The sequence below is a fragment of the Triticum aestivum genome, chromosome 1B (assembly GCF_018294505.1).
Source record: "Triticum aestivum cultivar Chinese Spring chromosome 1B, IWGSC CS RefSeq v2.1, whole genome shotgun sequence".
NCBI lineage: Eukaryota > Viridiplantae > Streptophyta > Magnoliopsida > Poales > Poaceae > Triticum > Triticum aestivum.
In genome coordinates, this window is record NC_057795.1 from 528842704 (window position 1) to 528914792 (window position 72089).

The 72089-nt window shown below is 45.6% G+C and overlaps 2 protein-coding genes across 3 annotated transcripts; both read left to right on the plus strand.

Moving 5' to 3' along the window:
• Positions 1-10920: 10920 nt before the first annotated feature.
• Positions 10921-16308, plus strand: LOC123136575 (selT-like protein). 2 transcript variants are annotated; one of them, XM_044555992.1, is made up of 4 exons: positions 10921-11260; positions 11388-11461; positions 14995-15310; positions 15660-15749. In XM_044555992.1, the coding sequence occupies exons 1-4, from the start codon at positions 11027-11029 to the stop codon at positions 15732-15734; spliced, it is 699 nt and encodes a 232-aa protein (XP_044411927.1). In that variant the 5' UTR covers positions 10921-11026; the 3' UTR covers positions 15735-15749. The 2 variants fall into 2 exon arrangements, with proteins under 2 accessions (XP_044411927.1, XP_044411921.1); XM_044555986.1 differs by lacking the exon at positions 15660-15749 and adding an exon at positions 15921-16308 and having other exon boundaries at positions 10945-11260.
• Positions 16309-16692: 384 nt separating this feature from the next.
• On the plus strand, positions 16693-18629 carry LOC123079497 (uncharacterized). Its single transcript, XM_044502274.1, has 2 exons — positions 16693-17998; positions 18553-18629. The coding sequence occupies exons 1-2, from the start codon at positions 16693-16695 to the stop codon at positions 18624-18626; spliced, it is 1380 nt and encodes a 459-aa protein (XP_044358209.1). The 3' UTR covers positions 18627-18629.
• Positions 18630-72089: the final 53460 nt, after the last annotated feature.

The window sequence follows — 72089 nt, forward strand, 5'->3', positions numbered from 1 at the left end:
TTAAGTTTTTCCTCATAAGATTGCATCAAGGCATCAACGATATGTTTAGTAAAAGCTTTATTTTGGCTATAAGCATGAGGAGAATTCAACACGGATTGCAACAAGGAAATACAATCTATTAAAGAGCAATTATCATAATTAAATGCCTTGAAATCCAAAGTAGTGGGTTCATTACTATGTAAAGTTTTAATCTCTTCAATCCCACTTTTACCAATTTTAGCATCAAGATCAAAATACTCCAAATCATCGGAACGCTTTTTAACTAAAGTTGATTCACTTCTAGTTCCATCATTATCAAGATTCATATTGCAAAACAAATATTTAATAGGGGACACATCAATAACTTTTAGATCTTCATCATTATTTTCATGAAAACTAGAAGAACACGCTCTAACAAAGCAATCTTTCTTAGCACGCAACCTAGCGGTTCTTTCTTTGTACTCATCAATGGAAATTCTCATAGCTTTGAGAGACTCATTGATATCATGCTTAGGAGGAATAGATCTAGGTTTCAAATAATCAACATCAAGAGAAAGTCTATCAACGTTCCTAGCCAATTCATCAACTTTAAGCAATTTTTCTTCAAGCAAAACATTGAAATTCTTTTGAGAATTCATAAATTCTTTAACACTATTCTCAAAATCAGAGGGCATCTTATTAAAATTTCCATAGGAATTGTTGTAGGAATTACCATAATTATTAGAGGAATTACTAGGGAACGGCCTAGGATTAAAGTTTCCTCTATACGCGTTGTTACCAAAATTATTCCTACCAACAAAATTCACATCCATAGATTCATTATTATTCTCAATCAAAGTAGACAAAGGCATATCATTAGGATCAATAGAAGCAAACAATTTTATAAGTTCATCCATCTTTCCACTCAAAACATTGATTTCTTCTATAGCATGAACTTTTTTACTAGTAGATCTTTCGGTGTGCCATTGAGAATAATTAACCATAATATTATCAAGGAGTTTTGTAGCTTCTCCTAAAGAGATTTCCATAAAAGTGCCTCCTATGGCCGAATCTAAAAGATTTCTAGAAGCAAAATTCAATCCGGCATAAAAGTTTTGTATGATCATCCATAAATTCAAACCATGAGTAGGGCAATTGCGAATCATCAATTTCATTCTTTCCCAAGATTGGGCAACATGCTCATGATCAAGTTGTTTAAAATTCATAATATCATTTCTAAGTGAGATGATCTTAGCGGGAGGAAAATACTTAGAGATAAAAGCATCTTTGCACTTATTCCAAGAATCAATACTATTTTTAGGCAAAGACGAAAACCAAGTTTTAGCACGATCTCTAAGTGAAAACGGAAATGACTTCAATTTAACAATATCATTATCCGTATCTTTCTTCTTTTGCATATCACACAAATCAACAAAATTGTTTAGATGAGTAGCGGCATCTTCACTAGGAAGGTCGGAGAATTGATCTTTCATAACAAGATTCAACAAATGAGCATTGATTTCACAATTTTCAACATCATTAAGAGGAGAAATTGGAGTGCTAAGGAAATCATTATTATTGGTATTGGAAAAGTCACACAATTTAGTATTATCTTGCGCCATCATGACAAGCAATCCAACACACAAGCACACAAAAAGGCAAGCAAAAGAGAGAGAGGCAAACGGAAAAGAGAGGGCGAATAAAACGGCAAGGGTGAAGTGGGGGAGAGGAAAATGAGAGGCAAATGGCAAATAATGTATGCAAGGGAGATGAGTTTGTGATGGGTACTTGGTATGTCTTGACTTGAGAGAAGACCTCTTGAGCATGCGTTGGTTTTTCCCTTGAAGAGGAAAGGGTGATGCAGCAAAGTAGCATAAGTATTTCCCTCAGTTTTTAAGAACCAAGGTATCAATCCAGTAGGAGGCTCCTCACAAGTCCCACGCGCCTACACAAACAAACAAGAACCTCACAACCAACGCGATAAAGGGGTTGTCAATCCCTTCACGGTAACTTGCGAAAGTGAGATCTGATAGAGATAATATGATAAGATAAATATTTTTGGTATTTTTATGATATAGATTGGAAAGTAAAAGATGCAAATAAAAGTAGATGGAAAACTTATATGATAAAAGATAGACCCGGGGGCCATAGGTTTCACTAGTGGCTTCTCTCAAGATAGCATAATTATTATGGTGGGTGAACAAATTATTGTCGAGCAATTGATAGAAAAGTGCATAGTTATGAGAATATCTAGGCATGATCATGTATATAGGCATCACGTCCGTAATAAGTAGATCGAAATGATTCTGCATCTACTACTATTACTCCACACATCGACCAACTCCTGCCTGCATCTAGAGTATTAAGTTCATAGAACAGAGTAACACATTAAGCAAGATGACATGATGTAGAGGGATAAACTCATGCAATATGATATAAACCCCATATTTTTATCCTCGATGGCAACAGTACAATGCGTGCCTTGCTGCCCCTGCTGTCGCTGGGAAAGGACACCGCAAGATTGAACCCAAAGCTAAGCACTTCTCCCATTGCAAGAAAGATCAATCTAGTAGGCCAAACCAAACTGATAATTCGAAGAGACTTACAAAGACAACCAATCATACATAAAAGAATTCAGAGGAGATTAAATATTTCTCATAGATAAACTTGATCATAAACCCACAATTCATCGGATCTCGACAAACACGCCGCAAAAAGAGTTACATCGAATAGATCTCCAAGAAGAGGAAGGAGAACTTTGTATTGAGAATCAAAGAGAGAGAAGAAGCCATCTAGCTAATAACTATGGACCCGAAGGTCTGTGGTAAATTACTCACAACTCATCGAAGAGGCCTTGGTGGTGATGGGGACGCACTCCATGGTTGATTACCCCTCCGACGGAGCACCGGCGAAGGCTCCAAGATGGGATCTCGCGGATACAGAAGGTTGCGGCGGTGGAAATAGTTTTTCATGGTGCTTCTGGATGTTTTCAGGGTACATAGATATATATAGGCGAAGGAAGTCGGTCAGGGGAGCCACGAGGGGCCCACGAGGTAGGGGGCGCACCCACCCTTACTGGGCGTGCCGGCCACCCTCGTGGCCTCCTCGGCTGCTTCTTGACGTCCACTCCAAGTCTCCTGGGTTGTGTTTGTTCCAAAAAGATTGCTCCCGAAGGTTTCATTCCGTTTGGACTCCGTTTGATATTCCTTTCCTTCGATATACTGAAATAGGAAAAAAACAGCAATTCGGGCTCGGCCTCCGGTTAGTAGGTTAGCCCCAAAAATGATATAAAAGTGTAGAGTGAAGCCCATAAACATCCAAAATAGGTAATATAATAGCATGGAACAATAAAAAATTATAGATATGTTGGAGACGTATGATAAGGATATAAAAATTGCTTCTAAAAGTGTTAGATCATTTAGTGTAAGAGAAAATTGAGCGTTGTACGAACTTGTGATGGCGAAGAATAAAAGCGACAGACTGCATAATAAAGGTTGCCATCATAAGGGGAAATATAACGTGATGTTCTCTTGCACTAAGAGATTGAGCATACAACCAAAAAGCGCATGGAAACCTATGCTTCCCTCTGCGAAGGGCCTATCTTTTACTTTTATGTATTTACTTTCATGCAAGAGTCAAAGTTTTTCTCTCTATTCCTTTTTATTTTTCTCTTTTGGCAAGCATCATGTGGTGAGGAAAGATCTAGGCACATATATCCAGTTGGATATGGGTAGCATGAGTTATTATTGTTGACATCACCCTTGAGGTGAACACGTTGGGAGGCAAAATTATAAACCCTTATCTTTCTGTGTGTCCGGTTGAAACATTTTTCTCATGTGTATGCGATGAGTGTTAGCAATCATAGAAGACTATATGATGGTTGAGTATGTGGAGCTCTTACTTAGACTCTGTTGGATAAGTTGAATTGCAATTGTTTGGTGACTAAGAATATAGGTTGTTGAGTTTCAAGAGGATTCATTGTTTGAACCTTAACATGTGAATTGGTTGCTACTTTGTCATGATGAGTTTTATGAGAAAGAGTTGTTGTTATGATGCTAGGGAAAGTGATTGAAATTATCATTAATCAAACTTATGCACTTTGCTAGCATTCACACTTCATAAATTATTTCTTTTATCATTTACCTACTCGAGGATGAATAGGAATTAAGCTTGGGGATGCTGATACGTCTCCAATGTATATATAATTTATGAAGTATTCATGTTGGTATCTTATCATTCTTGGATGTTTTACAATCATTTTATAGCAACTTTATATCATTTTTTGGGACTAACCTATTTGACCCAGTGCCCAGTGCCAGTTGTTGTTTGCTTATTTTTTACATCGCAGGAAATCAATATCAAACGAAGTCCAAACACCGTGAAATTTTTTGTGAGTTTTTTATGGACCAGAAGACATCCAATGGGATAGAATAGCACCTGGGGGGGTGCCCCGAGGGGGGCACAACCCACCAGGGCGCGCCTGGGCCCCCAGGCGCGCCCTGGTGGGTTGTGCCCACCTCGGTGGCCTCACGCACCCCCTCTTCGCCCTATAAATCGTCAAATATTCCAAAAACCCTCGTGGGGAGAACCTAGATCGGAAGTTCCACCGCCGCAAGCCTCTGTAGTCACCGAAAACCAATCGGGAGCCCGTTCCGGCACCCTGTCGGAGGGGGAGATCATCACCGGTGGCCATCTTCATCATCCCGGAGGCCACCACGATGAGAAGGGAGTAGTCCACCCTCGGGGCTGAGGGTTTGTATCAGTAGCTATGTGTTTAATCTCTCTCTCTCTCCCTCTTTCTCTCTCTCTCTCTCTCTCTCTCTCTCTGTGTGTGTCGTGATCTTGAGATGTCACGATCTTGATGTATCATGGGCTTTGTTAACATAGATGGATCATATGATGTTTCTCCCCTCTCTACTCTTGTTGTGATGAATTGAATCTTTACCCTTTGAAGTTTTGTCTTGTCAGATTGAATGTTCAGATCTGAGAACACATGATGTATGTCTTGCGGTATGAATACTTGAGGTGACAATGGGGTATCATATTGATTCACTTTATGTATGTTATGGCACTCAACTTGCGGATTCCCGAGGTGACATTAGGGTAATCTATGCATAGGGGTTGATGCATGTTTTTATTATCTTTTCTGCGATTGAAACTTTGGGGTCTTCTTGTAGTTCTTTGTGTGGATTGAATATTATGATCATGAAGTTGTTTGATGCATATCGTAGAATTAAATCACAGATACTTGTGGTGACATTGGAGTATCTAGGTGACATTAGAGTTGGTTGATGTGTGTCATATGGTGTTATTTTAGTATGAACTCTTGGTTAGATTGATCGGAAAGAATAGCTTTGAGGTGGTTTCGTACCCTACAAACAATTTCTATCTTTTGTTCTCCGCTAATAGGAACTCGGGAGTGATTCTTTATTGCACTTCGAGGGATAATCATATGATCCAACTATGTTAGCATTGTTGAGAGATTGCACTAGTGAAAGTATGCACCCTAGGCCTCATTTTCCATCATTGTAATACCGTTTGTGCTCCGTTTTACTATTTACTACCTTGCTGTTTTTTATTGTTCGCACTACAAAAACTCATATCTACTATCCTTATTACACTTGTATCACCATCTCTTCACCGAACTAGTGCACCTATACAATTTGCCATTGTGTTTGGTGTGTTGGGGATACAAGAGACTTTTTATTATTTGGTTGCAGGGTTGTTTGAGAGAGACCATCTTCATCATATGCCTCCCACGGATTGATAAACCTTTGCTCATCCACATGAGGGAAAATTGCTACTGTCCTACAAAACTCTATGCTTGGAGGCCCAACACGTGTCTACAAGAATAAAGTTGCGTAGTATACATCACCCCCCCTCCACCATTTACACCCCCGGTCATATTTTCATAGTGCTTAGGTGAAGCCCTGCGGATATCACTCCACCATCACCGTCACCACGCCGTCGTGCTGACGGAACTCATCTACTACCTCGACGTCTTGCTGGATCAAGAAGGCAAGGGACGTCACCGAGCTGGATGTGTGCAAAACGCGGAGGTGCCGTGCGTTCAGTACTTGATCGGTTGAAGCACGAAGAAGTTCGACTACATCAACCGCGTTGTGAAACGCTTCCGCTTACGGTCTACGAGGGTACGTAGACACACTCTCCCCCTCGTTGTTATCTCCATGGATAGATCATTGCGTGTGTGTAGAATTTTTTTTGTTTTCCATGCAACGATTCCCAACAGGTGGCTCATCCTGGGAGCACTACTAGGCGTGCCAGAAGGGGGGGGGGGTGGTGACGGTGGTATGGCTCTGGGCTGTGTAGCGATAGGGCAGCTAGGACACAATGCTTGTGCTTGTGCAGGTGTGCAGTCTACCTAGATTAATCGACGCTTAGGATGTGTCCGCTCAACCCAACGAATGACGTGCTTTCTCAGAGCCAACGACGTTGATACCCGTGGGCGCCGCAGAGCCTTCTTGAAGGCGTCGTGGTAATGTTGAGTTCGCCATCTGTGTCGTGACTTTGGGGAAACCCATGTTCCAGGCCCGCTGGAACAGGTGATGTACTCAAACTCCGGGTGAGAGCTCTACGTCGACTATGTTGATGTCGGCGGTAACAACGCCCATGGATATTGCTTTGATCACAGGAGGTGTCGTTGTGGAGCTCCAACTCCTTATATTAGTACTTTGCTCTGTGGTCTCCGGATAAAAACCTAAGATCTGGCTTATCGGATCGGATGACGGTGTTGTGTCCTCGACAACACTACCTCCTTGGAGGCGGCATCTTGGAGACCCAAATGACGGTTTGTGTTGCTGCGTGTGGTTGAGGGTGGTGCGTTTGGTGGTGGTGGTGTGGTCAGCTCGGGGCCGATGGTGGTGTTTTCTTCATTGTTTCTCTTTGTTTGTCCTTTGTGTGATCTCCGTCATGTTGTTGTGCATGCTCAAAACCCTCCCTTGGTTGTCGTTGTGTTGCAGCGAGCTTCGGGCTCTTGGTGTCGTCTCGGTTCACCTTTGCTCAGTGATGACAGTTGCTAATCGTCCTGACCTCCCATGCTGGAGCTCCTAATCAATGTTTGTGTTAAGGTTTGACACTTGTTGATTGTGGATGATCCTATGTTGTGCCGTGGGGTTCGGTATGCACACCGGTGCGGTGCGTTAGGCAGTTCGTAGAGTCTTGGTATTGTGATCCCTTGAGGGCACCCTTCGTTTACTTGTGCCTCTCGTGGTGATTGTCTTTCTGTCTGCTAACTAGGTCGTGCCTTTTCCTGGGCGCTCATCTCTTCTCTTCTTTAACTTTGATATCCATACGGTTTTCAGCTCGGTTTTCCTCATAAATGGGATTAACTTGTTAAGATTTTTGATCTGGTTTTTCTTATAAACTAGATCAACAAAATCCTAGGGATGACTCTTGGCTTTTGCCGCTTTTGAGCAATATATATTCAGGTAGGAGAACTCTCCCCCGTGATTCATCAAAAAAAAGAAATTATGACTACACCGCTGGAGTTACTCTTAGCACAATAAATAGCCACCATGCACGCGTCACTCAATTATGTACATTCACATGCCTAGTGTACAACAATTATGTAGTAGTGACATTACGACAAACACCATGATAGTTCAAGGATTATACCCACGCTTTTTCAGAGAGAGAGAATTGTAAATATTTTGATTTACACGCAGTTTTCTTTTTTGTGAATATGTGCAATTTCCTTAATATTGTGATGTGACTAGTATCCTAAGAGCGTGGTTAATAATATAGCCAACGTTCGGCTATAAATACTTGCTCTAAGAACGTCACACATGTCTATACCTAAGAAATGCGAAATCCTACATTTGCTCGTGCGAAAATATTTTGTTCTGACGAGTAACTGTACATGAACATACACGCGTCTGTGTTCAATGGCTTGCTCTATCCGCATGGGACGGTGGTTGGTATAGGTGTGTGCCATTCTCAAAACAAAACGAAATACAGTACGAGTACTTTTCAAGCCACGAGACTTCTAAAATTCCAATTTGGTCTCTTTAATAAACAAGTGCCTGCCTTTTAGTATAGGAAATGAAAAGGCCTTGCTGTCCTGAAAAACTATACTATATGTTCGTACATTCACACCTTGTCATGTCCATGTGCCAATGATCTTCAATCTTGATTTTCAATGCCCATGAGCTGCTAGCAGAATTTGTCAAAGCATTAACCGTACTTTGCTTTCTTAGTTGCGCCTAACCGCAAAAGGTACACCACCATTTGGTATTGCCCTTTTTGATTTGTATAGTATCGGGGACGGACCGAAACATGCTTCAACGCGCACTCGTTATAATAGTAAAATAAAAAAGCACTAGAAAAAAAAACATTGATTTTCTTTAGGCATATATATAGTGTATGAAGTTCCACGAAGAAGCGACACCCGCGTGATAAATCCGGGTAAAAATCACAAAGTCTCAAAACTATATTAAAAAAACATTGTTTGAGGAATTGTATGGTCCTGTTATATTTTCTTCACCGAGAATACTACGGGTGTCAACACTTCACGAAACTTTTCACGTGAGAAGAATGGCCGACTAAGTTTGATACCTCAAAATTACAGAATATTTTTGTTTTAAATTACTGTTCATGTGGATATGCGTGAAACCAAGTTCACCTTGGTACTGTCGTATCAGAGACTTGAGTCTTTGTGTTTAATGTCCACATTTGCCATTTCAATGGGGTGCTGAGACTGGAGAATCCTTCAAGCATGCTTATCCGTTCCGCCTCCACGAGTAGTGCGTGTCTCAAATGTGACATGTTATCTGTAAACAGGCCTATAAACAGGTTCATCATACGCACATGTCTTTTTGATAACACTATACGCGCATGGTAAACAAATGCTAGGGAACGACAATTAAGATGCAAGGCCAACCCTCCAAGAGGACAAGAAGACAAAAGGTGACAAGACCAACGCCAAAGACAAAAGCAGTGCGGTCGCGGGCGGTTCTGGCTGCACGCCTGCGCCCATACAGTATTCACCCGAAAACGGACGATTCCGTGCTGGCGGAACCGAATAAAACGGACGACCGGCTCTTCCAGCAGTAGAATTTTCATTTCAAGGAGGGGGGGTCAATAATAATTCTCGTGGAACCGCGGCGAGATTACCTAGTACAGTACGTGGTCGTTCTTCTTGGCCACATACAGATGGCCTCTATGCTCTATGCCAGCCTGCTTGCGATGGAATTCTTTTCTCTTTTCGATCCCTTGCGATGGAATTCTCCGCCTGGTCGTCGATCAACGGAAGGACGGAGCTAGAGCCCCCTTGACCAAGCCAGCCAGTGCGTGCGTGTACGGCGTACCGGGCACGGTTTGGGAAATGGAACCACCTGCCTGCCGGCCGGCCCCGCTCTGCGCTTCCTCCTCGCGGGCGGCTGTACGCCATCATGCGTGCTCCTTGTGAGTGACCCGCTCCCAATCAACGAAAGCAAAAAGGCATCCCCTCTCGCGGTCTCGCTCGATCGGTGGCGCCAACTCGACATGCCCAAGGAACGATCATTTCATTCCACGGGCGCAGACGAGCAGCCAAGCTGCCGGCGCGTCATACGCGATGACACGCGGGCGCTCATGCGCTGCACGTCCGCTACGCAGCACCGAAACTATGGTCTGGTGTGCTCAAGTGCTCAGCCGTTCAAACACCGAACGCGCGAACATAGACGTACGTACTGGGCTTGAGATTTAAACAGTGGGCCTCGCCTTTCGTGTCCCTGTCATATGCCCGTACGTGCTGTTCCGGTGGAGAAGATGGCACGCGCGCGCCATTACTGCTGTTGAACTGACGCTAACCTGTCGGACCAGATAAGCCGAGACGAGCCCGAGTGGAGTTGCATAGTGCACTCTGTCAGCTGTCAAGCGCAGGGCGCGCATGGCACCCTGTCAAACGAGCTCTGCGCAGATGCATGCATGGCACGACCATGATTGCTCTTGTGCAAACATGCACGTTCCGCTTCAGCGCTTCAGCCTGATCGATCGCTTCCACACGACACGGTTACTTTTACCGCGCGGAAGAGGCGAAACTTCTGACGGCCAGTCACTGCAACCTGCTGGACATCCACATAAACCCGTGGCGTGGGCTGTGATCGGCCATCGGTCTATGTGATCGCTTCTCGAGACGGCGATGGAGCATACTCCCTCCGTCCACGAATAAGTGTACTTAATTTTTATCCTAAGTCAAAGTTTTAAAACTTTGACCAACTATATACAAAAAAGTAGTAACATATATAATATCAAATTGATATATTATGAAAATACATTTCAAAACGAATCTAGTGATACTAATTTAGTGTCATAAATGCTGCTACTTTTCCCTATAAAGTTGGTCAAAAATTTAAAACTTTAACTTATGACAAAAGCTAGAAGTACACTTATTCGCGGACGGAGGGAGTAACATTAAGCGAAACTCTTGTTTTGTCTGGCCGGTAAGACCTGGTGGTGAGCTTCCAACCCAAGATTCCAAAGGTTGCTTACCAAACTGATCTAGACCAAACCTTGATTGACATTGACCCCATGAAAGCCCAGCCTGTCTGCCTGTCTGCCTGGTCATCATGGAACGTTTCCCTTCCGCTGCAAGGCTGCCGGTAGCTCATCTCTCTTTCTGCGGACAGAACTACTCCATGATTATTTTTGTTGTTGGTGAGAGCGAACTGCAGCTCAACTCAAGTAGCCGTCGAGTGTTCCAGAGTTGGACGGATCGATGGCCTCACAGTCCCATCGCAGTACGTTTTGAGTAAGAAAAAACTCAGTTCGTGGGCCGTCTAAATCCAGAAGGCCGATGGCATCCACACCACCGTCGTGGGCCGTAAGTTGGAAGTAGACATTTCCATCCGAGCCCAAGCCCACACAGCCTCCACCACCACCAAAAGATTCCCGGCCTTTGGCCGCACGAAGTTGGAGCCCCACTGACAGCACTGACCCACACCACCGGACCCACCTGGCAGGCAGCTTGACGGAGGAAGGTGCTTCGTCGCCTTCAGCACCGGCTCCGCCTCTTTCCGTTCCGCGTCCCAGAAAAGAAGGGAGGAGAGCGGGCGACCGGAAGGCGGCGATGGCCATGGACCGCGTGCAGCTCCTCCTCGTCGGCCTCCCCGCGCTGCTCTTCATCTCCGACCTCTCCCACATCTTCGCGCCGCCGCCTCCGCACCTGCGCCACCCCCACGGCCACCCCCCGCACCACCGCCACCCTCATCCGCCCCACCATCCCCACCAGCCGCACCCGCCGCACCACCACCCCCACCCGCCGCACCACCACCACCCGGACCCCGCCGCCGCTGCCATACAGGTCGGTCGTAAACCCTAGCCCGAGATTCCTTTTCCCCCTTGTCGCGAGACCCTAGCCCGGAACTCTGTGGCTCCGATCTGGCCGGCAGAGCTGATGTTGTTATCTTTTTATTTTGGTGCAACCGCAGCAGCCCAATCTGGACGGAGGAGCTGGATTCGGCACAACCGTGGAGCTGCAATTCTGCGCCTCCTGCTCGTACAAGTGAGTCTCTGCGGACTGATGGTCGCTTGCTTGCTCAATTTGTGTTGTTAGTTTGCTTGTGTGGATCAAGTGAACCTATGCGTAGTGTAGCGGATATTGAGTGTTCCGGAATTGCTGTGTGCCTGCCTCAGTTGACCATACCCCAATACATGGGCCAGTTTATATATCATGCAAAATGATCTAGGAGGTGGATTATTTGGTACTCCAGTAAAACCAGTGTCACTGGTTGTTGTTAAATAGCAATTGCTAATGCCGAATGCGTTAATGCTCTGGTGACAGTGTTAATGCTTTGTTAAACATTAGAAGTCAGACACTGTTATGTATATGGATCAAGTAAGAGCTCCTACTGGAATTAATTTGGAATATTATTTAAATTGGAAAGAGATTGGATTAGAGTTAGAGGTCGAATTGGTATCCTTTGGTAAATTACTCAGGGGTCAAGTAAGTGCTCCTATATAAGGGCTGATTCTAGGAATAGAAATTGACCTATCGAGTACTTAAAAAAAAGGGCAACCTGGTGCATGTAGCTCCCGCTTGCGCAGGGTCCAGGGAAGGGTCCGACCACTTTGGGTCTATAGTACGCAGCCTTTCCCTACATTTCTGTAAGAGGCTGTTTCCAGGACTTGAACCCATGACCTCATGGTCACTCTTCGACAACGAAATCCATGAGGACCTCAGCACTGTGTTGTTGGGGCGCCTCACAATCTTGCTTCTGAATTACATAGGTAATGGTGGAATAGTTAAGTATATTCCGGATGTGGTTTGAGCAGACTGTTATGTAGGTTGCTGGTGAGGAGATAAGTGTATGTCTTTCTGATGTCAAGAAGTAAAAAGGGGGAAAACTCCTAAATGACAACTTGAAGGTTGTTGTGAGTTTATATTTTATCAATCTGTCATCTCCCTGGTTTATCCTCCTGAGCCGTTATGTAGTTTATTCCAAACTATCATATTCGTTCTATTTGGACATTTTTCCCCCGCTAGTTTGGTTATAAAGCTAACAGTGTACAGGGACAGGGAAGATGTGCTAGGGTTGCCAGCTCCTGATTACAGCTAACACAAAAGGCCCAGAACTGACCAACAAAAGAACTGACACGTCCAGAGTCTTGAAAAGAAGACAATACATAATCAACTTTGGTGTCAACGAAAACCACAAAGAACAAGCAGTACACCTTATAATGCACCTATGTATGGCCACGGTGCACAGGCATCTGTTGACAAATCTTATCCATCGGTTCCAACAACTTCCCCTTCTCCTGGTCCTTCAGCATTACCTCCATTGCTGCACAAAATATAAAATACTTGTAAAATACATCTTCTGTTGCTTTGGCATCTTCATCTCCATTGCCATCTTGTCACGCACATTCCAAATTCCCAGGCTACTGCTGAAAAGCAGAAGATCATCACCTTTCTGTTTGACCTGCTAGGCTGTTACTACACATAATGTAGTGTCTAAAGAAGTCTCCAATGTTGTTTGGGGACCCTGTCCCTGGACATGCTGATCCAGACTTAGTTGGCAAGCAAAAGGTTAAAACAAGATCTGTTTCACTTCTTCTTCCAATCCACATAAGCTGCATTTCGCTGAACCCTTCCACTTCTCAATCTGCCCCACATCAGCTGGCTATCTGTTCCGAATAACTTACCAAAGAAAAATCGATATGCACACTTGTGAGGGTTCTACTTTAGTCTAAACTATGAATGATGATAACATTGTAAGCATGATGCAATATCGTTGCTTTCATCTGGTTTGCACAGTTCAGGTTGAGTTCAGCTATAGATGACAATGTTTTGAGCATGCATTATTCATTTAATATAAGCTGACAGTAAGCATATTCATTGACTTAAAATGTTTCTAGCTTCAGGTCAGCTGAGATTTAACTTGCATTGATTGGTTAGTAGTAACCAGTTCTTTAGTGAGACTTAATGATTGTCGGATACTACAGTTCCTGTGCCAGCTTCTCTGTCTCTAGCAAGTGGTAATGAACAACACGACATCTTCTCTGGTCGTAGGTCGGTATGGCTTGCTGTATTAAAAAAAAACCTTTGTTAAAAACTTAAAACGGTTTATGTAAAACTAAATGTTACGTCTTGAAAATTCTTGTAGCAGCATGTTCTATAGACAATTGGTTTTCCAAGTTCCAACACACTTACTGATTTTGTGTGCTGCCACTTATTAATTACTCCCTCTGTCCCATAATAAGTGACTCAAGTTTGTGCTAACTTTGTATTAAACCTAGTATAAACTTGTCACTTATTTTGCGACAGAGGGAGTATAATGTTAGGAATGCACAATTAGTGTGGTAGGTACGCAGATCATATTTATTTTATAGGAAGATTGGGTCCATGCTGCTGCAGAGTTTGAGAAGTATATAAATAGCACACCAAAAATTCTACTCTACTGTAGTGTCATTCTGTGACAAAGTACGAAGACCTTTTTCTAAAAAATTCATTATCACTTTGGTTTGTTTTCTTTGGCATGTGTTCCCAATGTTTGCGGAATACATAACAATTTCGTTAGTATGAGCACTAAAGAAACTCAGAAAGGGTTTACCAGCTTTAAGAGAACAATGCCATGATGACTGCTGTGCCATTTCCCCCTAGTTTCCCTTTATTCTATTCACTTACATATTTTCTTTTTGCTTCATTTCTCGCAATCACAAGTTTGCAGCAACCCATCCTTCCCAATTCTAGCTATCAACCTATCACCACCTTTTCTTTCATCTAGTTACACTGTCCTTGACTCCTTTGCCATCCCACCACGAGGTTGTAGGAATGAGGAGACACATGTTGTAGCCTGCTTCAACTGTTGTAAGTGGCCACTCTCTTGCAAATGATGTGTGGTTGCTGGAAGCCCCCCCCCCTCTTAGAGGTTCATGGAGGGATTGGAGGGTCTGGGATGACCTAGTTGGTGGATCCTTCAGGCCTATCATCAACAGAGCAGGCATGATATGTGCGACCTTCCTTTAGGGAAGACACGTCTTTAGCTACCAGTGAATATTGAATATCTGCGCTGTGCACTGGGTAGCTGGGTTGTAGTGAGTAGGGACTTTACTCACATTCGGATTAAGGTGCTTACCACTAGTACAACCTCTCTATCAAAATGCAAGACATTTTTTGGTTTTACATAGGGCATAAAAAGCGTCTTACTTTTTGTTACGGAGGGAATAAACTCTTAACATACAATGTGGCTACTACTACTCATCTGAACTTCAGTTTTGACACAACTAAGCTGGCTCTCCATTACCTGTCAGTGTATCAGAGGATTGTTGGCACAACTGAGCTAGCTCTGCTCTCTTTTACGCTCTTTTGGCCTTCATTATATGACCCGCAGTCGTGAGCACCACTACATTGTATGGGGCTTTACTTGAACCTGTTTCCTTATCTTGAGTTCCCGATATTACTTGAAAAGGACATCGTATGACATAGGATTAAGTTAGTATGCGATGCCATCATATTTCATCCTCTCCTATAAATACTGTATATATTTTGCTTTGCACGTACAGGTTAAACTAAAAACTTTGACTTCCATTTTGCAGGGGAAATGCAATGACCATGAAGCGCATGCTGGAAACATCATTTCCTGGCATTAATGTTTTCTTGCATAATTATCCGCCAGCTTTCCCCAAGCGGGTACTGAGCAAAATCATGCCAGTTATTCAAGTCGGAGCCATTGCAACAATAATGGCTGGTGACCAGATTTTCCCCAAACTTGGCATTACTCCACCTCCATTGTTTTACTCATTGCGTGCCAATAGATTTGGAACCATGGCGACAATTTGGCTCATTGGCAATTTTGCCCAGTCTTTCCTACAAAGTTCTGGTGCCTTTGAAGTTTACTGCAATGGAGATTTGGTATGTTTCCTACATCAGACACACCATTCTCTTTCACTTCTTAACACATAAATTGCTTTCCTGCATGCTTGCATCATAAATTAGGCTTCATGAGATTCTAGTGTGCGCCCTTTCTCTTTCACTTCTGTTAGCACATAAATTGCTTTTCGACCCACTTCTTTTGACTACAAGTTCATTATATTGAAGGATTACTTCCACAAACAAAATATCACCCTTTTGCCTTGCTGTTTTATCACAGAGATGCTATCTTCCATAAACCGCTAAATGGATAAGGCTTGCTTTACCAACATGACTTGAACAGTAATACACTTATACATTTCTCTCGCTGAAACTTGTTCCACCTTCTCAGGTTTTCTCGAAGTTAACACATAAATTGCTTTTCTACCCACTTCTTTTGACTACAACTACAAGTTCATTATATTAAAAGATTGCTTCCACAAACAAAAAGTCACCCTTTTGCTTTGTGTTATCGATGTTCTTTTTCTCATGAGATTCTGTTGCTCTTCCTAGAAAAACTGCTACATGGAAAAGGCTTGCTTTACCGACATGACTTTAGCAGTAATACACGCATATATTTCTTGCTTACTGAAACTTGCTTCCACCTTTCCAGGTTTTCTCGAAGTTAGCCGAACAGAGGTTCCCTAGCGAGTTTGAGCTGCGCGATCTCATCGGCAGCAGGCTGCCACCTTCTCCATTCGGGAAAAACATGGGAAACGTCTTGTCTTAGTCGATGATCTCAGGAAGAATATCGTGCGCAGGACCGATTTATGTCTAGTTCTCTACTAAGGTATTTTATGGTTAGCTAGCTGATGTCGATCCTATCGAAACTCCACAGCTTGCCTGTAAACACTAGCTTCCGAATATGTGTGTGGTTTGTAAATGCCCTAAAAAATAACTTGCACGAGACAGTGACTGACAGTGCGATAATGCTGTATGAACACCTCCCACTATAATCGTGATTGCCTGATGCTGCTATGCTACTGGCAAAGGTCTGAAAATCTTCGCACTGAAGTTTAAGTCTTGTTTATTTTTTGGAGTAAATTCTTCTTGTTTGTGCTTGTTTTCTCAGTGGGTCATGTATGTTGATTCTTTGCATGCATCGTGCCGCTCGGACTACTGTCCGATTCATCGCAGAATTGACATTTAGACGAATGTGTACAGCCCATGGGCTACTTTGAACTCGCAGAGTATTTTGGCGGGAGTAGGAGTTAACGAATTTTTGGACTCTGGAAAAAAAAAATCTGAAACGTGAGTTAATGAATTTTTGGACTTCGAAGTTCGAACTCACCTTATCTTGTCGTCTTCTCTGCGAGACCATGGGCTAGACAGCTAGACGGTACCCGCTCCTTTGTGCACCAAACCCATGGGCCAGCCAGAGACGCATGGACCGAGTCCATGTGCACCAAACCCCCTCTTTCCCATCCACCACAGATCGCTCACGTCACGGCCAGAAGGACAAAGCTGCGCAAAACCCTGCCCCTCTTCGCCTCCAGATTCCAGAAGCAAGCAAGATGCTCCGACGCGTCGCCGGCGCCGCCGCGGCGCCCCTCCGACGCTGCCTCTGCATGGCGGCCTCGCGCCCTCCCTGGGCCCTCACCTACAGGATGGCGGCGCTGGGCGCGTCGGGGGCGCCGTCGCCGGCCGCGCGCGCGTCCTTGGACCTCCACCAGCCCCCCTGCGTCTCCCAGCTCTCCGTCCCCACCCACCTGGCCGACGGCATGGACCTGGCCGCCGCGACCATCCAGGCCGCGAGCTGCGACGGGCTCCTCCTCCTCGACTTCGCCGACACCGGCGACTGGCCCGAGGCCATCCGCGACTGCGGTGGCAGCAGCAAAGCGATGCCCGGATTGGCCGCGTGCGCCGCCGCCGTCGATCCGGGCGTCAGGCGCTTCGTCTGCAACCCTCTCAGCGGCCAGCTGTTCCGCCTCCCCGTCCCCAGCATGGATGCCGCGCTGACGACCACGCCCTTCGGCCTGCTCACCCAATCCGACGACCCCCACGGCCCGCCTGACAGGTTCGTGGTCGCTCAACTCTGCCTCCGGGAAAGGGACGGCCAAAGGGTCGTGCGCCGCTTTCGGTCCGAAACAGGGGAGTGGGACGAGCCGCCGCTGTTCGTCCCGTCCGCGGCCCCGGCTTGGCGCCCAATGCCGAACCACGAGGTGGTGGCGTTCGGCGACCGGCTGTGGTGGGTCGACCCTTTCTTTGGTGTCTTCTCTGTCGACCCATTCAGCGATCGGCCGGAGCATGGCTTCGTCGCGCTGCCGCGCTCGCTGCCCAACTTTGACATGGACGCGCCGCTCATGCTGTTCCGGCTCTTGGGTGTCAGCGAGGGGAAGCTGCGCTATGTCGAATTGACCACCAAGGAGCCGTTTATGCTCTACTCGTTCTCGCTCGACGACGAGGGGTCCTCCTGGAAGCTAACACATGAGAAAAGATTGAACCTGGTCTTGTCTGACAAATCCATACCTAGGGAATGTGAAATGCCGTGGATTTCTGCAATTGATCCATTCAATGCCAACATTTTCTATTTCACACATGGTGACCTTGTCTGTGAACTCGACATTGATAAGGGGGAGACTGGGAGTAGTTCTTTTCCAGACAGCATCACCTCTCGGAGCTACAGCTCTGCCTTCTTTGTGCCTGTAATGCTCCCAACATGGCTTGAATCATACAACCTCCCGTGTGCAGGTATGCTTCTTCGACATGCATGCTTGATTCATTTGAATATTAAAGCTCTGAAGTTTCCTAGGCTTTAATTTTAGGGTGCACAAGTTGTAGTTTAACATATTTTTCAAATCATGTGTGTGGAACCCTTGTGCACAACATGGATATATTTGTAATTGACACAAATGGTATCTGTATTTAAGTTTCTGAAGGGGGTGATTGGGTGGCTGATATCTTAAATATTGTGTAGAATTAATAATTGCATATAGACCCATACGTTTTAGAACTAAACTGGCCATCATTAGCAGCGATTTATTCTAAAATGCTGCAGGCGGAATTTTGTAGTACTAGAGAATCTGGAGTATTTTTTTGATTGCAATGGATATGGGATTGTATATCATGTTGAGTAAAAATGTGCTCTCTATTTAATGTCAACATATATCTCTATGCAGCTGTCATGTTAAATGCCTAAGCGGTATTTTCTGATTCAATTCTTGGTGTAATGAAGAAAGATATATAGTTCTCATTGTTCTGTATCATTTGTGTTTAATTTCCTGTATCTATGGATATAACTGAAGGAACACTTTCGAGAAAGGCGACCAATGGAACATGGAAGACTTTGGCAGACATGCTGGTTCGTGTTGACTGTTGACAAAGACCAGAAAAAAAAATCGAAGCACGCCAGCTAACTTATCTTTGGTACTTTCTCTTGAACAGTTCTTCTTGTTTGGGTACTCTTCTTATTTTCACTTGATATTTAATCATATTTTTTCTTTCTCCTGTTCATGATTCTGCATATTTCCTATACTGCCCGTTCAACGTGTTACTTGCAGGAGTAAGTTTTTTTTTGAGAATCCTTGCAGGAGTAAGTAGTTTGGTCAAGTCACCATGTCGAACTGCTACCCTAATTTCCGATCCTTATACCATAATAATATTGTCATCCTTAATTCCAACTCCTATGCTGCATCAATAGTTTTTTCACTGGTACTGTCTTCAGTGCTTTGTACAGGAGTATTGTCTGAACTACTCTACTGCCATGCTGTTCTGACTTATACCCAATACCCTAGACATAATTAAAATGAGTAAAAGGCTAAAAGGTATCCTGCCTTCTCACCTTGATCAGCTTTATTCTTTCACTAGTCACAAATCCTGATATGTTTTTTTTTTTGCGAAACAAATCCTGATATGTTGTTACCAAATCAAGACTGAACTGAAGTACTCCCTCCGTTCCTAAATATAAGTCTTTTTAGAAATTTCAAATGGACAACAACATACGGATGTATGTAGACATATTTTAGAGTGTAGATTCAGTCATTTTGCTTTGTATGTAGTCACTTATTGAAATCTCTAAAAAGACTTATATTTAGGAACGGAGGGAGTATGTTTCTTGCTAGTATCTCGTACGAAGTAACCTTGCCGTGTCTGAGATTTACAAAACAGACATACAGTGTTGTATTCTGGTATGAGTATATGACATGTTCTTTGTAGAAAAGTATCCAAGAGAATATTCAGGTATTTCTGTTTTACCGTTACTCTTTTGCCTTGCAGATTCCTTGCAATGGACCGACAACTGAGCTGATGGTGGTACTGGAAGACATGAACTCTCATTTTGGGGAAATGCTGGGACAATCTTGGCGTGTTCCGCTTGCTGATGCGCTCCCTGAACCATGGTCCATTCGATCGGCAATTTAGATGGAGCAGTCTAACACATGCACTGTTACTTGCAAGACACGATGCTTATCTTCTCCGCAGAATGTTATTGCACCTATCAAAAGATATGTTTGATCAGATTGTTTTGGTGCAATAGGTCATTTACCTGGTAATGATGATAAGAAATGCATGCGCTCTCTTTAATCTGGAATACAATGACCTTAAAATACTCTTTCCAATGGAACGTGGGCAATTTTTCTGGCACGTACGGAAAACGATATGTTCGCTGTTCGTTGTAAATGTTAGTTTGGTTCAATTGACCGGAGTTTAGGCCATTATTCCTACTAGCACAACTTACTTTCTGAACCTAATAACGTGTAACCCATCAAATAACCTTTGTATTTGGCTTAATGCTACACGTTATTCCACAGAACATTGCTATTCTAAAGAGTTAAATTCACCCATGGTCACTGTATTTGATCATAAAGTTCACTTTGGTCACTGGATTGCGGAATACCCAGATTACGGTGACCAATATCACATTAGTTAATAGCGCAAGTCACCGCGTATGCTGCATCGTCGTATTTGTCCCACGTGGCGTACGATTTGACCTTTTGACCAGCCACACAAGCGAGGCGGGTTTTTCTTGCACTAGCGAGTTGATTTGGGGGGCTATTTTGCAAATTTTCCATTGTATTAAAACCCCCTCTGCCGTCCTCCAAATCCCTAGCCTTATTCCTCTTTCGCCGCCGGCCACCAAATCCCTAGCCTTATTCCTCTTTCGCCGTCGTCCTGCCGTCGCCCGCCCAGCACCGCTCATCGCTGGCGTCACCGCTTCTACAACGAGCTCTTCGTCCTCTGAAGCATGTCTGCATCGAGCTCCTGCCGCTCTTCTCACCGTGGCGGCGGTCCATTCATCCCCCTCATCGAGTGCCCGCGGGAGGGGGTGTGGTTGCCTGGTGAAGAAGCATGTTTCCGGCACTGAGGATCACCCTGGATGGGTGTACTACCGCTGCCCCGGCCATGGTGTAGGTTCTCTGACATTTGTTCTTCGAAAGCTAGGGTTTTTGCCACATTTGGTCTCTGATTTTGCATTCAATTTGACATAATGGATGCAATTTCTGGCATTGGGAGAGGGAGTATGTTTCTTTCTTGGTGGAGAAGATGTTTCTCACTGGAGGTAATGCTGTGGATGCAATTGGGTGGTCTGAAGATAGGAGAGAAGAGCTGGAGCAGCGCAATGAACAGAGAAGAGCTAGAGGGATAATGGCAGTAGGATTCAGGGGTTCATGCTCTGAGGAGAGGATGAGTGAATCATTGTTGCGGGTTAGCAGGCAGATTGTTCTTCTGTTGAAGATAGCCGTGGCAGTAGGTGTGCTTCTGTGTGTGCTGTGTGTGATGCTGGTGATGAAGAAGTGATGCAAGTGCTGGTTGAATTGTTGGTAGTATGAAGAAGCTGATTTAGTATGAAGTGATCTTAGTCATGCAAGTGTCCTCTTTTGGTTATGTAATGAGATGATGTTGGCTGTGGTAGGTGTGCTTCTGTAGGATTGGTTATGTATTGATGCTAGTAATGTAATGAAACTATGTAGTGGAGAAGTGTTCTACTGCTAATCAAATATGTTGTTGATCAATCTATGTTGCATATTATGTCTTTCTGTTGGAAAATATATGATCACAGTTGCTTTGTTTGCATTATTGTATTGTCATTTGACAAAATGATAAGTGGTAAGTGACAAATCAGAAAATGTTGGCAAAATGATAAGGATGCCAAAGATGATCACCAATACATATGTAACAAAGATGATCACCAGGCACTAATGTGAAGCACAAAATTGGTAGTACAAGCAACATTGATGATCACCAGTACAAGCAACAAAGATGATCACTAGTACAAGCAATACATATGACAAGCAACAAAGATGATCACTAGTACAAGCAATATATATGACAAGCAACATATATAGCAAGCACAACATATCACCAAGATAAACAAGATAGTAAAGATCCCAACTTCACCAGAAGCACATGTCTAACAAGCATAACAACAAGGTTAAGTTCAACACTGCCACACCACCAAATTTAAGTTCAACATGACAAGAAACACCAAAATGATGGACTAGTTCACCATAAGAACTTGATATAGACCAAACTTTCTACTTCCTAGGCTCTCTCAGCTCATCAAACATGCTGACCTTTCTGGATTTCTTGCTTCTAGAGCCACCTCTCATGTCATGTGCACTAGAAGAGGCCCTCTTAAGACTGTACCTGTTGTGCCGATCTTCCTTTCTTTTGGCAGCAAGCTTAGAAGCTTTTCTCTTCCTTGCCTCCTCTCTAGTAGCTGCTAGCTCTACTGCTTTCTTCTCTCTTTGTTGTAGTTTAATTGCTCTCTTGGCTTTAGCTACTTCCTTCTTCTTTGCAACATTAGCAACCCTTTTCTCTTGTGTTTTTTGTTTCTTTGCTTCTCTTTCTATTGCTTTCTTCTTTGCAGCTAGGTCTCTCTTCTCTTGTGCCTCAGCAGCTCTCTTCTCTGCTTGTAACGCCCCGGATACAACTTTCCATATTCGTAACTCCAACTCTTGCCTTTTCCGGAGATGCAATATGATATTTCCTTCATGGTTGGGTTTTTGTCTTTTGTTTTGCATTTTGTTCATGTCTTGCTTTTCTTCTCATAGCATCACGCGCATTGTATCTGCATGTTTTCATAAACTTGCATTCGCTCGTAGTTGCCGCTTCTTCCTTGTCCCTGTTGACCCCTCTCAGATCAACCGGACCGCTCTCTTCTCTCTCTTTTCCGAGCCTATCAAAACCCCTTGTCTCCATGGCGTTTTGCCAAACTCCGCTTGCGCGCGTCCGAAAACTGCCCTGAACCCGAACCGTTCAATCATCACCGTTGCATTCAGATCATCCCCAAATATCTACAAAACATCTCTGTTTTCTTAACTGGACGTCCTAACCTATTTATTTACGACTGCCCGATTGTAATGGGATGGACCGGATAGCGCCTAACCTAATCCCCTTGCTATATAAACTAGGCCCCAACACTAAATTTTTGGATCAATGTCCCATCCTTCCATGTCTGCCGCCGCCACTGTTCTCTCGGGATCCATCCCGATCCACCTAGCCCCTTTCCTCATGTTCCAAATCGAACCAAACCACAGCTGCGCCGCTCCTCGCTTTCAGCGCCGCCTGCATGCCCCCTGCCTACTGCCGCTGCCGCTCTAGCCAAGCTCTCCTCGTGCCCTGCAGCCATGGCGCCCGAGGCCTCCTGTCTCCTCATCGCCAGATCCCTGCGCGCCTGCAGTGCGTTTGCCCGAGAGCCCAAGCAGGAGCGCTCGGCTTCGTCCCCTCCTCCCGTGCGCCCCCATCTCGCGGAGCCAGCCGTGCCTTCTCGCCGGCGACGAGCAGCAGCACCCGAGCCCATGTGCCGTGCTCCTCCTCTGCCCATGCGCCCGAGCTCACCTATTGTCGCGTGCCTCCAACCTCGACTCCTCTGCTCCGGACCTCCTCGCCATTGACCAGGCAAAACCAGCTAATCCGGTGCCCCTGCTCCCTTCTCCTCGCCGATGGCTTGGCCCGCGCTGGGGCACTCGAGCAGCCGCAGACCAAGCCGCCTCCCGCATGGCAACGCTGACCACCTCTCCGGCAAGGCCCGTTCCCTTTTTCTCCTTCCTCCAATTCTCCCGCTCTCTATCTGATTTGAGTTGCGCCGCCATTCTTTTGCAGGAGCCACCTTCGCCGCCCTTGCCCGTTCCTGGCCGGATCCCGCGGCCTGAGCCCCGTCCCCGGCCACCGGTGCCCTCGCCGAAGACCATCCAAGCCATGCCCAGCCCCTCAAGCCCCGTTTTGCGGCCTCTGCTTCCGCTACAACGAGCGCTGCCCGCGTTGACTGCCTCCGCATCGACCGAGCGGCCTCCCCTGCTCGCGTGTGGGCTACGCCCCTCTTCCGGGGCTTGGCCCAGGGTGAGCAGCGCCCGCCCCCTCTCTTGTGCACCTTTCGGGCCAGCCAGATTCGGCCCGCATCATTTTTTTCATTCTAGACGTTTTAGCTATTTATCCAGAAACTGCATATTTACAGATTGCACCCTCATGTTCATGCATTTAATAACTCACAAATGGTGCATCGGATTAAAATGTTTCCAACATGTAAAATGCTTAGTTTTTCATCTAGTTTCATAATCTGCCACTTTGATCCATGTTTAAGGTGTTTAAGTTGTTGTTTGCATTAATTTGCTAAAATACCATGCTAAAATGATTTATTTCATATCTAAATAACCGTAGCTTGGTTTTAAATGTTCTTTATATGTAAATGGGGTGGAAAAATGCCTAGTTTAACATGGTGCACTTCATTTTGCTGTTTTACATCATTAAAATTATGTTTAGGGCAGAACAGTAACAAAACTAAAATATGGACATGAGGATTTTCCGGAATTGTTGTTTGTTGTTCCGGCCTCATTTAAACTTGCCTAAATAGTTAGTTTACTTATGATTCATCTCTTGCCATGTTTAACAACATTTAATATTGTTGGGTAAATAAACGAGATTAAACTAAATATGTCAATGTGGTATTTTGTCAATATGCAACTCATTGCATATTGAGCTCCACTTAACTTGTAGTATTGTTTGTTGCACTTTGCCATGCCATGCCTCATTAAACCGGACATGCATCATACTTGATTGTGCATCATTCCATGATTATGCTTGTGCGTTTACCATGTTGTTTGTTTCTTTCTGGTGTTGCTTCTTAGTTCCGGTATTGTTGCGATTGTGAGGATTCATTCGACTACTCCCGTTCGTCTTCTTCATGGAATCGTTCTTCTTCCTAGCGGGATTTCAGGCAAGATGACCGCTACCCTGGATCTCACTACTATCATTGCTATGCTAGTTGCTTCGTTCTATGACTATGCTGCGCTACCTATCACCTGTTTATCAATCCTCCCTATTTGCCATGTCAGCTTCTAACCTTTTTCACCCTTCCTAGTAAACCATTGCTTGGCTATCTTACCGCTTTGCTCTTCCCTCTTATATCGTTGCTAGTTGCAGGTGAAATTGAAGATTGCTCCATGGTGAACAGGATTATGTTGGGATATCACAATATCTCTTATTTAATTAATGCATCTATATACATGGTAAAGGGTGGAAGACTCGGCCTTATGCCTGGTGTTTTTTTCCACTCTTGCCGCCCTAGTTTCTGTCATACCGGTGTTATGTTCCCGGATTTTGCGTTCCTTACGCGGTTGGGTGATTTATGGGACCCCCTTGACAGTTCGCTTTGAATAAAACTCCTCCAATAAGGCCCAACCTTGGTTTTACCATTTGCCTCACCACCACCTACTTTTCACTTGGGAGTCGCTCTCTCGAGGGTCATCTTTATTTTAGCCCCCCCTGGGCCAATGCTTGTCTAAGTGTTGGTCCGAACCGAGTAGACTGTGGGGCCCCCTCGGGGAAACTCGAGGTCTGGTTTTACACGTAGGATGTCTCATCCGGTGTTGCCCTGAGAACGAGATATGTGCAGCTCCTATTGGGATTGTCGGCGCATTGGGCGGCTTTGCTGGACTTGTTTTTCCATTGTCGAAATGTCTTGTAAACCGGGATTCCGAGTCTGATCGGGTCTTCCTGGGAGATGGTATATCCTTCGTTGATTGCGTGAGCTTATCATGGGCTAAGTTGGGACACCCCTACAGGGTTTAAACTTTCGAAAGGCGTGCCCGTGGTTATGTGGCAGATGGGAATTTGTTAATGTCCGGTTGTAGATAACTTGACACCAGATCTGAATTAAAATGCATCAACCGCGTGTGTAGCCGTGATGGTCTCTTTTCGGCAGAGTCCGGGAAGTGAACATGGTTTTGGGTTATGTTTCACGTAAGTAGGAGTTCAGGATCACTTCTTTCTCATTGCTAGCTTCAAGACCGTTCCATTTGCTCTCTTCTCGCTCTTATTTGCGAATGTTAGCCACCATATATGCTTAGTCGCTGCTGCAACCTCACCACTTTACCCCTTCCTTTCCCATTAAGATTTGCTAGTCTTGATACCCATGGTAATGGGATTGATGTGTCCTCGTGGCTCACAGATTACTACAACAACAGTTGCAGGTACATGTTTATGCGATGATCTTGACGCGAGAGCGATGTTTGCTTGTGTTGGAGTTCTTCTTCTGCTTCTTCTTCGATCAGGGGATAGGTTCCAGGTCGGCAGCCTGGGCTATCAGGGTGGATGTCGTTTGAGTTTCTGTTTGTGTTTCATCTGTAGTCGGATGATGCTCTTATGTATTGTGATGTTGTATTCGTGTGGCACTGTATGCCCTTTGTATGTATCCCTACCTATTATGTAATGTTGATGTAATGATATTCACCTTGCAAAAGCGTTTCAATATGCGGTTCTATCCTTGGTGGGACCTTCGAGTTCCTTTTGGATAGGGTCGCATATTGGGCGTGTCAAGTTGGTAATCAGAGCCTCGACCGACCATAGGAGCCCGCTTGATTGTTGGCCGTTGTTGAGTCTAGAAGAAAAATGTTTTGAGTCTTAGGATTATATATATCGGAGAGTAGGATTCTTTTTACTCCTCAGTCCCTTCGTCGCTCTAGTGAGGCCTCCTGACGTAGATGTTTTGTCTTTCCTCTTCTCAATATTTCACAAATTTTTTTTAGGATCACGCGGGTATCTTGGAATCGTTCCGATGGTTTTGTGACGAGAACATTGTTCTTGGTGCCTCCTGTCTTTTATGTGGCAGTGACCCGGGGAGTTGAGCTCCAAGGTGTTGTCGTCACAATTTTATCGTTGCAGTTCTGGAATACCTGAGTTTTGCCGACATCGAAAATCTCTTTTATGCAGTTGTTGGTGAGATAACCTCGACGCCACCCAGTACTGGGGAGTTCGGGAGTATTGCCATAGCTCATATAACGGATGCTTTTCGAAGGTTGAGGTACACGATTTCCAGAGTTTTCTTGGTTATGTGTTGACGGATGGATACAGCTGGATGTAGGGATTGTTAGTTTGGGTGAGATATATTGCTTCCCCTGTATCCCCAACACCAGATTGCATAACTAGAAAGTTTCGGGAGTTTTATAGGTGGGAATTCAAGTAGCTCCTAGAATATCTTTCCGACAGATGCATGATATGGGATTGGGTAAATCTCTATCATATGTTTGTTCCGGCTTATTCTGCAAGCCAAATCCTTTGTTTTGTTTTATTTGTGGTATTCGAGTTGCTTCGAAGTCAAATCTTGAATCCATACCTTTCCTAAATGGTGTTCTCATATTTCTATGGGAGTACTAATCCTTTTGATCATCGAGATTGTCATGTCAATTCTTTCCAACCGGTGTGCTTCTCTTCAAGTAGATCCGATCATTTCAACATTTGTGAGATCAATTCTAAGTCTTCTCAACGGTATCTGTTTCATCTGTCCCCAAGTTGCCTTTGTTTTCCCGCCCTCCCACCTTTTTTTTCAAGGACTCAGATTTCTTAATCATGTACCCTCTTATTTGAGAGAAGTCTCTTCATTCTTTTCTTTTGATGTTCTTATCCGGTGATTTCCCATGAAGATGCTCAACAGTTTCAAGTTCATCATCCTTCATTGTTGTTTCTTCTCCGGTGGATCCAATTCAAGCTTTCGATATTTATCATATTCTTTTCCTCGTTTCTAATGCTTTCTCATGCCGATGCACCTCTTAATCATTCACTTCTTCCTATTCATTTGTTCTAGAGTGCTGAAGATATCTCAAAAGACTTGTGTTTCCATTCTCAATCCACTCAATATATTTCGAGGTTGTTATCTCATTCAAGCCATTTAATTCAACCGGTGCAACCTCTCTTTGAAATTGTTCAACGGTGTTTTCTTTTGAGTGGGCCCTAACCCACAGGTCTTTTCCCAGGATCTTACCTGACTCTTCTAATTTATCCGGAGCGATTTCCAAAGTCTTTCGAAGTTTGACGTGAGAATGAATTTTCATCAGTCATATCCCTTCTCCAAGATCGTTTTCAAAATATTTTGATCGTTGCTTCATCATTTCTATTCTTCTTTGATCCGAAGTGCCTCAACAATTTTGGTGGTTCTCGTCATCATTCTCAACATGTGAAGACCGAAGAAGTGTTTCCTCTAAATCTTGGTCCATTCTCTTGAAGATTCATGGTTCTAGCTTCATGCCATCCTCATAATTGTTTTCGATTGTGAGAATTCTTTTCACCCATCAGAAGCATTTCGTGAGTTCTTTCCATTTTATTCCTACGAAGGCCATCATTTCGGGCTTATTCATTCTCAGCTTTTAGCTCTCCTTCTCCATATTCTACCGGTGCATCATTCAAGTATTCTCTAATAAGCTCATGATCTCTTCATTCACTTGTATCTAAATCCCCTCAAGTATCTACATTCTTTCCGATGATTTGTGCCTTTGCTACTTTCATTTTAAATTCTTACGGTGGTTCGTTCGAGATTCCTCTTCCTTTGCTACCATATCAATTCATTCGTTCTTTTCAATCCTACCGGTGGTTCATGAAGACCTTCTCAAGTTTATGCTATATCTCTCTTAATCCTTTTTCAACGGGAATAAGTAGTATGCCAAATCCGTTGTTTGTCATCAATTTAAATTGGTGAAGGATATGCATAACGTAATTCTTATTATTGTTTCATCCAAGTGATCTAGTTTCTTCTTTCCAGAGTTGTTCATCTTGTCACATTTCTCGGTTCGAGATGCCTCATCTTTTCCTTTTCCGGAGTTCCAAGTTTTCTCGGTTATATTGTCGTGAAGCTCCACCTAAATCATTGCAAGGCTTCACCTTGTGTTTTCAAGTTCTCTTTCTTTTTATCATCCTTTTATTACCGGAGTTCTCTATGGAGGCTCTACATGATGGTTCATCAAGGATTTAAGTCACTCTTGAGATGTTCGTCAAGATTTTTGTTGGAAGAGCTCAAGTATTCTTATTCTTGCATTTCGAAGTGCAATTCTTTCTACCTTATCTTTTGAGGTGGTGTTATGTCACTCTTGACAATTTCCTTCATGTTTCATGATTCATATGTTGTCAAGAATGAGGTATTTTAAATCCATCATTTTCTATTCGTTCAAGAGATCTTTTCGACCAATCAACTTCTTCGTTGGAGTTATCTTGTGTCAGATTTCACCTAAAGCTTTTCCTTAAGGGTTGTTGCTATTTGTGGTGATTATGCATGACCCAAGCTTGCTCTTTATCCTCTTGGTGGAAGAAGTTTTCATCTCTTTGGGGCTCTCAATCAAATCAATGGTTTCCATTAGTGGCCGGTTGTCACCTTAGCATTTTGAGATGTTTGCCATAAGCCCACAACAAGCTTGTGCTTTTCGTTGTTGATTTTCCAACAACTCCGTTCAATTCTTCTTTGCAAGGATGCTTTCCAAGCTCATTTGTGGCAGAAGGTGGCATTTCCTTCTCCATTTTGTTATTCCAATGATCTATCTTCTATTCTTTCTTCCGAAGGCTTTGTGAGATTGCTCTCGTTGACCCATCATCTCATTTTGTCAAGATCATTATTTTCTTGCTTATCCAAGTTCTTTCATCTTATCAAGTTCTGCCTCTCTTTTCAACTTGAGTGTTGTCTGAAATCCTTCTTACCCATTGTGCCATTCTTTCAATACTACTGGAGGCAGTGTGTTGTTGTCTTCATCAAGTATCATCCCATCTTCTCAGGTTCATATTCTATCCCTTCCATTTTCAACCGGAGTGCTGCCCAATTCTTCCTCTCTCATCTTGTTTTAACCGGAGTGGTTTCGAATTCTATCTTGTCCATTGAACTCTTGATTCATGTCTTTGCAACCTTCAAGTTCTCGTCATATTCCTTGTTCCTCTTTTCTAGCGGAGTGTTTTCAACTATGTTCATCTTCGTTGTTTTCTTTCTTTCATTTTGTTCAAACTCTCAAGGTTCATGGTTTTCACTCGTTTGTCCAAGAAGCAACTTTGTTTTACCTCTTGCCCGTCCGTTTCTCCCCGGTGCCATCCTTAGATCTCGAGAGATCCTCTCGTAGTGGTGGAGTGTTGTAACGCCCTGGATACAACTTTCCATATTCGTAACTCCAACTCTTGCCTTTTCCGAAGATGCGTTATGATATTTCCTTCGTGGTTGGGTTTTTGTCTTTTGTTTTGTATTTTGTTCATGTCTTTCTTTTCTTCTCATAGCATCACGCGCATTGCATCTGCATGTTTTCATAAACTTGCATTCGCTCGTAGTTTTCGCTTCTTCCTTGTCCCTGTTGACCCCTCTCAGATCAACCGGACCGCTCTCTTCTCTCTCTTTTATGAGCCCATCAAAACCCCTTGTCTCCATGGCGTTTTGCCAAACCCCCCTTGCGCGCGTTCGAAAACTGCCCCGAACCCAAACCGTTCAATCATCACCGTTGCATTCAGATCATCCCCAAATATCTACAAAACATCTCTGTTTTCTTAACTGGACGTCCTAACCTATTTATTTACGACTGCCCGATTGTAATCGGACGGACCGGATAGCCCCTAACCTAATCCCCTTGCTATATAAACTAGGACCCAACCCTAATTTTTTGGATCAATGTCCCATCCTTCCGTGTCCGCCGCCGCCACTATTCTCTCGGGATCCATCCCGATCCACCTAGCCGCTTTCCTCGAGTTCCAAATCGAACCAACCCACAGCCGCGCCGCTCCTCGCTTTCAGCGCCGCCCGCATGCCCCCCTTGCTACTACCGCTGCCGCTCCAGCCAAGCTCTCCTCGTGCCCAGCAGCCATGGCGCCCGAGGCCTCCTGTCTCCTCATCGCCAGATTCCCGCGCGCCTGCAGTGCATTTGCCCGAGACCCCGAGCAGGAGCGCTCGGCTTCGTCTCCTCCTCCCGTGCGCCCCCATCTCACGGAGCCAGCCGTGCCTTCCCGCCGGCGACGAGCAGCAGCACCCGAGCCCCTGTGCCATGCTCCTCCTCTTCCCATGCGCCCGAGCTCGCCTGTTGTCACGTGCCTCCAACCTCGACTCCTCTGCTCCGGACGTCCTCGCCGTTGACCAGGCAAAACCAGCTAATCCGGCGCCCCTGCTCCCTTCTCCTCGCTGATGGCTTCGCCCGCGCCGGGGCACTCGAGCAGCCGCAGACCAAGCCGCCTCCCGCATGGCGTCGCTGACCACCTCTCCGGCAAGGCCCGTTCCCTTTTTCTCCTTCCTCCAATTCTCTCGCTCTCTATCTGATTTGAGTTGCGCCGCCGTTCTTTTGCAGGAGCCACCTCCGCCGCCCTTGCCCGTTCCTGGCCGGATCCCTCCTCCTGAGCCCCATCCCCGGCCACCGGTGCCCTCGCCGGAGACCATCCGAGCCATGCCCAACAACTCAAGCCCCATGCCATGGCCTCTGCTTCCGCTACAACGAGCGCTGCCCGCATTGACTGCCTCCGCATCGACCGAGCGGCCTCCCCTAGTTGCGTGTGGGCTGCGCCCCTCTTCCAGGCCTTGGCCCAGGGTGAGCAGCGCCCGCCCCCTCTCCTGTGCACCTTTCGGGCCAGCCAGATTCGGCCCGCATCGTTTTTTTTCATTTTGAACGTTTTAGCTATTTATCCAGAAACTACATATTTACAGATTGCACCCTCATGTTCATGCATTTAATAACTCACAAATGGTGCATGGATTAAAATGTTTCCAACATGTAAAATGCTTAGTTTTTCATCTAGTTTCATAATTTGCCACTTTCATCCATGTTTAAGGTGTTTAAGTTGCTGTTTGCATTAATTTTCTAAAATGCCATGCTAAAATGATTTATTTCATAACTAAATGACCGTAGCTCGGTTTTAAATGTTCTTTATATGTAAATGGGGTGAAAAAATGCCTAGTTTAACATGGTGCACTTCGTTTTGCTGTTTAACATCATTAAAATTGTGTTTAGGGCAGAACAGTACCAAAACTAAAATATGGACATGAGGATTTTCCGGAATTGTTGTTTGTTGTTCCGGCCTCATTTAAACTTGCTTAAATAGTTAGTTTACTATGCTTAACCTCTTGCCATGTTTAACAACATTTAATATTGTTGGGTACATAAACGATATTAAACTAAGTATGTCAATGTGGTGTTTTGTCAATATGCAACTCATTGCATATTGAGCTCCACTTAACTTGTAGTATTGTTTGTTGCACTTTGCCATGCCATGCCTCATTAAACCGGACATGCATCATACTTGATTGTGCATCATGCCATGATTATGCTTGTGCATTTACCATGTTGTTTGTTTCTTTCCGGTGTTGCTTCTTAGTTCCGGTATTGTTGCGATTGTGAGGATTCGTCCGACTACTCCCGTTCGTCTTCTTCATGGACTCGTTCTTCTTCCTAGCGGGATTTCAGGCAAGATGACCGCTGCCCTGGATCTCACTACTATCATTGCTATGCTAGTTGCTTCGTTCTATCGCTATGCTGCGCTACCTATCACCTGTTTATCAAGCCTCCCTATTTGCCATGTCAGCCTCTAACCTTTTTCACCCTTCCTAGCAAACCATTGCTTGGCTATGTTACCGCTTTGCTCAGCCCTCTTATAGCGTTGCTAGTTGCAGGTGAAGTTGAAGATTGCTCCATGGTGAACAGGATTATGTTGGGATATCACAATATCTCTTATTTAATTAATGCATCTATATACTTGGTAAAGGGTGGAAGACTCGGCCTTATGCCTGGTGTTTTGTTCCACTCTTGCCGCCCTAGTTTTTGTCATACCGGTGTTATGTTCCCGGATTTTGCGTTTCTAACACGGTTGGGTGATTTATGGGACCCCCTTGACAGTTCGCTTTGAATAAAACTCCTCCAGCAAGGCCCAACCTTGGTTTTACCATTTGCCTCACCACCACCTACTTTTCCCTTGGGAGTCGCTCTCTCGAGGGTCATCTTTATTTTAGCCCCCCCGGGCCAATGCTTGTCCAAGTGTTGGTCCGAACCGAGTAGACTGCGGGGCCCCCTCAGGGAAACTCAAGGTCTGGTTTTACTCGTAGGATGTCTCATCCGGTGTTGCCCTGAGGACGAGATATGTGCAGCTCCTATCGGGATTGTCGGCGCATCGAGCGGCTTTGCTGGACTTCTTTTACCATTGTCAAAATGTCTTGTAAACCGGGATTCCGAGTCTGATCGGGTCTTCCTGGGAGAAGGTATATCCTTCGTTGATCGCGAAAGCTTATCATGGGCTAAGTTGGGACACCCCTGCAGGGTTTAAACTTTCGAAAGCCGTGCCCGCGGTTATGTGGCAGATGGGAATTTGTTAATGTCCGATTGTAGATAACTTGACACCAGATCCGAATTAAAACGCATCAACCGCGTGTGTAGCCGTGATGGTCTCTTTTCGGCGGAGTCCGGGAAGTGAACACGGTTTTGGGTTATGTTTGACGTAAGTAGGAGTTCAGGATCACTTCTTGATCATTGCTAGCTTCACGACCGTTCCACTTGCTCTCTTCTCGCTCTTATTTGCGTATGTTAGCCACCATATATGCTTAGTCGCTGCTGCAACCTCACCACTTTACCCCTTCCTTTCCCATTAAGCTTTGCTAGTCTTGATACCCATGGTAATGGGATTGTTGAGTCCTTGTGTCTCACAGATTACTACAACAACAGTTGCAGGTACAGGTTTATGTGATGATCTTGACGCGAAGCGATGTTTGCTTGTTTCGGAGTTCTTCTTCTGCTTCTTCTTCGATCAGGGGATAGGTTCCAGGTCGGCAGCCTGGCCTAGCAGGGTGGATGTTGTTTGAGTTTCTGTTTGTGTTTCATCCGTAGTCGGATGGTGCTCTTTTGTAAGATGATGTTGTATTCGTGTGGCATTGTATGCCTTTTGTATGTATCCCCATCTATTATGTGATGTTGATGTAATGATATCCACCTTGCAAAAGCATTTCAATATGCGGTTCTATCCTTGGTGGGACCTTCGAGTCTCTTTAGGATAGTATCGCATATTGGGCGTGACACTGCTGCAACATTTAGTGCCTCCAGTGCAGCATCTCTCTTCTCTGCCGTTTCTCTGTCTTTCTCCGTCTTCATCTGCCTGAGCTTCGTGGCTTGAGTACCATCCCTGCTAGCAATTGTAGTAACATGTGGTATGCTAGTGCTCTGAGCTCTTGCTGAGCTGATGGAACTTGATTCTGGCATGTGTTCCTGAGAAAGTGCAGGTCTCCTAGATGATTGATGCTCCCTTCTCATCTATTGTACCGTTGTGTCACCATACACTTCCTGAAATGATGAAAGTAACATCATTACAAAACTTCACAAATCATAAATTATTGTCAATGTGAATATCTAAAGCTTGACAATGATCAGGGAAGACAAACCTGAGTTACTACCGGCTCCTCTTCACATTCACTATCTGAATCAACTTCAACTTGATGCACATTCTGCTGTTCATCATCTGATGAGACAACATGAATAGGTTCTGGTTGTGGCACATGCCTCATAGGTGGCTAACCAACCTTCCTCTTGATGCAACCTGCTCTGTTGTGACCCTCCTCTTGGCAATGAGAGCAAGTGATGATCACACCATGCCTTGTGAGCTTTTTGCCTCCTCTCTTATCCTTGGCTTCATGTGGTTGCTTCCTTCTGTTCTTCTTATGCCTTCCCTTCTTGTCATTCTTCTTGGGTGGTGAGGGAGTCCTAGATTAAGGGGTCCTCGGACAGCCGGACTATGTAGCGTGGGCTAGACTATTGGGCCGTGAAGATACAACATAGAAGACTCTCTCCCGTGTCCGGATGTGACTCTCCTTGGCGTGGAAGGCAAGCTTGGCGCCCGGATATGAAGATTCCTTTCTCTGTAACCAACTTTGTACAACCCTAGTCCCCTCTGGTGTCTATATAAGCCGGAGGGCTTAGTCCGTGTGGGCAATCATAATCATACATGCTAGAATTCTAGGGTTTTAGCCATTACGATCTCGTGGTAGATCAACTCTTGTAATACTCATATTCATCAAGATCAATCAAGAAGGAAGTAGGGTATTACCTCCATAGAGAGGGCCCGAACCTGGGTAAACATCGTGTCCCCTGCCTCTTGTTACCATCAACCTTAAACGCACAGTTCGGGACCCACTACCCGAGATTCGCCGGTTTTACACCGACATTGGTGCTTTCATTGAGAGTTCCGTTGCGTAGTCACCAAAAGGTTTGATGGCTCCGTCAATCATCTACAACAATGCAGTCCAGGGGGAGGTTTTCCTCCCCGGATAGATCTTCGTATTCGACGGCTTCGCACTGCGGGCCAACTCGCTTGGCCATCTAGAGCAGATTGACAGCTACGCCCCTAGCCATCAGGTCAGGTTTGGAAGCTTGAATTATGTTGCCGATATCCGCGGAGACTTGATCTTTGACGGATTCGAGCCCATGGCAGCCGCTCCCTGCCACCACGATGAACATGACCTAAATCTGTCATCGAACCGTGCTCAAGAGATAGCGCCTGTAACTGCTCTGGCCCTGGATATGGAGCAGATTGCGCCGTCTGAGGATGGGAAGCTCAACCCCGCCACGGAAGCCGCAGACTCAGCGGCGTTAGAGACGCACATAGATCCAACCTCGAGCGGGGCCTCTGTCACCGGGCCATAGGTTCTGAACCGCGTGCATCCGCGCCCATCGAATCTGATTAGGTGTCGATCATTGAATTTAGCTCCGCGGATATCTTCTGGCACTCATCTTTAGGCGATGTGCTAAACTCATTAAAAGCCCTCTCCTTATCAGGGGACTCTCAGCCAAACTATATCCGGTTTGGATTGGAAGCTGATGACGGGGAATTCCGCTTCCCACCCACCACCCACTTCGTAGCCACTATCAAAGACTTAATCGATATGCTTGATTACAGCTCCGAAGACATCGACGGTATGGATGACGATGCCGGAGAGGAGCAGGCACAAAAACCACCGCTTACAAGGTGCTGGACAGCCACCTCCTCGTATAACGTATACATGGTGGATACACCCAAATAGAACAATGGTGACAATGATAAGGATCTAGTCGAGGATAAGCCTCCTGAGATACAGCCAAAGCACCAACGCCAGCGGCGCCGCTCTAAACCACGCCGTGGAAAAAATAGCAATACCGTCACAGGAGAAAATAATACTCCGGACGATGCCGAAGACAACGAAGACCCCATTGAGCCAACTTCCAAACAGGATGAACGGGAGGGTGGGCGAGTCAGCCCTAATGAATAGGCCGTTAACAAAGACTCGAAGGACAGTAATTATCTTCCACCCTCCAAGGATGAGGCGATCCTCGGTGATGAAGACTTTATCATACCTGAGGAGCCCGTCGATCAGGAGCGCTTTAAGCGCCGGCTAATAGCCACTTCAAGGAGCCTGAAAAAGAAGCAGCAGCAGCTTCAAGCTGATCAAGATCTACTCAATGACAGATGGACTAATGTCATGGCAGCCGAGGAATACGACCTTGAGCGCCCAACCAAAAGTTACCCGAAACGCAAATTGTTACCCCACTTTGATGACATGCGCTGGAGCCCGTCCTACCAGCGCGTAATGCGGCTGACCGACCACCATGTGGCCGGGATAAAGCGGCAACTCAAGCCAAACACCAGCCCGCACTACCTCGCCGTAAAAACAGAGACACAACAGCTCGGGGATAACATATGACCTGCGACATGACCTAGAGAATAGAGAAGGTCAGACCCGATCAATCTATGGATCGCGGGGGCGTGCCCCGATGGCCGGCGTTGGCCATACGGACGGACGTGACAAACATAACCACGCCCGGGCCAAAAACCACAGACGAACTCCATCCGAGCTACGTCATGACTTGGCCCGATATAGAGGCGCTACACCCCCCCTTTGCTTCATTGATGAAGTAATGGAACATGAATTCCCGGAAGGGTTTAAACCCATGAATATCGAATCATACGATGGAACAACAGACCCCACAATATGGATTGAAGATTTCCCCCTCCATATCCACATGGCCCGCGGTGATGACCTCCACGCCATCGAATACCTCCCACTAAAACTAAAAGGGCCAGTGCGGCACTGGCTAAGCAACCTCCCTGAGAACTCCATCGGTAGCTGGGAAGACTTGGAAGACGCCTTCCGCGATAACTTCCAAGGTACATATGTTCGGCCTCCGGACACCGATGACCTAAGTCACATTATCCAGTAGCCCGGGGAGTCTGCCAGGAAGCTCTGGACTAGGTTCTCAATCAAAAAGAACCAATTTGTCGATTGTCCTGACGCCGAAGCCCTCGCGGCCTTTAAACATAGCGTCCGCGATGAGTGGCTCGCCCGCCACCTCGGTTAAGAAAAACCAAGATCCATGGCTGCACTTACCACTCTGATGACCCGTTTTTGCGCGGTAGAAGACAACTGGCTCGCTCATAGAAGCAACAACACCAATGATCCGGGTACTTCCGTAGTTCGAGACGGCAACAACAAGCCACGACACAATAAACACAAACATCGCAATAACACTAAAGGAACGCAAGATATGACGGTCAACGCCGGATTCAGTGGTTCCAAACCCAGTCAAGGGAAAAAGCCATTCAAGGCAAACAGAGACGGACCATCCAATTTAGACAAGATACTGGATCGGCCCTACCATATTCATGGCAACCCCGCTAAACCAGCCAATCTCACCAACATGAGCTGTTGGGTTTTTAAACAAGTCGGCAAGCTTAATGCCGAAGACAAGGTGAAGGGGCTGCCCAGTGACAGTGATGGCGAAGAGACTCGCCAACCGAACACCGGGGGTCAGAAGCAATCCCCTGGAAGTAAAGACAGTGAACATGGTATACGTGATGCACACCCCTACAGGGACTGCAAGCGCGCGCTACGGGACACTGACGTCATAGAGCGAGCCGCCCCAAAAATTAAGCCAATGGGCGGCCCGCCCGATCACTTTTGATCGCAAGGACCGCCCAACCAGTATCCTTCATGAAGGTCCGGCAGCTCTCATCCTCGACCCAATTATCGATGGGTTCCATCTCATGAAAGTCCTCATGGACAGCGGCAGTAGCCTTAATCTACTCTACCAAGACACTATTCGCAAAATGGGCATTGACCCTTCAAGAATCAGGCCCACAACAACTACCTTCAAGGGAACAATATCCGGCGTACAAGCTCACTGCACGCGCTCGATTACATTGGAAGTCGTTTTCGACTCGCCGAACAACTTCCGAAGCGAAGGCTTGACCTTCGATATTGTCCCGCTCCACAGTAGCTGCCATGCACTACTCGGGCGTATCACTTTTGCTCGCTTTAATGCGGTCCCACATTACACCTATCTCCAACTTAAGATGCCCGGTCCACGCGGCACCATCATGATAAACGGAAATACGGAATGCTCCCTCCGTACAGAGGAGCATACTACGGCTACTATGGCTGAAGTACAAAGCGGCCTTATCAAGCCGCACATTTCGTCGGCCATCAAGCCGCCGGACTCCATTAGACAGGACCAATCAATCTCAGAGCTGGATTAGCAGTTTGGCCTCCGCCGTCCGCCCCATATAGCCGCGAAGTCTGTCCCACGCACCTAATTATACACTTAAAATACCCTGGTCACCGGCGGAGGCACAATGCGGACAGACCTATAACATATCCGCATTCTCACAGTCTTTTTCTTTTTCTAACCACTTTTTATCTTTTAGCACAGGTGATTATATTTGCTGAGAAGTCCTTTAACCAAGGCAAGGTAACACAAACATGCGACTGAGGTCCAAATGTTTTTTGTAGACCGCGCTCTTTATTTCAAACCTGTAAAGTGCCCTTTTTCTCAGCTTTCGACCCCCGGCATGTCAAATAGCCTGGGTAGTAGTGTTATAATCTGTAAAGATCGCGTTTGACGTATCATTCAGATGCCAGTCAACATAACCCGTATTCAGTATTCACTTTTTCTCAAAAAACTGAATTTTGCTTCTGTGGTTATTTCACGCACGCACCTCGGCATATATTGCCAGGGGCTCGATATGGCAACATATGAGTTGCCGACAAGTCCGAATTGCACACTTTGGCGTCACGAGTTTGGCCTTATATGCATCAGCTCCGAATCATGTCTTTGGTCAATAGTTCGGTTGCCCGGCTCCTGTTCTACTACCTTACGTTCCGCTCTATCGGCTAGGGTAGTAAAAGGAGAACTACTGCGATTGTGTCCTGGTTTGTCTGGATGAGCACCTTAGTAGAGAAAGCCAAAAACTGACTGTCATGATGCAGCAAGAGCTGGTCAACCACTCGATGACTCACCGGAATCTTCGCAATTCCTTCCGTATTACATAAAGGACCGTTCTTCTGGTCACGTATGTAAATGCACCGTATTCGGATAACCGCGTACATAGCAGGGGCTATATCCTAGACCCACCGTCAAACTCCTATGGCTAAGTGAAAGTGTTAAAGCCCTATAGTCCTATTGCCTGGTTCACCGCATTGACACCTCCTTAATGGACTAAGACGTTGGGTCAAGAGTGATCAAGTGCTTTTCCGAACACCCCCGCGTTATATGCGAGGGGGCCGAAGCCGACTACTGGTAAACTTTCAGGTTATACAAAAAATGGCCGCACAGGAGGCACCAAAAACTTTTTAGGCAAAAAGTATAAAAAAACATAGCCCTAATATATCATAATATTGTTTTTACGATTTTGGTACATTTCACTCGAACATAATATCTTTCGAGCACTAACCCTCTATCAAGCGGGCACCCTCTAGGACATCCTCAAAATAATGCTTTGGCGTGTGATGGTCCTTGCCCTTGGGTGGACTTTTCGCTGCAATATCAGTGGCCTTCATCTTCGTCTAGTACGTCTTGACGTGGGCAAAGGCCATCCGTGCACCTTCTATGCACGTTGACCGCTTAACAACATCGATACGCGGTGTCGCATCAACAAGTCGCTGCACCAAACCGAAATAACTATTCGGAATTGGCTCAGTCGTCCACAGCCGGACCACGACGTCCTTCATGGCAGATCTAGATATCTTGTGGAGCTCGGCCCATTGGGCCATCTGTTCGTTCAGCAACAACGGACGCTTGGGCATGCTGAATTGTGACCAGAAAAGCTTTTCCGTCGCATGTCCTTCTCGCGCTTGGAAAAACTGCGTCGCATCGGAGACACTCTTCGGCAAGTCCAAAAATGCGCCTGGAGAACTCCACATTTGATTAAGCGGGGCATACTTCTGATCGCCGAATTTAGTTTGTAATAAGAAGGGCTTACCAGCCGTGACCTCTCCAGCTTGTCGGATCTCCTCCCGAGCCGTTGTAGACTCGAACCGTGCTTCCCTCGCCTCTTGTAAGGCCTTGTCAAGATCGGCCGCTCTGGTTTTGTTATCTTTCTCAAGAAAGTCGCATCGGCTAGTGGCATCCTTCAACTCAAGCGCCATAGTAGATATTCTCTCCTCGCACTGACGCCGAGCAGCCCGTTCGGCCTTTAATTCAGCAACTGCCTTTTTGGCAACCGCATTACTCATCCTGGCTTGCTCCTTGGCTCGGGCAAGCTCAGCTCGAAGGGTCTCAACTGCGGTGGCACTATCTGCAGTTATGCATATCTCAGTATACAATTCTCAGCGTCATGCTCATATATAGTACTTGCATATACTAACTACCCCAAAGACATACCTTGCGCCTCGTCGAGCCACCTGTTAATAAGCGTGATGTCATCATCCGCCACATCAAGTTTGTGCTTCAGACCTGCAACCTCTGTAGCTTGGGCAGTCGCCAAGGATGTAACAGCCTGTGTTCCAATTAGACAGATTATTTCCTGGGCATATCTTTCTTGATCCAATGATCGCCTGCCTTTGGACGCCAACCAGAGTCTCAGGGCTACTATCTATACACATGCGCATTTTTCGTTTATAGCACAATTGAAAATATTACATTACGTACCTCGAAGCCTCTTAGAAGGCCCATAAAGGCTTCATTCAATCCGCTTTTCGTGGACAGAATCTTCTCAACCACCGTACCCATCAAGGTACGATGTTCCTCTGAGATGGGCACATGTCTCAATATGTCCATCAATGTACCGGCGCCTCTGGATCCCTGGAAGCAGCTGTAGGGGTACAGACTCCCTTCAAAGGAATATGTTTACTCGACCTTAGAGTCGTCTCTGGCTATAAATCGGATAGTCCCAGGCCTTTACTGTTGGTCCCCGCAGGGGCCGCACACCCCGGGCTCGGGACGGCCAAAGTGTCACCTTCGGTCCTAGTCTTCATTGTCCCTCGCACCACCTGTTGATTGGGAGAGATCCTCCAGGACGACACCTCAGGGTCGTCTGCCCTATTGGGTGGGGAGATTTGTGGAGGCGTATCGCTCTCCATCATCTCCGGAAGAAGAAGATCCCTCGAGGAGGAGGACTATTGAGGAGGGCTGCACGCCGAACTGTGAACATATATTTTAAAATTTACCCTTGCAACCAGGAAAGAACGAGATATGTTCAAGACACCCTTGTTAACTTACAATTCAGCTAAGGGATTGTCCTTACGGAGGAACTGCGTGACAACATCGCCTCCCGAACCAGAACCCCCTGACCGGGATATCTTCCCTCGCTTAGAAGCATTTATCTTCAAGTCTTCGGAGGCGGTCCTCTTCTTCCCATGGGGAGAAGGGATGTCAGTTTCTCCTTCCCTTTCATCTTTAGAAGAGGGATTTCCAATCTCCCCGGATGAGGTGCTTGTCGTACCTCTAGAATGGGGGCCACCCTGGGCCTTCTTGCTCTCCTCCTTGTCTTCCTTTGCCAGCACTTGATATGGTGCCGGAACCAGCATCCTTGTTAACACCGGATCAACTGAGTCTTCGGGAAGAGGGGCCGAACACCTAATTCTCTCCACCTTCTTTATCCATCCCTGGCCGAGTATGGTTTTCTCAGTATGTTGTTATGATAAATTTAACTAAGTTCTGTTCAGGAGTCGAGTGTTTACCGAGGTATCCGGATGGTTGCAGTCAAGGACGATGTCCTTTGTAGTATCCGGACACTGTTTTCGTCTCCTGAAGAACAATTTCCACATTCCTCTGAGCATCATGTCGGAGAAGTGCTGAAGGGTTCGTGGTCCTTCCGGATTGAACTCCCACATGCGGAGAGGCCGTCGCTAGCACGGTAGGACCCGACGGACTAGCATTACTTGGATTACGTTGATAAGACCGGTGTCCTTTTCAATGAGGCTCCGAATATGGCTTTGCAGCATCTGCACTTCATCAATTGATCCCCAGTCCAGCCCCTTATTAATCCATGATGCAAGATGTAACATAGGGCCAGATCAGAACACAGGTGTAGCTGCCCACTTGGTACCAAGGGGTTCAGTGATGTAAAACCACTCCCGCTGCCATAGGTTGGAAGTTTATGTGAAGGAGCCTTTTGGCCAAGGAGTATTGGTGAGTTTGCTCACTGTAGCACCACGCACTCTGCTTGTTTCCTGTCGACTACCTTTGGCTTCACACTAAAGGTCTTGATCCACAAGCCGAAGTGTGGGGGAATACGGAGGAAGGCTTCACACATGATAATGAACGCCGAGACGTGAAGAAAGGAGTCCGGAGCTAAATCGTGAAAATCTAGCCCGTAATAGAACATGAGCCCTCGGACGAAGGGATGAAGAGAGAACCCTAGCCCTCGGAGGAAGTGGGAGATGAATATGACCCTCTCACCAGATCTGGGAGTAGGAATAACCTGCCCTTGAGTAGGAAGCCTGTGGGGGATTTCCGCGGTCAAGTATCTTGTCGCCCGGAGCTTTGCAATATCCTCCTCTACGATAGAGGAGGCCACCCACCGGCCTTGAGGGCTGGGTCCGGTCATGACTGGGAAGCGCGAAGCGATTAAATTGAACCTTGGGTGCTGGAACTCGCGGTCGGAAAGGTTGGCGTAAAGGAGAAAAGATAGGTCTTAGCCCCTTTATAAAGGCGACGAATATCAAACGCCCCCTCCTAGGCCTCAAAACCTGCCTATTCCTAAGGAATCATGCCAACTGAACGGTTGGGTTACCCACGCCCGTATTGATGAGAATCCCGCAATAAGGGGACATGATCTTTGCTTCGACAAGACGTGCCAATGAAACCGCATCTCGAAATATGGAGCGGCAGGCTAAAAAACGGTTCGAAATAATTGCCAGGCGGTGACGTGATGTCACGCTACAAAAAGTTGTCAGCGGATTGGACTCGTGAAATATTATACTCTCTGCGGTTGTGTGTGGAATTTGTTTTGTAGAGCCGGACACGATTCTGTGTTCAAAGACTATTTTGGAGTATTCGGAGAAGCAACCCGCCTTGAAATGTCGAAGACAATCCGCGCGCCGGACACCTCGTCATTGAAGCCTGGTTCAAGGACTACTGAGGGAGTCCTGGATTAAGGGGTCCTCGGACAGCCGGACTATGTAGCGTGGGCCGGACTATTGGGCCATGAAAATACAAGACAGAAGACTCTCTCCCGTGTCCGGATGGGACTCTCCTTGGCGTGGAAGGCAAGCTTGGCGCCTGGATATGAAGATTCCTTTCTCTGTAACCGACTTTGTACAACCCTAGTCCCCTCCGGTGTCTATATAAACCAGAGGGCTTAGTTCGTAGGGGCAATCATAATCATACATGCTAGACTTCTAGGGTTTTAGCCATTATGATCTTGTGGTAGATCAACTCTTGTAATACTCATATTCATCAAGATCAATCAAGCATGAAGTAGGGTATTACCTCCATAGAGAGGGCTCGAACCTGGGTAAACATCGTGTCCCCCGCCTCCTGTTACCATCAACCTTAGACGCACAGTTCGGGACCCCCTACCCGAGATCCGTCGGTTTTGACACCAACAGGTGGGGGTTTGATCACTGGACCTTGCATCTTTTCCCACACTCTCTCTCATCTCTTCCTGGCATGATGATAGGCTGGTAGGCTTTCAGAAATGAGGCAATGCTGTAGCATTTGTCAACTAGGTCCTCAGGCTCAATTCTATCATCTTTGCAGCAACAAACCATAGAATGATGGCATGGTATTCCATTGAGGTCCCACCTTTTGCAAGTACAACTTAAAGCTTTTATGTCCCTTATGTAAGATCGCCCCTTGCTATCAACCTACATAGATGACATAGGGTACTTATGCAATGCAAGTAACAAGATGAATATGCAAATGAACTTGGAAAAATGCTAAGCCAGGCTAGATTACTTGGAATATTCCATTTCCTGCATTTGATGCATGACATGTAGCTGACAGTTCATCATTCTTCTCAAGTATTTTCTTAATTTTGGGGTAAACAATTCCATCCCATGTTTTTTCTTCCTCTCTCTTGTTGTAGAACCTTATCATCAACTGCTTTTTTATTTCCATGATCAATGACATAATGGGCAGCTCTCTGGCTTAAAAAATGTACCTACAGCCAACATTGACAACAATTGGTTCATGTGATGGGGAACTACTTGTTGAATGCTTCATGTGATGAAAAACACAAAAAATGATGCAACTTACCTGTTAAACACTTCACAAGCATTATTGAGAAGAATATCACACTAGGGGAAATCATTTTGAAATGCCCTAACCCAAGTATTGGGGTCCATCCCTGCCAGCCATTTCGATGCTTCAAAGTTTATCACTTTAAGCTCTTCCATGTTCTCTTCAAAATCAGTAGGAGTTGTGCTCCTATCACATTTCCACAGCTAGTTCTTGAGCACTTCCCCCCTAAACTACTCTTGATAGTTTTGCCACAAGTGCCTGACATAGAACCTGTGCTCTGCATGTGTAAAGTAATCTCTGACAACTCTGATCAAACCCTAAAAATGTCAAAGACAATGTTAGCATCATGACAAAACAATTGTGAAACCTAGCATCATATTAAAGTAGTAAAGACATTAAAGTACCTTCTGCTTGTGAGACATAATAGTCAGAAGATTAGTTTCACTAATGCCTAGGTTTTTCTTGAGAGAGGATAAGAACCACCTGCAGGTGTTAGTGTTCTCAATGTCAACAACAACATAAGCAATTTGATAGATGTAATCATTTGGATCTAGGCCAACTGTAGTGATAAGAACACCTCAATATCTGGTCTTCAAATGGCATCCATCTAGGTAGATTACTAGCTTACAGGCCTGCATGAACCTTCTCTTGCATGCCTCCAAAGAGAAATAGTAGTGTAGGAAAGTACCATTTGTATTTGCTGCTAAATAAAAAGTGCTCCCTAGATTTGACCTTATCAATTCATTTGCATACTCCGAAATCTTGTTGTATTGTTTCTCCTCATCTCCATGGACAACATTAAGAGCCAACCTTTTTGCTCTCCTAAGCTTAATCCTTGTAGGCTTCATATTCCATTGTTCTTGCACCACCCTAGAGAAGTTCTTCATGCTCATGTTTTCATCTGCCCTAAATGAGTCCACATACTTCTCTGCCATGTATGGAGCTGTGAAGTTTTTCACCTGCCATTTCTTGATACATGTGTCTTTGTCCACAAGCTTCTTAACCATGAATGCCTTTGTCCTATTGTAATTGGATGCCCTTAGATACCAAGGGCACCCCTCCTCACATTTTGCACGATGTAACGCCGGGATAATTAAGCTACAGTAAAGCCCTGTTAATGATGCCACGTCACGTCCATTACTGTTTCTAATATCGCGTTAGTTCAAAATGATTCAAATTTGGATTATTACAAAAAACATCAAAGGTTGTCAAACGACAAAGCTAAAATGTTCAGAATGTGGCATTATTACATATACTAAATTAGGTACAACTTTTATATTTTACTAAAACTAAATAAAATGTAATTAAAAGAAAATAGTAAAGGAAATAGAAATAAAAGGAAAAAGGCAAAACAAAAAAAAGAAAAAATGTTAATTAATTAAATAACTTAATTAACCTAAACTTAATTTGTTAATTAACTAATGAGTTGGTAGTTAACACTAAGAAAACTCACATGCGGGCCCCCTGGCTAGTTGACCTGGTCAACGGGGCCCACTGTCACCCTCTAGTGGCCCTGCTGTGTGCACTCTGCTGGGTGCACATAGCAATTTAATTTTATCTTTGAATTAATAATAATTATAGAAAATGATTAAAACTTTGATAATTAATAAAATAAACCATAACTCGGATGAAAATACGTTGTACATGAAAGTTTCTCAGAACGACGAGACGAATCCGACGCGGTCTGTTTGTCAGCCACACGTCCCTAGCATAGAGAACCTGCAACAATCCACCTCCAGTTCATCTGCCTGAAAATGCGAAACACCGGGAATACTTTCCCGGATGTTTCCCCCTTCACCGGTATCACCTACTACCGCGTTAGGGCACACCTAGCACCGCTCGTTGTCATGTCATGCATCGTCATGCTTATGTTTGCATTATATTTATTGTTTCTTCCCCCTCTTCTCTCCGGTAGACTACGAGATCGACGCTGCTGCTGCCCCGGTCGACTACGGAGTTGACGACCCCTCCTTCTTGCCAGAGCAACCAGGCAAGCCCCCCTTGATCACCTTATATCGCCTATTCCTTCTCTCTACTACTTGCATTAGAGTAGTGTAGCATGCTACTGCTTTCGGTTAATCCTATTCTGTTGCATAGCCTGTCATTGTTGTTACAACCGTTGATACCTTACCCGCAATCCTAAATGCTTAGTATAGGATGCTAGTTTATCATCAGTGACCCTACATTCTTGTCCGTCTGCCATGCTATACTATCGGGATGTGATCACGGGTATATATTATACATACTTACATACTATACAGATGGTGACTAAAGTCGGGTCAACTCGTAGAGTACCCGCAAGTGATTCGGATATGGGGGCTGAAAAGACAGGTGGTTCCATCCAAGTAGTGGTGGACCTGGGTTCCCGACGGCCCCCCGAGTGTTACTTTGTGGCGGAGCGACAGGGTAGGTAGTGACCACCTAGGAGACAGGTGGTCCTAGCCCTGGTCGGCGTCCGCGGTTACATCAATTAACACGCTTAACGAGATCTTGGTATTTGATCTGAGTTGGGTCGTTGACCTTATACGCACTAACCGCCACGTGGGACAAGATATGGGCAACCGGCGTCGTGTATCATCCAAAGCCTCCTAGACGTCAGCGACTGAGCGGCGCGTGCCGGGTTGTACCGTGTAAAGCAACTTCCTTTGTAATGGAGGTTGCTAAGTCTGCTCACCGGCTCCGTACGCAACATGCAGGTGTGCAACAGGCAGTGGGCCCAGACCCCTGTGTGCTTAGGATTTAGACCAGCGTACTGACCTCTCTGTTAGGCCTAGGTAGGGCTGCGATGTGTTGATCTCTCGAGGCCAGACATGACCCAGGAAAGTGTGCCCGGCCAGAGGGATCGAGCGTGTCGGGTAATGTGGTGCACCCCTGCAGGGAAGTTGATCTATTCGAATAGCCATGTCCACGGTAACAGGACAACTAGGAGTTGTACCTTGACCTTATGACAACTAGAACCGGATACTTAATAAAACACACCCAGGCAAGTTCCAAAGACAACCCAGTGATCGCTTTCCCACAGGGCGACGAGGGGAGGATCGCCGGGTAGGATTATGCTATGTGATGATACTTGGTGAACTTACCATCTTCTCTCTTCTACATGCTGCAAGATGGAGGCTGCAAGAAGTGTAGTCTTCGACAAGACTAGCTATCCCCCTCTTATTCTAGCATTCTGCAGTTTAGTCCACCAATATTGCCCCCTTACACATATGCCCATGCATATGTAGTGTAGCTCCTTGCTTGCGAGTACTTTGGATAAGTACTCACGGTTGTTTTGCTCCCTCTTTTCCCCCTTTTCCTCTTCTTCCCGGACGTCACAACCAGATGATGGAGCCCAGGAGCCAGATGCCACTATCAACGACGACCCCTACTACACCGACGGTGCCTACTACTATGTTAAGGCCGCCGACGACCAGGAGTAGTTTAGGAGGATCCCAGGCAGGAGGCCTGTGCCTCTTTCGATCTGTATCCCAGTTTGTGCTAGCCATCTTATGACACCTTGTTTAACTTATGTCTGTACTCAGATATCATTGCTTCCGCTGACTCATTTATGTTCGAGCACTTGTATTCGATCCCTCGAGGCCCCTGGCTTGTAATATGATGCTTGTATGGCTTATTTTACTTTTAGAGTCGTGTTGTGATATCTTCCCGTGAGTCCCTGATCTTGATCGTACACGTTTGTGTGCATGATTAGTGTATGATTGAATCAGGGGCTTCACACACAAACCCTCATATTTTCATGAGTTGGCATCTTGAGGTTGACCCTGTTCCTGCATGAGTATTCTTTGATAGCCTTCCTAAGCAGCTGCACATTCTGAAAAACTTGCCCCACATGAAACTTAGGGCATATCAAATCTTCATCCCTAAATGTTTTGAAGTTCATCTTAATTCTTCCTTCATCATCAGAATCTGGCCTTCTAAACTCATCATCTTTTGACACTTCCAAGTGTTCCTCATTCCTCTTCTCTACAACATCAAAGCAATTGTTGACACACAAGTCATCATCCTCCTTTGATATGGCATAGTCACTATCTGCAATTTTAGGCACATAATCAATTTCACTACCCTGTTCATCTGAATCTGGTGATCCTCCACTTGAACCATTGTCATGAACCTCATCTGCATCCACATTGATCACTGAGTTGCCTTTCTCCTTTAGTACTTCAGTTGCTGTCATGAAACCTTTCCTTGATTCAGGTCTGATCGCATTCAATGGCTTCATAGGGCTAATGACTTTTGGGAGATCTTGAATTGGGAACCTAACTACATCATCAAGATCCCTGATAGAATCATCATGTTCTAGAAAAATATCCATGAAATGGCACCCTAATGTCGCAAAAGCTCTCATGTTATCCGTGGCATCCTCTCCATTGATCACTCTAAGCCCATCAATATAACATTTTCACCCATAGGTTGACCACATGCCAACTGAGCAATGCATCAAAATGTTACTGATTGTGACCACAATTGTCCTAGTAAATAAACACATAGTTAACATGTGTTTTTGAATTTCCAACATTTGATTCTCAATTGTAACCACAGAAGAAAGTATCTAAATTTAAACATGCATCTCTCCATAATGTTAACCTTATCTAAATGTACTTGAATGTGCCTCAATTTGAACTACTTCAACAAATTATATCAGAATTTAAACAACTTGACATATGCACTCAATTCATAATGGAAAAAGACAATGTTCTAAAATATTACACATATCAGTGCCTGCATTGGAAGCAACTACAACAAAAAAAGCCTGCTTTCATAACAAACTCCTCCCAAATCAGTACAAACCCTACTCAATTCACTACAAACCCTAGCTCTTGTCAACATATAGAGTCATATCTACAAACTCCCCCAAAATCAGTACAAATCCTAGTCAATGCCACCCAAACCGAGCGTACCTAAATCCCCCCCAAAAAAACCCTACCAAAACCCTACCAAACCATAGCGCTAACCCATTTCTCCATAAGATTTTGACCTTCAAATCCATGGAATACAACGCAGCCTCGCTCCTGATGAGATGAGAAGTCATGGGTCACCTCCGCCTCCGATCACCGCCTCCCGGCGAGAGGAAAACCAAGTGTCTCCCTGCCTCGTCCGCAACAAAGAAGGAAATAGAGCAGGAAGGAGCATTATGCAAAACAGAGGCAGACAGGATGCGAAATTTACAAAATAGCCCCCAAATCAACTCGCCAGTGCAAAAAAAACTCGCCTTGCTTGCTTGGCTGGTCAAAAGGTCAAATTGTATGCCATGTGTGACAAATACGATGATGCAGCGTACACGGTGACCTGCACTATTAAATAATGTGATATTAAGCATCGTAATCTGGGTATTCCGCAATCCAGTGACTAAAGTGAACTTTGTGATCAAATACAGTGACCGTGGGTGAATTTAACTCTTCTAAAGGGCTATATAAGGGTCAACATGTTGAAGAAGGAATGGACAGCTATTGTACAACATAATGGGTGCGATCTTTGCCCTAATGCGGAGACTATCGATCATATTATCCTGCATTGCAAACTTGTGGACACCGTATGGTCTAAGGATGGTTTGCAATGTTTAGACAATAATTCTCTCAAGCTTCAAGAATGGCTGTGCTCAACCATGGTGAGGGACAACTATGACAGACTATCAAATGTATTCTTTGCTGCCTGTGCAGTAGCACTTTGGGCTGCTCGAAATGCTCAAGTTTTTAACAATGATCGTTGGCATGACGGGCGCTTTCTTGCTGAGGTATCTACACTGCTGCGACTTTGGAGTTCCCATGACTGTAAGGAAGATGATAGGACCGTTCTTAGAGTATCAACAGCCGGTCTTGGCAAATCCAGCCTCTTATACGTCCCTGGATGCGTTCGGACACGCTTGCGGACACATCAGGACTGCCTCTCATATTTCATACCCAGCTGTCGCATATCTATACATGCTAATCTATGCACGTCCATAATACACACCAATGTCGCATGTAAATAACAAATGTTGGTAGCGAAAATACATAGCTCTTACATAAAATTTATTTAAATGCACAACTCAAACATTAACTCGTTGGTTTCCATTTTGGGTCCACATATGCTCCACAATATTACCAAGTAGCTGCGCGTGCACTTGATGATCTTGAAGGTTCTGATGCATCTGTAGAAAGTTCATAAGCTCATTTGTATCTTGATTTTCCAGGATTTAAACTTGTTCTCCAGGCACATCAAAATCATTGGTTTGGACTACACCATCACCCTCATCCTCGACGATCATATTGTGCAAAATAACACGACATGTCATCAGCCGCCACAAATTTTCTGATTCCCACATCATTGCAGCTCCACGAACAATTCCCCAACGAGCTTGAAGCACTCCGAATAACCTCTCCAAATCCTTCCTAGCTGCTTCCTGCATTTTTACAAAGTGACTTTGTTTGTTACCTTGTGGTTCGGATATTGTCTACACAAATGCCGTCCACTGAGAATAGATGCCATCAGCAAGCTAGTATCTCATGTTGTAGTCACGACCGTTGTCAGTGTAGTTGCATGACGGCGATTCCCCATTACAAAGCCTCTTGAACATGGGAGATCGTTGACGCACGTTGATGTCATTATGAGAACCTGACATTCCAAAGAAAGCATACCAAATCCACAAGTCATGTGATGTCACTACTTTTAGTATGATGATGGCCTCTTTGGTGTGACCTTGATACATTCCCTACAAGCCTTTGGGGCAGTTCTTCCATGACTAATGCATGCAATCAATTGATCCGAGCAATCCTGGAAACCCTCTGGCCTCTCCAATAGACAATAACTTTTCTGTGTCCTGCACATTTGGTTCTCTCATATACTCTGTTCCAAACACCCGCACCATGGCACGGACAAACCTAACAGCAGTCTTCAGGGATGTGCTCTTCTCCATCCGTACCATCTCACCAATGGCATTTGTGGCAGTACCAAGTGCAAGCATCCTCAGAGCAGCCGTGCATTTTTGCTTAGCAGAGAAAGAAAGTTTGCCACAACAATCCCTTTTGAGCTTGAAGTAGTCATCATATGCCTCAACTCCCTCCACAATGTGCAAAAACAATGGTTTGCACGTACGAAAATGGCGACGAAACCATGGATCATCCGGAAAAGTTGTGTTCGGAGCAATGTAGTCCTTGTGCAGTAGTCATGCTCAGAAGACCCTATCTCCATTGATCACTCTTCTCCCTTTGATTGAGCCCTTGAAGTTGAGAATATGCTCCACTTGTTGGGCCATTTTCTCTTGCGTGCTCATGAGCATGATCATGTCCACTTCTTTGTCCAGATCCGATGAATCCAAGAACAATCATTTTATCAAGTTCTGTTGGTCCATACTCCTCATCCGACAAAACATTTGAATTCCTTGTTGCCATGGGATTTAAAAGTTAATTTGCCATGTATTTTGAAAATAAAATTGCCATGTGAACGGTAAGAGACTGCATCGGTTCTTGAGTTAAACTGTCGTGAGATTTAAATTTAATTTGCCATGGATGTAATGTTGATTTTCCATTGACTTCAAGTTACAATTTCCATGGGTTCTTAAAATAATTTTCCATGTCATGTATTTGCAATTATATTAACATGTATGTAAAAAGGTAAAAATTGCCATGGCAATGTAGGTAATTTTGGCATGGAAAAAGGAAAAAATTGCCATGACAAATTTAAAGTAAAAGATTTCATGGCAAAAACCGAGCAAAGAATTTTCCATAGCATTATAGGTAAATTTCCCGTGTCAATGTAGGTAAATTTGCCATGGCAACTAAAAGGTAATTTTGCCATGGCAACCAAAAAATGTCACACCTATGCAGAAAGAAAGCCATGCACTGTTCAATATAAAAAAGAACACATATTGAAATTTGCCATGGCAATTACATAATTTTAGAGCAAAAACTTACAAACATACCATGACAAAAAGTATCAAAAAGATTTGCCACACTCCATTAACTTAAGTTGCCATGATCATATTTTTTGCCTAACTTGCAAAATAGAAAAAAGTTGTCATGATCCATGAAATTAAGTTACCATGCTCCATTAGCTTAGTCAAATGATGTCATTCGCTACAAATTTTCCGTGGGGTGAATCCAAAACCATGGACACTACTACATAATTTTGCCATGGCAATTGCTCCAGGAATTTGCCATGGCAAAAAACTCACAACAATTCTGTCCATGCCAACTACTCATATAAAAAACTGCCATGGCAACTAGTACATGATTTTTCCATAGCAATTACTCCAAAATTCTGCTCCAGGAATTTGCCATGGCAAGAAACTCACAACAATTCTGTCCATGCCAACTACTCATATAAAAAACTGCCATGGCAACTACTACATGATTTTTCCATAGCAATTACTCCAAAATTTTGCCATGGCAACTACTCATGAGTACTTTCTAAAAAATTCAAAATTCTGGCCAATACAAAAACATGTCTAAAATTATCATGAATTATATAAACATTTTTCTGACATTTTGCCATTAAAAGTACAATTCATCTATAGGAAACTGATGACCCACAAGTATAGGGGATCAATCATAGTCCTTTCGATAAGTAAGAGTGTCGAACCCAACGAGGAGCACAAGGAAATGACAAGTGGTTTTCAGCAAGGTATTTTCTGCAAGCATTGAATAGTCGGTAACAAGTAGTTTGGTAGCAAGATAATTTGTAAAGAGCAAGTAATGGTAACGGTAAATAAAGTGCAGCAAGGTAGCCCAATCCTTTTATGGCAAATGACATGCCAAGTTGGTCTCTTATAATAAACAAAACATTACTAAGGGTACACTGGAATTTCATCTAGTCACTTTCATCATGTTGGTTTGATTCATGTTCGCTACTCTGTGTAGGATCGAAAGTAGGTCTAGAGGGGGTGATTATACTACTTGACAAAATAAAAATCTAGCCTTTTCCCAATTTTAAGTCTTGGCAGATTTTAGCAACTTAGCACAAGTCAAGCAATCAACATACACATGCAATTCTAAGAGTGTAGCAGTGGAAAGTAAAACATTGCATATGAAGGTAAAGGGTAGGGTTTGGAGAAGGCAAACGCAATGTAGACACGAAGATTTTTAGCATGGTTCCGATAGGTGGTGCTATCGTACATCCACGTTGATGGAGACTTCAACCCACGAAGGGTAACAGTTGCGCGAGTCCACGAAGGGCTCCACCCACGAAGGGTCCACGAAGAAGCAACCTTGTCTATCCCACCATGGCCATCGCCAATGAAGGGCTTGCCTCACTTGGGTAGATATTCATGAAGTAGGCGATCTCCTTGCCCTTACAAACTCCTTGGTTCAACTCCACAATCTTGACAAAGGCTCCCAAGTGACACCTAACCAATCTAGGAGACACCATTCTCCAAAAGGTAATAGATGGTGTGTTGATGATGAACTCCTTGCTCTTGTGCTTCAAATGATAGTCTCCCCAACCCTCAACTCTCTCTCACAAATTTGGCTATGGTGGAAAGATGATTTGAGTGGAAAGCAACTTGGGGAAGGCTAGAGATCAAGATTCTTGTGGTTGGATTGGAGTGTCTTGGTCTCAACACATGAGTAGGTGGTTCTCTCTCAGAAAATGAGTAGTGGAAGTGTAGGCATGTTCTGATGGCTCTCTCACAAATGGAGAAGGGGGTGGAGGGGTATATATAGCCTCCACACAAAATCCAACCATTACACACTTTTTACCCAACTCGGTCAGACCGAATAGAAGAACTCGGCGAGACCAATTTAGTTCAAAATGTGAACATTAGGAATCTCGATGGGACCGACAATATCAACTCGGTGGAACCGATGTGCCAGGGCTAGGGCAAAACCTCATCTCGGTGAGACCGTCGCATAAACTCGATGAGACCGATTTCAGCGATGAGCAAACAGAGACTTGGTCAAGCAAACTCGGTGGAACCGATCGCTCATTCTGGTGAGATTGAAATGTTATGAAAAGGAAATGGAGAGTTTGCAATGCAAACTCGGTGGGACCAATCACTCATTTCGGTGAGACCAAAATGTTACGAAGGGAAACAAAGAGTTTGCAAAGCCATCTCGGTGAGACTGAGAGCCATATCGGTCAGACCGAATTGATTAGGATTGCTAGCGATGGCTATGTCAAATGAACTTGGTGGTGCCGGATAGATCAAATCGGTGGGGCCAAGTTTGAGTTTAGGTTTTGGACGTATGTGGAAATGAGAAAGTGGTTGAGGGTTTTGGAGCAATATCACTAAGCACTTTGTGTAAGTAGACCATTAAGCAACACCTCATCCTCTTTTAATAGTATTGGCTTCCTATGGACTCAATGTGATCTTGGATCACTAAAATGAAAATGAAGAGTCTTGAGCCTTTGCCAATCTTTGTCCTTAGCATTTTGAGGGGTCCACATCTCTAGTCCATGCCATGCCAATCACTGAACTTTCCGAAATATTTAACTTGAAAGGATTTAGTTCAATGAGCTATATGTTGTTATGAATTACCAAAACTACCAGGGGATTAGTTGCACTTTTACTTTGATAATTTGATATGTGGGTGGACCGGTGCTTAGGTCCTATTCTTACTTGAAAAAACCTCCTACTTATGATTAACCCCCTCGCAAGCATCTGCAACTATGAGAAAAGTATTAAGATAAAATCTCACCATAGCATTAAACTTTTGGATCCAAATCAGTCCCTTACGTAGTAGCGCATAAACTAGGGTTTATGCTTCTGTCACTCTAGCAACCCATCATATAATTACTACTCCACAATGCATTCCCTAGGCCCAAGTATGGTGAAGTGTGATGTAGTCGATGTTCACATAACACCACTAAGGGAATCACAACATACATATCATCAAAATATTGAACACATATCAAGTTCACATGATTACTTGCAACATGATTTCTCTTGTGACCTCAAGAACAAAAGTAACTACTCACAAATGATAAACATGCTCAAGATCAGATGGGTATTAAATAGCATTATGGATCTGAACATATAATCTTCCACCAAATAAACCATATAGTAATCAACTACAAGATGTAATCAACACTACTAGTCACCCAAAGGTGCCAATCTGAGGTTCCGGTACAAAGATTGAACACAAGAGATGAACTAGGGTTTGAGAAGAGATGGAGATATTGAAGATGTTGATGAAGATTGGCCTCCCAAATATGAGAGGGTTGTTGGTGATGAAGATGACGATGATTTCCCCCTCCGGGAGGGAAGTTCACTTGGCGGAATTGCTCCGCCGGAGGGTAAAATTGCTCCTGCCCAAGTTCTGGCTCGAGTCGATGGCACTCCGCATCAAAATTCCTCCCTTATTTTTCTAGGTTAAAGTGACCTATATACCAGAAGATGGGCACCAGAGGTGGGTCGAGGAGGGCACAACCCACCAGGGCGCGCCTGGGGGCCCAGGCATGCCCTGGTGTCTTGTGCTCACCAGGGTGGCCCCCTCCGGTAGTTATTTGCTCCAGTATTTTTATATATTCCAAAACAATTCTCCGTAAATTTTCAACTCATTTGGAGATGTGTAGAATATGTAACTTTGACGTAGCTTTTTCAGGTCCAGAATTCCAACTACCAGCATTCTCCCTCTTTGTGTAAACCTTGCATATTATGAGCGAAAAAGCATTAGAATTACTCCATAAAGCATTATTATGCATAAACCATTATAATGCAAAATGGACATATCAACTCCCCCAAGCTTAGACCTCACTTGTCCTCAAGCGAAAACCGAAATCGAAAAACATGTCCACATGCTTAGAGACAAAGGTCTCAAACAAAATACGGACATAGAAGCATCATGCATATTATTATAAAAACAACAAACTTTATCACATAACCTTATCATATAACTTCTCATGAACAAGTAATAATTCATCACAATATCGAAGTAGAAGCATAAACTCTATTGAAAACCAACAAACTATGTTCTCAGTCAACTTTGCAACTACAATTCATCATCTTTTTAGGAAGGGTCACGTATCGGGGCCTTTTGGCAAGTCCACATACTCAACCATCATATAGTCTTCTATGATTGCTAACACTCACCGCATACGCATGAGCAAAAAGTTTCAACCGGACACATATAAAGGTAGGGGCTTATCGTTTCACCTCCCAACGTATTCACCTCAAGGGTGATGTCAACAATAATAACTCATGCTTACTATCCAACTGGATATATGTGCTTAGATCTTTCCTGACCACATGATACTTGCAAAAAGAGAAAATAAAAAGGAATATGGAAGAATACTTTGACTCTTGCATAAAAGTAAATACATGAAAGTAAAAGATAGGCCATTCGCATAGAGAAGCAGAGGTTGTCATGCGCTCTTTGGTTTGTATGCTCAATCTCTTAGTGCAAAAGAATGTCACATTATATTGCCCCTTATGATAGCAACCTTTATTATGCAGTCTGTCACTTTTATTGTTTTGCCATCACAAGTTCGTACAACACTCAATTTTCTCTTACGCTAAATGATCCAACACATTTAGAAGCAATTTTTGACCCTTATTGCACTAATGAAAACTGACTTGAAGGATCTTACTCAATCCATAGGTAGGTATGGTGGACTCTCAAAATAAGATTTTGGGTTTATGGGTTTTTGGATGCACAAATAGTATCTCTACTTAGTGCGGAGTTTTTGGCTAGCAAAGATATTGATCAAGCACCACATGTTAAAGGATCTATGGAATTATAACTTCTATGTGAATATGAACAAACACAAATTATTTTGTTGTCTTCCTTGTCCAACGTCAATAATTTTGGCATATAATATTTTGATGGGGGCTCACAATCATAAAAGATGTCCAAGATAGTGTATTTGCATGTGAATATTCTCTTCCCTTATTAATTATTTCATGAATTGCATCATTGACCAATGCTATGTTTGTCAATCTCCAATAAATTTTACCACTTGTACTTTTCTTTATGTGATGTCATTACTCACCATAAGATTAGCATATGGATCTTTTTCATTATTTCCTTCTACTTTGATTAAAACATAAGAGTAAAGAAAGAAAAACTCGAACTACTCTTTATTATATATCTTGCACATGAATACATAGATAGATAGATCACTAAGCAAGCACTCGAAAAGAAAAGATTCAAACTAAACTTTTATTCAATTAATTCGAAAGATAACTAAAGATCGAACTAAGATAAGTAAAGGCAAAGATAGTGGTGGTGATACGATATCAGGGCACCTCCCCCAAGCTTGGCACATGCCAAGGGGAGTGCCCATACCATGAACTCAAGTCTCCTGTGGTAATGAAGAAGGTGATGGTGGGTAGATGAGGTAGTAGCGAGCTTATCCTCCAGCTTGCATCGGAGACTCAAATTATCATCCCTAAGATCCTCATTATCCATCTCAAGCTTCAAGATCTTCTTGCATAATGCTGCCTTGCTATCCTGCCGAAATCGGGGAGGGATATCTTCTGAATCGGTATCTTCCTCCTCACCCGAGAACCAAAAAAACGGGAAGGTCTTCTTAAAGACATTTGGATCCAGAGGTTGGTGAGAAATAGGGCTTGCTCCTTCGAGTCTTGAGACGACATATTTCAGATCTGTCAGAAAACATCAAGAAAGAAGAACATAGGATTTCTCCCGATACGGTGGTCAATACATTTAGGGGGTATATAAAGATTTTTTATCTTGGAAAATAAGCAAAACGAGGGGAAAACGGAGTCGGGAAGATTCCTGAGGTGGGCACAACCCACCTAGGCGCGCCAGGCATGCCAGGCATGCCCTGGTGTCTTGTGCCCTCCTCGGTTGCCTTCCTGGTTATATCTTATTTAACAAAATTTTGTAATATTCCAAAACTGACAAAAAATATTTTTACGGATTTTTCGGAGTCCGTTTACTTACCGTATCATGTACCTCCTCTTTTTCATGATTCTAGAGTGTTCTGGAAGGTTTGTTTTATGTGTTCCTCTGGTGTCATGGTTTGAATAATATTGCTTTCAACATTAATAGGCGTACCTAAGATATAGTGTTTAATTCTTTGCCCATTGACCACCTTCGGGTTAGTACCTTCGGAGTTATTTATTTTGATAGCTGAAAGTGCAACTATCCGAGGTGGTTTTGGTAATTCCTAACAACATATAGCTCATCGAGCTAATACTATTCCAAGACAAATATTTCAGGAAAGCTCAATGAATGGCATGGCATGGATGAGGAAAGTGGATCCCTCAAAATACTAAGGATAAAAGGATTGGCTCAAGCTCAAAAGCTCAAGACTCTACATTTTATATTTTAGTGATCCAAGATCACATTGAGTCTATAGGAAAAGCCAATACTATCAAGAGGGGATGAGGTGTTGCTTAATGGCTAGCTTGCTCAAAGTGCTTAGTGATATGCTCCAAAGCCCTCAACTACTTTCTCACATCCACATATGATCTAAACCAAAAGTCAAACTCGGCCCCACTGATTCTTTCTATCCGGCGCCACCGAGTTCAGAAGTCATAGACACTGCCACAAACCCTAGGCAAATCGGTCTCACCGATAGGGATGTCGGTCTCACCGAGATGGGATTGTAATCTCTCTGTTCCCCTTCGTAACGTTTCGGTCTAACCGAAGTGAGCGATCGGTCCCATCGAGATTGCAATGTAAACTCTCGCTTTCCTTTTTGTAACATTTCTGTCCCACCGAAATGAGCGAACCGGTCCCACCGAGTTTACCTGACCAACTCTCTGGTTAGCTTATTACCAAAATCGGTCCCACCAAGTTTGTTGATTCGGTCCCACCGAGATTGATAAATTGTGTGTAACGGTTAGATTTTGTGTGGAGGCTATATATACCCCTCCACCTCCTCTTCATTCGTGGAGAGAGCCATCAGAACGAACCTACACTTCCAACTTACCATTTCTGAGAGAGAACCACCTACTCATGTGTTGAGGCCAAGATATTCCATTCCTACCATATGAATCTTGATCTCTAGCCTTCCCCAAGTTGCTTTCCACTCAAATCTTCTTTCCACCAGATCCAAATCCTGTGAGAGAGAGTTGAGTGTTGGGGAGACTATCATTTGAATCACAAGAGCAAGGAGTTCATCATCAACACACCATTTGTTACTTCTTGGAGAGTGGTGTCTCCTAGATTGGCTAGGTGTCACTTGGGAGCCTCCGACAAGATTGTGGAGTTGAACCAAGGAGTTTGTAAGGGCAAGGAGATCGCCTACTTCGTGAAGATCTACTGCTAGTGAGGCAAGTCCTTCGTGGGCGACGGCCATGGTGGGATAGACAAGGTTGCTTCTTTGTGGACCCTTCGCGGGTGGAGCCCTCCGTGGACTCGCGCAACCGTTACCCTTTGTGGGTTGAAGTCTCCATCAACGTGGATGTATGATAGTACCACCTATCGGAACCACGACAAAAACATCCGTGTCTCCAATTGCATTTGAATTCTCCAAACCTTTCCCCTTTGCATTCTTGCAAGTTGCATGCTTTACTTTCCGCTGCTCATATACTCTTTGCATGCTTGCTTGAGTTGTGTGAAGATTGCTTGACTTGTGCTAAGATAGCTAAAATCCGCCAAAGATTAAAATTGGGAAAATGTTAAGTTTTTAATTGGTCAAGTAGTCTAATCACCCCCTCTAGACATACTTCAAGATCCCACAAGTGGTATCAGAGCTTTGGTCTCCATTTGCTTTGATTTCCGTAGCTTTTGGTGGTCATAGCCTTGGTTTCACAACCTAGGAGAGTATGGCGTCTAGAGAGGGAAACTGTCACCGTAGAGGTCCTTACTTTGATGGTACTAATTTTGCTAGTTGGAAGCATAAGATGAAAATGCATATTCTTGGACATAACCCTGCCGTTTGGGCTATTGTGTGTATTGGCTTGCAAGGTGAATTCTTTGATGGGAGAGAACCAAATCGTGAAGCTAGTGCTGAAGAGTTGAAGATGCTGCAATACAATGCTCAAGCTTGCGATATCCTCTTCAACGGATTGTGCCCCGAAGAATTCAACAAAATTAGCCGTCTTGAGAATGCAAAGGAAATTTGGGATACTTTGATTGATATGCATGAAGGTACCGACTCCGTCAAGGAATCCAAATTGGATGTGCTCCAAAGTCAACTTGACAAGTTCAAAATGAAGGATGGTGAAGGTGTCGCTGAAATGTACTCTAGGCTTGCTGAGATTGCGGGCTTAGGAAGTGAAGAGATGACCGACAAATTCATCATCAAGAAGATCCTAAGAGCATTGGATGGAAAATATGATACCGTGTGCATATTGATCCAAATGATGCACAACTACAAGAATCTCAAGCCAACGGAAGTCATTGGAAGAATTGTTGCTCATGAGATGCCACTCAAGGATAAGGAGGAAGTTCACAACAAGTCAAGTGGTGCTTACAAAGCCTCATGTGAAGACCCTACATCATCAAGTGAGAAACAAACCTTTAATGAAGAATTGGGCTTAATGGTGAAGAGCTTCAACAAATTCTACAAGAGTAGAAGCAAAGAGAGATGCTCCAAGTCAAGGTCCTACAATGACAAAAGATCTTCCAGTCGAGAGCGCAATTGCTACAATTGTGGGAGACCCGGACACTATTCCAATGAGTGTACGGCACCCTACAAAAGAAGAGAAGATTCTCCCAAGAGAAGAAGTAGAAGAGAAGAATCACCGCCAAGAGAGAGAAGGAGTAGAGATGATCGTTATGAACGAAGAACATCCCAGAGAAGCAAGGATTCGAAAAGGAAGGACAAGTCATCAAAGAGCTACACAAAACGAAGACATCAAGATCATGTTGGTGAATGGGTATCCGGTTCCGACTCTGAACATCACTCCGAGAGAAGCTATCACTCTGACTCCAAACATACTCAAGATGAAGGTGTTGCCAGTCTAGAACTTGTGTCAACCAACTCCTACGACATATTTGATTCACCAAATGAAGGACTTGGAAGATGCTTCATGGCCCTAAGGTAACACACCCCGAGTATGTTGATTTCAATAGTGATGAAGATGACTTGTTAGGTGATGATGATTTACTTATTGACAACTCTAGTGATGAATGCTATCATGAAACGTCAATTAATCATGCTAATCAAGATAAAACGAATGACAATGATAAGGAGAAGATTGAGCTTCTTACTAAAGAACTAAACACTCTTAAGTTAGCTCATTAAACTATCTTAGAAGATCATCGAGAACTTTTAAGTACTCATGAGAAGTTACGCTTTGAAAAGCTCAACCTTGAGCAAGAGCATGAGTTCTTAAAGGCAATCAATGCTGATCTTCGCAAGAAAAGTTCTTCTTACATTGCCAAGCGTTTACTCTTATCTACTTACATGCCTCAAGTCAAGTCTAGTAACAAAAACAAGAAGGATTCTTCCTCTAGTAGTAACAATGATCATGCTAAATCCAATATTGTTGCTTCTAGTAGTTCTCTTAATTCCACTAATGATTCTCTTAGCCAAGTCACACTTGAGCAAGAAAATAGCTTATTGAAGGGAATTATAGAGAAAGGTGTTTACAAGAGCCTTGCCGGGAGTAAGCAATTCGAGGAAACTGTACGCAAGCAAGGAAGGCACCGGAAGAACCAAGGCGTTGGTTTTGAACGAAAGTTCAATGCCAATGGAGTTGAGTGGGAAGAAGATCAATATCCCAAGACGAAGTTTGTTCCTCAACAAGAGAAGTGTGATCCTACTTCCTTTAAGGGGACCGTCGGTGTCAAAACCGGCGGATCTCGGGTAGGGGGTCCCGAACTGTGCGTCTAGGCGGATGGTAACAGGAGACAAGGGACACGATGTTTTACCCAGGTTCGGGCCCTCTTGATGGAGGTAAAACCCTACGTCCTGCTTGTTTGATATTGATGATGTGGGTATTACAAGAGTAGATCTACCACGAGATCAAGGAGGCTAAACCCTAGAAGCTAGCCTATGGTATGATTGTTGTTCGTCCTATGGACTAAAGCCATCCGGTTTATATAGACACCGGAGAGGGCTAGGGTTACACAGAGTCGGTTACAATGGTAGGAGATCTACATATCCGTATTGCCAAGCTTGCCTTCCACGCCAAGGAAAGTCCCATCCGGACACGGGACGAAGTCTTCAATCTTGTATCTTCATAGTCTTGGAGTCCGGCTGATGATGATAGTTCGGCTATCCGGACACCCCCTAGTCCAGGACTCCCTCAGTAGCCCATGAACCAGGCTTCAATGACGACGAGTCCGGCGCACATATTGTCTTCGACATTGCAAGGCGGGTTCCTCCTCCAAATAATTTATAGAAGATTGTGAACACCAGGATAGTGTCCAGCTCTGCAAAATAAATTCCACATACCACCGTAGAGAGAATAGTATTTAGACAAGTTCAATCTGCTGACGTATTTTGTGGCGTGACGTCACACCACTACCAAGCCTTTACTCGAATTGTTTTTATTGTACCACCTCAGCGCGTTTAGCGAAGTGGTTTCCTTGGCTCGTCTTGTCGAAGCAGAGATCGTGTTCCCCTTATTCCAGGATTCCCATCAATACGGACGTGGGTAACCCAACCGCGCCATTGATTGCGGCGCTTGGGAGATAAGTGAGTTTTATCAGGCCGGTGGGGATGCATGGTTTCGTCCGCCCATATAAGGGGATAAAGATCCAACCCTTTTACCTACGCCTTCTTCCTCCTTTGCTTATCCATCTCCACGAACTCGAGCTCCAGCGCCCAAGTCCGCACATCTCACCTCAACCTTCTCCAACTATGTACGGAGCAGGAGGCAAGTGGATGGCCTCCTCCATTACGGAGGGGCACATCCAGAAGTTGCGCAGCGCCGGATATCTGTCCAGCGACATCGCACACCGGCTCCTCGACGAGGGGGAGCTCATCCCCACTCCCAGGCCCCATGAGAGGGTAGTATTCCTTTCCCATTTCCTCCGCCGACTGGGCTTCCCACTCCATCCCTTTGTCCGGGGGCTCATGTTCTACTACGACCTGGATTTCCATGATCTGGCCCCGAATTTCATCCTCAACATCTCGGCGTTTATCGTCGTGTGTGAGGCCTTCCTCTGCATCCAGCCCCACTTCGGCTTGTGGCTCAAGACCTTCAGTGTCAAGCCGAAAGTTGTGAAGGGCAGCCAAGCGGAGTGCGGAGGCGCCATGGTGGGCAAGATGCCCGACGTTACTTGGCTCGACGGCACCTTCGTGGAAACCATTAAGGGGTGGCAATCGGGGTGGTTCTACATCACCGAGCCGCGTGACCATGAATGGGCAGCGGCCCCCGAATTCAGATCTGGCATCCCCATACGGCTCACCTCCTGGAAAGAGAGTGGACGGACATGGGGTGATTCGGAGGAGCTGACCGGACTTCAAGCCTGCACCCAAAAGCTAGTGAACAAGAAGCTCAAGCTTGTCAACGTAGTCCAGGTCATGCTCATCCGTCGGATTCTCCCGTGCCAACAACGGAACTTCAATATGTGGGAGTTCGATCCGGCGCAGCACCAGACTTTGAGCGGGCTCTTCGACACTACGTACGAAGAGGCCTGGAGGGTGCTGTTTAAGGGCGCCGAGGCTCCCGCATCCGCTACCGAAGATCGCGGATTCAGCTCGCATCGTCCGGCTAGCGAGGTAAGAGATTTTGCCCTTTACGGGACACTTGTTTTCCATAGTTTGACTCTATGCGGGATCTAAACTCCCTCTCCTTTGACAGGACTGGCTGAAGAAGGCCGAGCAGACTAACTGTCCGGCCCCTTTGCCAGAAGACCCAGCGGACGCCCGCTTAACGGGGCTGTTGGTTCCGGCACCACACGTGGTGCCGGAGAAGAAGGCCAAGAAGAAGGCCACGGGCACTCGAAAGAGTTCTCGTTTTTAGGTGTCATCGGACGATGACTCCAAGGCGGACTCCTCCCACGAAGGTGAGGAGGAGAAGAAAGAGGCCTCTCCCCCAGCAGGGGGAGGGAAGAAAAGGAAGGCCTCCCCAACGAGGGAGGCCGAAGGGTCCAAGAAGGGAAGGACTCTTCCCCCGGACTGCTCTGCCAATGCCGGCTATGACGACGAGGATTGGCCCCCAAGGGCCAAGCCCCTGGTGATATCGTAAGTATTCGGACTCCCGAATAACTTCATGATTTTTCTTTTCGCCACATGGTGTCTTTCTAATGCCGCATACAACCCTACAGTCCGCCCAAGGATGATCTTCCCGCTTCGTCGAGCGGGTCCTTGGGTGCGTCGGATATGGATTCCCTTCCCACCGCCTCCACCCCCCGTGATGCAGACGATGCCGAGGTGGGATCCCGGGAAGGGAACCGCTAGGAGGAGGAGGCCCCGGAGGTGTCGTAGGGAAACCTCCCGGACTTTGCACCGGACTCCGCACCGGAACCTGTAGTGGCTCCGGAGTCCGGCGGGCGGCCCCTTCGTAAGAAGGGCAAGACTGTGACGCCGGCGGTCTCCGTCCAACCGGAGGCACCGGATAGCTTGCTGGAGGCGCTCAACGGCGCTTCCATCAAAGAGGAACACCGCACCGTCATGAGTGCGGTGATTCAGAAGGTTCAGCTCGCCAAGAGCGGGCTGACCGAAGCCTGCAGCAGCCTTCTAACAGGCTTTGAGGTAAGAATTTTGATATATGTAAAATAGTACCGCATAGACAGTAGCCCCTGATGCTCGGTTCGGTGTTCGGAAAGAAAAGCCGGACTGAGGATCTAAAAAGATATACGCTGGAGTCATAAAAAATATGTCAATAGGGGATTGCAGGCTGTGCTGCTGACCTCTGCCGCACTGACTGCGGAGGTCAATACTTTGAAGCAAAGCCTCGAGCGGTCCGAGAACGAGCTCGGCCGTGCCAAGAAGCAGCTCGAGGACAAGGAAGGTGAGTAACACCTTATTAAAATTGTACCTTATAGAAAAGGATTTGGTTGCAAGAAGAATGACAAGGATAACGTGGGTATTGCAGGGGCCACGAACGAGGTGCCGACCCTGAAGGAGGCGGTGTCCGCGGCCGAACGTAATGCGGCCGCGGAGTGCACCGAGCGAGAGAAGCAGGAGGCGCGGGTGGCGGAGGTACAGCAAGAGCTCCAGGCTCTCGTGGAAAAACATGAGAGTTTGGAGCGCGACTCGAAGACTCAAGAGTTCGAGCTTGCATCGGCTCTTGAGAGTGCCAAAGCCGCTAAGGCCGAAGCCTACAAGGCCCTCCACGAAATTGAGGCGTTGAAGAAAATAGCGGTGGGTAAGGCATTTTTCATGCAAAGTAAGCATGTGAGTGTGAATTACCTATCACTTACCCGAATTCGGAGCTCTCCAGGAGCGTTCGCAGATCTGCCCCGCAGCGTGTCCGATGCTGCCACTTTCTATAGGGTCGAGGAGGGGAGCTCGACGGAGAAGGTCTTCTGGTCTCAGTATGCTGAGGCCGGACATCCGGTGCCCCTTAGTGACCATCTGAAGCAGCTGGTAGAGCTCCACAAGGTGGCCGAACAGGCCATGAAGGGCCTCATAGTTCGGCTGTGGCCTTAGGAGGCCATGCCTGGGAGCTACTTCAGCCTGGTGCGGCGGCTGGTGGATGCGTGTCCATGGGTTGAAGTTATCAAGCATTCCGCCTGTATTGAAGGTGCCCGTCAGGCCCTTGCCCGCGCAAAGGTGCAATGGGGCAAGATGGATGCTGAGAAGCTTGTGACGGACGCGCCACCACCGGGCAAGGAGTATCGCACGCCCGAGATGTATTATAAGAGTGTCCTGAAGGGTGCCCGCATTATTGCGGGTGAGTGCTCCAAAGATGTAATATTTGAGTAGACTCGCATTTTGTTATCCTGTGCGCTGAAAACTTTGTTCATATGCGCTAAGCAACACTTGTTAATTTAAAATATTACCTTGTGCGGCCGTTTATCAAATTTGAGAGATGGCAAGTCGTCGGCTTCAGCCCCCATGCCACGAGTGCTGGGGTGTTCGGGATAAATTTGAGCACTCTTGTTCCCATTTTTGGGTCCATCTAGGGAGGCGCTCAACACAACGAACGAGGCAACCGGACTTATAATGCTTGAACACTCTCACTTAGCCATATAATTCTATAATTTTAAATTTCCGCGAAGCCCCTAGTGTTCGGAAGGCCGAATTTGGGGCGCTATTCACGCCTGGGCCGGACCAAGCCGGTTCCTCTCTCTAAGCGGCATAAGTCTTTAGGGACTCGAAAAAGACCTCTCGAACAGCGACAGGCTCTCGCCTCATCATGATGATCAGTTTTAGCTTTCTCCACTGAGGCGCTCGCCCAGCTCAACTGGGGCGCAATCGTAGTGGTTCTCCCAGTGCTACCTTAGCCGATACAACGGAACGTAAGGTACCAAAACATGGGAGCCGGGCAAACCCAACTATTGACCCAAGACATGATTCGGAGCCGATGCATATAATGCTATAAGTTCGGGGTGCCGCACTTGTGAAAGTGTTCGGACTTATCACACCATGATGCGGGAAACATAAGCCCCTGGTGTATTTAGCCGTACCAAAGTGTACGGATGCAACATGTCATAGATGAACATATGTATAAGAAAGAAATGCAATTATAAGCAAAAAGGTGCTACAGTGTTTATTCAAGAAATACTGCTGTGAATGCAGAACGATACAAATAGTGCGATAAGCAAGGGATGGGACTATTAAACATGTCCCCCTCTAGGGGTAGGCTGCGGAATGGTGTATAAAACAGATTTAATGCTCGTAATGGAGACCACCTGGATATTCGTCGTAGCCTTTCTCCTTCCCTGGTTGTTGCATCGTGAGTTCGGCGGGTCTACTGCCGGACAGGGCCTCTGATGAACGGAGTCCTATGGGTAAAAAAAAGAGAAAAAAAGAAGAACGACACACTTGAGAGCCCCTAGTGTGGTTAAGCCACATTCTGGGCCTATCGTGGTCGTGCCCCTCCCCCTATGCCCATGGTATCTCCAGAGCGTAATGATGTACGCGAAGGACCAGTCTTGCAATTTTGCAGGGGCTGGGGTTGGGGCTGCATTGCTATGCGTGCTCGGAACGTGCCAGGTGGTCTTGTTGTAGGTTACTCCGGGCGCATTTAGCCGTGTCCGGTCGCTTAACGGCCGGACTCGAGAATTGCCTTAAGAGGCTGCACTGTACTTCTGACGCGAGAGCCGCTGTATGTTCCTCCGTTCGGAGAGAGTGTTCAGTGTTTCCGTTAACCGTGATGACTCCTCGAGGGCCTGGCATCTTGAGCTTGAGGTATGCGTAGTGCGGCACCTTGTTGAACTTTGCAAACGCGGTACGTCCGAGCAGAGCATGGTAGCCGCTGCGGAACGGAACTATGTCAAAGATTAACTCCTCACTTCGAAAGTTATTCGGGGATCCGAAGACCACTTATAGTGTAACTGAGCCTGTACAATTGGCCTCTACACCTGGTATGATGCCTTTAAAGGTCGTCTTTGTAGGTTTAATCCTTGAGGGATCTATGCCCATTTTGCGCACTGTATCCTGATAAAGTAGGTTCAGGCTGCTGCCGCCGTCCATCAGGACTCTGGTGAGGTGAAATCCATCGATGATTGGGTCTAAAACCAATGCGGCGAATCTGCCGTGGCGGATGCTGGTGGGGTGGTCCCTTCGATCAAAAGTGATCGGGCAGGAGGACCATGGGTTAAACTTCGGGGCGACTGGCTCCATCGCGTATACATCCCTGAGTGCACGCTTCCGCTCCCTTTTGGGTATGTGGGTTGCGTATATCATGTTCACCATCCGCACTTATGGGGGGAAACCCTTCTGTCCTCTATTGTTCGGCGGTCGGGTCTCTTCCTCGTCATCGCTATGCAGCCCCTTGTCATTGTTTTCGGCAATTAGCTTGCCTGCCTGCTTGAATACCCAACAGTCCCTGTTGGTGTGGTTAGCTGGCTTTTCGGGGGTGCCGTGGCACGAGCGATCGAGTATTCAGTCCAAATTGGACGGACCCGGAGTAGTTCTTTTGAATGGCTTTTTCCGCTGACCGGGTTTAGAGCCTCTGAATCCGGCATTGACTGCCGTATCCTCACTATTGTCGCCGTTAATGCGGCGTTTGTTCTTGTTGCGACGCGACCTGCCATTGCGGTCCTTGATATTCGGACTGCCAGAATTTTTGCTGAGGTTGTTGCTGCGGGCTAGCCAGCTGTCCTCTCCCGTGCAGAAGCGGGTCATGAGTGATGTGAGGGCTGCCATGGATTTCGGCTTTTCCTGTCCCAGGTGCCGGGCAAGCCACTCGTCACGGATGTTATGTTTGAAGGCCGCGAGGGCCTCCACATCCGGACAGTCGATGATTTGATTTTTCTTAGTTAAGAACCGTGTCCAGAATTGTCTGGGCGATTTGTCTGGCTGCTGAATTATATGGCTTAGGTCGTCAACGTCTGGTGGTCGCACATACGTGCCCTGGAAGTTATCAAGGAATGCGGCTTCCAGGTCCTCCCAACACCCAATTGATTCTGCTGGCAAGCTGTTAAGCCAATGCCGAGCTGGTCCTTTAAGCTTGAGTGGGAGGTATTTGATGGCGTGAAGATCATCACCGCGGGCCATGTGGATATGAAGGAGATAGTCTTCGATCCAAACCACGGGGTCTGTTGTGCCATCATAAGATTCAATATTCACGGGTTTAAACCCTTCGGGGATTTGATGATCCATTAATTCATCTGTGAAGCATAGTAGGTGTGCGGCGCCTCTGTATTGGGCTATATCACGACGAAGCTCAAAAGAGCTTTGTCTACTGTGTTCGGCCCGGCTGGACTTGCTGTGTCTGGCGTGACGGTTGTCGTCACGTATCATGGGGCGCCCACGCGATCCATAGATCGATCTTGATTGTCTTGCCTTATCCTCCAATATATCTCGCAAGTCTAGAGCGTTCCCCTGTGGCCTTGTGCTTTTCGAGCGATGCCGGGGTACGGTTCTAGTGGAGGGCCTAGAGGCCTCTCTGTCGCGGCCACGGGGTGGTCGGTCAGCCGTATTGTCCGCTGGTGATGCAGGTTCATATGCCTCCTCCTCTAATCGGGGGAGCAGCTTGCGTTTAGGGTAGCTTTTGGAGGGGCGTTCGAGCTCATGCTCTTCGGCCGCAAGGACTTCAGTCCATCTGTCGGCTAACAGATCTTGATTAGCTCTAAGCTGTTGCTGCTTTTTCTTGAGGCTGTTTGCCGTGGCCATAAGCCTGCGTTTAAAACGCTCTTGTTCGACGGGATCCTCAGGTATGACGAATTCATCGTCGTCGAGGCTTGCCTCGTCTCCGAAGGGAGGCATGTAATCCTCTACCTCTTCGTCTGCCGCTCTCTCATGAGGGCCGGCATCTCCGTCCTCCTGTGCTGAATCTTGCTGGAGGGGGTTGTCTTCAGCACTGTCTGGGGTGTTATTATCTCCGGTGCCGGAATCTCCATTCTTGCTGTGGCGGGATTTAGAGCGGCGCCGCTGACGACGGCGCTTGGGCTGTTTCTTGGAGGGGTGATCCTCCGCTGTTCCTTCGCCATTCCCGTCCTTTGGGATATCCACCATGTATATGTCATATGATGAGGTGGCTTTCCAGTGCCCAGTAGGCGCTGGTTCTTGGTCGTCTTCGGCATCGTCGTCCATACCGTCGATGTCTTCGGAGTCGAAATCTAGCATGTCGGTTAGATCATCGACAGTGGCTACTAAATGGGTGGTGGGTGGGCTTTGAATTTCTTCGTCGTCTGCATCCCAACCATCCTGACCGCAGTCCAGCCAGGGCTCTCCTGATAACGAGAGATACTTTAGCGAACTCAAGATGTCGCCGAAAGGTGAGTGTTGAAAGATGTCCGCAGCGGTGAACTCCATGATCGGCGCCCAATCGGATTCGATTGGAGGGGGCGCGGGAGGTTCGGAGTCCGGCGAGGAGTCCGGCGCCTCGGAGTCACAAGCTTCACGAGGGACAAGTTCAGTATTCGGGTCCATCGTCGTACAGGTTGCAGCCCCCGAGGCGGTGTCTAGCCACCCGTCCTCGATCTGCGCAGCCGGCTCCGAATTGAGGGTCGGAGCGGACTTGTGTGCGGCCTCCAGGGCACTGTCCGGCTGCAGAGCTAAATCATGCCCATTGAGACAGTGCGGCGCGCTCGGCTGTGGCTCGAATCCATCGAAGATCAAGTCTCCGCGGATGTCAGCCATGAAGTTCAAACTTCCAAATCTGACCTGACGGCCAGGGGCGTAGCTTTCGATTTGCTCCCGATGGCCAAGCGAATTGGCCCGCAGTGCAAAGCCACCGAATACGAAGATCTGTTCAGGGAGAAAGGTCTCACCCTGGACTGCATCATTGTTGATGATCGAAGAAGCCATCTAGCCTATCGGTGACGACACAGAGGAACTCTCAATGAAAGCACCAATGTCAGTGTCAAAACCGGCGGATCTCGGGTAGGGGGTCTCGAACTGTGCGTCTAGGCGAATGATAACAGGAGACAAGGGACACGATGTTTTACCCAGGTTCGGGCCCTCTTGATGGAGGTAAAACCCTACGTCCTGCTTGATTGATATTGATGATGTGGGTATTACAAGAGTACATCTACCACGAGATCAAGGAGGCTAAACCCTAGAAGCTAGCCTATGGTATGATTGTTGTTCATCCTATGGACTAAATCCATCCGGTTTATATAGACACCGGAGAGGGCTAGGGTTACACAGAGTCGGTTACAATGGTAGGAGATCTACATATCCGTATTGCCAAGCTTGCCTTCCACGCCAAGGAAAGTCCCATCCGGACATGGGACGAAGTCTTCAATCTTGTATCTTCATAGTCTTGGAGTCCGGCTGATGATGATAGTTCGGCTATCCGGACACCCCCTAGTCCAGGAATCCCTCAGGGACACAAGCTCAAGATGATCTTCACCACAAGACCACAAGCAAAAAGGCAAGGACAAGCTTTAAGAGGAGATTGATGCATTTGAAGAAGCTCCTAAGGCCTTGGTCAAGTGGGTTCCCAAGACTACGTCAAGTTCTACTTCATCAAGTACGACTACAACTCCAAGGATTCCCATCAAGATGATGTGGATCCCGAAGAAGAAGAACTAGAGAGTTCTTGAGGGTGACTTTGCCAACATTCTTCACCCATATCATTATGGCAAGTACAAGTGCAATCAACTTCCACATCTTGCACTAGTTCAAGGAGTCACAAACCCTCTTGTTGGCAAGACAAGGGACAAGGTAACCTAATGCTTTCATGGACATCATCTTGTGTGTGCATCACTCTATGTCTATGGATATACTTGTTTGTTCCTTGTGGGACTAACCCGTGTAGGTATTGAAAGTGCAACTCACTCCAAAGGATTGCTCCAAATGATCTTCATCAACATTGAGCATCCACATCTTCAACACCTACATGAATTCATCATCGACAAAACCCTAGGTTAGTTCATCCCTCTAAGGGGGGAGCTCACATCTAGGGGGAGCTTAACTCTAAGAATTGAGTCAAAGCAACTCTAATGGTGTGAACACATCAATGCATTAAGAAAAGTGGTAACCCCACTTGAGCTTAAACGATGAGTATGACCTATGATCAAATGTTCTCATTTGACTCCTAAGTCAATATACTCATATATAGATGACCTAGTCATCCCCAATTGCTTGATAGATGCTAGAATTGGTTGTGCATGCTTTGCCACATATTTCATTTGTCATTTTATTGTGTGAGCATGTTGGTTGCATATTTAACTCATTCGAGGACATCCACTTGTTGCTTTGATTGATTGGCTTCTTTTTCTTTTGCCAAGTGGATGAACAAGAATGCCTAAGAACCTTCTCTAGCTATCTATGATTTTCTTGTCTCAAACTCTATTCATGCTACATCACAAAATTTGATCAAGTCACATTCGAACCACTCTGTGTGAGGAGCACTCGGAGTTCCCGATTCTTCATAGACTTAAACTTCCAAAACTTCTTTGTGCGTTTCGGTCTGACCAATTCTTCCATTTCGGGCATACCGAGATCACTAAGTCGATCTAGGTTTTCAATCTCAGTGCAACCGATTTGAACTTTTCGGTCTCACCGAGTTGCTGTAACTATCAATAGTTACGCATCTCGGTGCCACCGAGTTGTTCCACTTGGTCACACCGACAAGGTCGTGCTATATATACTCACGGGAAAATTTTTGGAAACTTTCTCCAAACCCCTTCGCCCGCGCATAGCTCGCTCTGCCTCCAAGGTATCTGGATCATCGACTTCGTCGTCAGCCGCCTCCAGTCGCTGGTCTCTGCCGCCGTCAACGGAATTCAACCCCGTTGTTGCCGCCGTAGCGAGTTCATCGCCAAGCTAGGGTATGGACTCGATCACAGTGCTGTCCCCGTCCG

Excerpts from the sequence above, each read along its gene's own strand:
- LOC123136575 (XM_044555986.1), top strand. The coding sequence starts at position 11,027 with ATGGCCATGGACCGCGTGCAGCTCCTCCTCGTCGGCCTCCCCGCGCTG. Across the intron at positions 11,462-14,994 it reads TGCGCCTCCTGCTCGTACAA|GGGAAATGCAATGACCATGA; the intron begins GTGAGTCTCTGC and ends TCCATTTTGCAG. Across the intron at positions 15,311-15,920 it reads TTTACTGCAATGGAGATTTG|GTTTTCTCGAAGTTAGCCGA; the intron begins GTATGTTTCCTA and ends CCACCTTTCCAG.
- LOC123079497 (XM_044502274.1), top strand. The coding sequence starts at position 16,693 with ATGGACCGAGTCCATGTGCACCAAACCCCCTCTTTCCCATCCACCACA. Across the intron at positions 17,999-18,552 it reads ATACAACCTCCCGTGTGCAG|GAACACTTTCGAGAAAGGCG; the intron begins GTATGCTTCTTC and ends ATATAACTGAAG.